The sequence below is a fragment of the Aphelocoma coerulescens genome, chromosome 9, assembly GCF_041296385.1.
Source record: "Aphelocoma coerulescens isolate FSJ_1873_10779 chromosome 9, UR_Acoe_1.0, whole genome shotgun sequence".
In the NCBI taxonomy this organism is placed as follows: Eukaryota; Metazoa; Chordata; class Aves; order Passeriformes; family Corvidae; genus Aphelocoma; species Aphelocoma coerulescens.
Genome location: NC_091023.1, coordinates 23570806 through 23642076, shown reverse-complemented (window position 1 = coordinate 23642076; position 71271 = coordinate 23570806). Strand labels below are relative to the sequence as shown.

The 71271-nt window shown below is 41.6% G+C and overlaps 2 protein-coding genes across 4 annotated transcripts; one reads left to right on the top strand and one right to left on the bottom strand.

Moving 5' to 3' along the window:
- Positions 1-13640: 13640 nt before the first annotated feature.
- Positions 13641-26243, bottom strand: PDCD10 (programmed cell death 10). Of its 2 annotated transcripts, none has more exons than XM_069024804.1 (8): positions 26183-26243; positions 19438-19652; positions 18784-18837; positions 17343-17460; positions 16572-16698; positions 16118-16196; positions 15720-15802; positions 13641-14125 (listed from the first exon to the last, which is right to left on the bottom strand). In XM_069024804.1, exons 2-8 carry the CDS (start codon positions 19531-19533, stop codon positions 14044-14046), a joined length of 639 nt encoding a protein of 212 aa, XP_068880905.1. In that variant the 5' UTR covers positions 19534-19652; positions 26183-26243; the 3' UTR covers positions 13641-14043. The 2 variants fall into 2 exon arrangements, with proteins under 2 accessions (XP_068880905.1, XP_068880904.1); XM_069024803.1 differs by having other exon boundaries at positions 26048-26221.
- Positions 26244-26331: 88 nt separating this feature from the next.
- Positions 26332-70967, top strand: SERPINI1 (serpin family I member 1). 2 transcript variants are annotated; one of them, XM_069024802.1, is made up of 9 exons: positions 26332-26412; positions 50034-50301; positions 51615-51845; positions 54328-54522; positions 55327-55531; positions 62524-62621; positions 67557-67643; positions 68857-68946; positions 70207-70967. In XM_069024802.1, exons 2-9 carry the CDS (start codon positions 50052-50054, stop codon positions 70281-70283), a joined length of 1233 nt encoding a protein of 410 aa, XP_068880903.1. In that variant the 5' UTR covers positions 26332-26412; positions 50034-50051; the 3' UTR covers positions 70284-70967. The 2 variants fall into 2 exon arrangements, with proteins under 2 accessions (XP_068880903.1, XP_068880902.1); XM_069024801.1 differs by lacking the exon at positions 26332-26412 and adding an exon at positions 43325-43414.
- The last annotated feature ends 304 nt before the right edge of the window (positions 70968-71271 follow it).

Sequence of the window (71271 nt, the reverse complement as noted above, 5' to 3'; positions counted from 1 at the left end):
GGGCATTTATCCTGAATATTAGAAACAGCTCGAACAGCGAGGCTGAATTCATGTTCTGTGTGCCAAGGGAATGGGCTAAATTACATGAGAGAGTTCCTTTTCCTCCTGTAATTTCCATCACCTCATGATTCAGTGATAAATTCCCTTCCTACCTCTGCATTTCATTCAGGTCATGCACAGATACAGCACCAGCACAAACCTCCAGTGCCACTGAAGCCTCTGATGCTGTGAGCAACAAAATACAAAGTCTTCCCAAACAGTTAATAATCTCTCACTTTGCTCAAACTCCAACTGGATATTTTCTAGCTGTTTGATAATTTCTATTTCCTTCTTACAGTTCCCACTGGATAGCTGTACCACTGACAAGCTGCTCTAATAAGAATTGTATACCTGAATTATTCAGGGCCAATTCATATTTGTATATAAAACTGTATCAGTCCTGGACTTTTACCTAACTACATTTTCCCCACACCCTTTATTACCTGAAAATATAAATGAATGTCATCATAACCTCCCTCAGCCTAGGAAAGACTTACCAAAAACCCTCTATGTTTACAAGTAATACAAGAAAAAAAGGGCAAGAAAATAACTGCAGTTTGTCTTCTGCTGCTCACAAAGCTGAAATTGCATTTACCAAGGAGCCAAACCAGCTTCCTTGGGAGTTGCACCCATGCCATCAGTTCTTAAAGACCCCAAAATTATCTAGATTGCTATCATATTTAAAATAACCCAACTATTGGTTTTAATTATCAGCCCAAAATAAACCAAAATGAAATAATAATTATTGTCAGATTTTAAACAGAGAGAGAGCGAGCTCTGTGAGTGAACACAAAGGTGTTCAGACACACAAGACCAGTCCTGATCTCACTGCAAGCACCATGTGCCCACATTTAATAACGGTGCAATAAGATCAGTATTGGAAAAAAAATTAGGAGGCACATAAATATTTGGAATTTTAGACAGAACTGGAAGTTCTGGAGCTTTTCCTGACTTGCAGGGACGAGTTTATTCCAGTGCAAGGGATGAAGCAGATATGCCAGTGCTCCCTGTAATCTGCAGCTGTAGGACAAGAGGGAATTTCATACGTTCTATTTAGCTCAAAAAAGGGGAATCCCAACACTTTTCAGTTCCCTGGGGAATACACCTGGGGGACAACCTTCCTCTGGGGGACAACCACTCCAAAAGGTGGGAATTCATTCCAGTTCTAACAAAAGGGGTTGGTGTTTGTTTTGAGCTTTGGACACAAATTTATTTCAGCCAATCCACTGTGGTTGGAACGAGTTTTCAGTCCTTGGTCCATCCTGATCTGGTGAAACTGGCTGGGAACTTCTGTGGCTTATTAGGAATGTCCTAAGGGTTATCCTTCTGCACACATTTGACCTCAGTGTCTGCAGTTATTCTTTACCAGCAATTTTTGTGTGTACTTACTTTGGGCAGGGAACAAGGGGGGCAGTGGGGAATGAAATCAGGAGCACAATCCCAGCTCTTCAGGACAAATTCCTGGCTACCCTTATAAATGCTGACTCATTTTTCTGCTAAATAACAATGTGGAATAAAGTGAAATTCAGCTCCATAATACTTCTGTAAAAAAAGTCACAGCTAATTCTTGTATCAGTTCCATGAATATTTTCTTATTGCTGTTTCTGCCAGTCTGTATTTTACCTTATCATGTTAGTTTAGCCTGCAAATGATATATTTAAGGAATAACTTTTTTCACTCATAAGAGTGACAATCTCTGCTTTATGAAATGTTAAATACACCCTGGTTTTTTAAGGTGCTGAGCAATCCCTGCTAAATGCTTTGCTCTCAGTAAGAGCAGAGAGAGCAGCTCAAAGTCAGGAGGAAACAGACCAAAATCACTTTTCTCATCACAATGTATAAAAAAATCTTCAAGCTGAATCAGGAGTTTTCTTCTGCTAGAGATGTTTTAATTCAGATTTAAAGAAATAAAAATCAATGTCTAAAATTTAATCTTTTTTTTAAAAAAGGGTAAAACTTTCTTTTGCAAATGTTGAGCTGAGTAATTTTAATTTTTTGTAATATTCCCCCCATATACACACTTCTATTTTTCTAGTTAAGTACAAGCTTTGATCCATTTTTACAGCTAGATTCAACCAGTCCACAGTGGCATTTTTTATTCCAAAAGCATTCTGTGCTGAAGCCTCTCACTTAGCTCTGCCCCAGAGTGGAGCTTCAATTGATCCCTCCATGATATCAGCCCTCCCCCAGGTCACAGCCCCCTTCCAAGCAATTTACAATTTATAGGACCTCTGCAGAGGGATAAAGGGAATTGCTGCTGTCTTACAGCACTGTGTACACACACAAAATGAGTTTATTTTACCCAGGTGTTTAAGCATTTGCTCCACTTGGCCCCCACTTGCTCCAGCAGCCAAATCTGTCACTCAGAAAGAGAGAAAAGCCCAAACATCCCCCCTGCCACACACACCCCTAAAATAAATAAAAAATAAATTACAGCAGTCAAGGAAGGGAAGCATCAGATTCCTGGCCCCAAGCAGTGGCCAGCCAAGGCATGTGATGGGCACAGTGAAAACATTTGCAGTGGCTCAGCAGCCTTTAAACCTCTTCCCTTAGGTACAGATAAGCCCCAGGTATTTATAGACTTGATCTCATTTCCTGTCCCGACTTAGTTACACAATGTTTTCCAGGGACTCACATTCCACCTCAAGGCCATTTGGGTTCTTTTTCCCTGCCAGGTGTCCAGCAGAAGACAGAATTCTCCCTGGAAAAGGAGGATCTCCCTGTTTCAGGAGCTAACACAGATGTGGGCATCACCCAGCCACTGCAGCTCGATCCAACAATCCCATCAGCTCCTGGCCTGAGCAATTCCCTTCTTATCTATCCCAAATATTGAAGGAGAGATTCATAATCTCTCTTCTGACCTTGAATAGATTTTGAACAAGCCAAAGACTTAATCTCTCATCACAAAAAGATTAATCAATGCCCTTGATCTCCTTAGCAGCTCTTTTCTGGTTCTGATTCCAGTCATGACAATCCTGTTGAGCAGAGGGAGCCTGAACCACACATCCACTTTTCCAACTCATCCTGCCTCTGTCCCTTAGAGCCATAAAATACTTCCCTAACTCTGCTGAGGATGCTCCATCTGCTCTGTTTCAGAAGAATAATCATGGGATGCTTTCTCACAGCTCTCCCACCAGTGACCACAATCGTTCTTCTATCAATACATCCCTGAGATGCTCTGTGTGTACCCAACCAGGTATGGAAAAAAATCAGCCACTTTTCCAGCATGGGACTCTCAAAGCCTCATCTTGAGGTGCACTGTGGTCATGCTGCTTAGAAGTGTTACTGAAGGGTGCCTGGAGTAAAGAGATAGTAATTGTTAATTATTACATACTAGGGCAATGATTTGCCAGGGTAGGAGCACAGTTTCAGCTCTTCTGTTCCATAAACACAGCGAAAGGCAAACCCAAACCTGGCACACTGCAAGCACATACTGCAACGGGCTGCCCAGAGAGGCTGGGGATTCCCATCCCTGGCAGTGTCCAGGACCAGGCTGGATGGGGCTTGGAGCAGCCTGGGACAGTGGAAGGTGTCCCTGCCCATGGCAGGGGTGGCACTGGATGAGATTTAAGATCTCTCCCAGCCCAACCCATTCTGGGATTCTCTGATTCTCTATTTAACCCCAAACACAGGGCAGGCCCAAACTTCTCAAGTCTAAACTTCAGCAGTGCTTAATGTAACAATATTGTCTTTTATCCCCTCTGTCACCACCCTCTTCCTCTCACTCTCCTCTTTGACCATTCCATGCTTCTTTGGTCAACCCGTCTCAATTAAAAACATAATTTTCAAATTAATTTGTCCAGCAGAATTGCTGCCACCTCCTGCAAACAGCCTGGGAAGCAAAAGCTGGATTGTTCTAACAGAGCCAATCTGTGCTGCTCTCAGGAGGGATTAGGAAGTGCTGGAATATTTGGCCAGACCATAGCTGGTCAGATGTCAGCGTGTTCCTCCTCACCACCCCACATCAAGGGATTCTTTTCTAAATTATTATTTTTATTAAGTGTGATACTACAATTTCTATTACTTTTGCATGATTTTCCTGCCACATTCTGTCCTAACAGTCACTGAAATCAAACAGGAGGACTTTTTCCCCTTACAGAGGTATCTTGGTCTATAAAAAAGTGACAGAATTCAATAGTTTGGACAAATAAAACCTGGTTTCTACTTACATTATGCCAGTGATTTTTGGCAAAACTCTTTCTGCTTGGAACTCCAAGCTCTTTCACCCCTAATCTGTCTCATATCTCTGCACAAAATAAAGCATGACATGACCCCCTTCTGAAATGAAAACTTGCAGCATTACAGTACAATAAATAATCCTGTGTTTCTGGAATAAATTTGAAAATATTCCTTCTAGGAATAATTTTTCATAAAGATTACAGCTTCCAATGTAGCCTTAAAATAAAAAAAAGATGCTAAAGAATGTTGTTCAGGCACCTGATCTTCAGAAAAGAATTTCTGAGCTTCGTGGGTTTATCTATGAGGTAAATAAAACTTATTTAACCATGTTTGGGTTTCCATTTCTCTCTGGCAAAAGGAAGATAAAAAATCACAGAACAGCTGGAACAAAGCAGCATCTGAGCCAGCATTGCCTGGGAGGAGGATTTGTACCCAGGTACTGATGCTGCTGCTCTGGTCCAGGAGGGGAAGGAGCAGTTTAAGGTACCTGAGCATTTTCCTGCTCCAGGAAGAAAACATTCAGCAGACACATGAGTGAAACAGTTAATATTTTCACCTTCCACACAACCATTTTCCACAAACTATCATTATTTTCCTCCAGTATTTGCTTCTTTGATTTTCTCCTGGCAATATAACCCATGCAGAAAATTATCCGAGCTCTTTAGCTAAAAAGATACTGACTTATTTATTGTCTCTCAATTCTGAAATATTTAGAGGATACCATCTAATTCTGGAGTGTTCCCACACTGTAAGTGATTTGCTTTTGCTCACATTAAATGTTTCTCATTCCAAAGACTGCAGCACTCTAAAATGTGACATTCCCTGCCTGCAAAGCTTTCCTTTGTGCTTGGGAAATGTTATTATTATTATTATTATTATTATTATTATTATTATTATTATTATTATTATTATTGCAGAAGCAATATTATTGCAGTGTAGCTGAAATCAGGGCCCTGTTGAGTGCAGCCCTTAAATAAGGAACAGGGAGGTTGAGGCACAGAAAATCCAGCAGGTTGTTTTGATGCACAACAGCATCCAGCTGATAGAGGTCAGGTGGAGTTTGGGATGGCTGGAACCACTGTTCCTGTCTGGGACAAGGCCCCCCTTGTCCTCTGCCAGAGGGGGTTAACAGATACTAAAGGGGCTGGGTATTTATTGCTAAAGTGCCACACTGATGAGCACTGCAGCACAGAGGGCAGATTTTTCACAATAAGGTGATCCATGAAAAAAGGAAACTGAATCCTCTCCAAAACTGCAAATTACAATATTTGATTTTTTTTTTCGATGTAGAGTTGCCTGTGGAGGGATGTTCTACACATTGGGAAGGGGTGGATACACTTTTTGCAGTGCTGGAAAAACAAAGATACAGCTTAAGGCACTACAGGCATAGCAATGCTCAGCTGAACTCCTTCCTAGGAAGGAATTGTTGTGGACAAGGGAGAGCAGCAGTTCCAGTCCCACCAAAGGCAGTGCAGAGTTCCCTACACACCCACACTCTCCTCCAGGAGCAGCCTCTAACCCTGCCACATCTGGAAATCTTTAGATACCAACTGCAGCAGCTCTCAGGAATGATGTTCCAGTGCCACTCTTGGTTTAAGGAAAATTTCAAACCTTATTTTAGTACTTGATTGCATAACTTCAAACACTGCCCTTTTAGTTTTCATGCTCCATTCCCCATAGTGTGAGTTAGTTTGTCCAGTTTGAAGTTATTTCACTGAGATAAATCAGCAGAAAAGCAGCTTTTTACCATGGAGACTGAAAGATGGAGACTTGTAGGTGTATTATGTGTGAGAGATGTAGATTGAGTGTTGGCTGTTCCAGCTCTAATAGCTCAGGGATAAAATTCATACAAAATTATCTCTTTGCTTTCTGCTGCTAATTCAAGCTACAATTCAAGCTCAGAATCTGAGAGATGCAACAGCTTTTACAACTCCTTTGCTCCACAAGAAGGGGAGATTTCAGCAAAGCAGTGACAGTCTTGCAGTGAGAAGGGCAGCAATATAATCCCAACAATAACAAACAGATATAATATATTATATATTATATACAAATAAAACCAAAATTCTTACCCACCTTCCACTGTGGTGAGTGACCCCACATTTATGAATTCAGATGGGAACATCTTTAGACATTACAAACTAGTTTGTAATCATTTTCCCCTGGCCCCCCACCAAAAAAAACCCAAAACCACAAGACTAACACTGACCACTTGGGATAGTTTTCAGAGCTCAAGAAAATAAATGTTAAGTCCATGTTTTTCATTAATTTCTACCACATAACTCTCCTCCAAATAGATTTTGGAAAGAGAGAAGTAACAAGTCTTGCCTGCAAGGCACACAAGCAGCAGAAGGTACAGGTTTTGAATCGGCTTTTAAGAAGTCAGAAAAGCCACAAAGCTGCCAGCTGGTAAAATTTAGTTCCAGGTCCTCAGTTCAGAGAGACAGACAGTCTAGAGATGAACAGAAGCAACAGCAGTTTGCAGCTGAACCGTTCCTAGCAAAATCCATTTACTTTGGGCATTTTTGATGATGAACTTTTCCACTTGTTCCTGCAGTTGGGCTCGAAGGACAGTGACTGATGGCTCGGAGAGGAGCTGAAATCGGAGCTCGCAGGCTGAGCCCAGAACACAGCCCAGTGGCTGCTGCCGTGGAAATAAATGTGTGTGGAGATGTTCCTGTGCAGCCCAGCCCCATCCATCCTCAGCAGCCTCAAAGGCTACAGCAGAAGGGTTTGGAAACAAATACAAAGTCTGGGCTGGAAGTTCTTCCCTGAGCTGAGGCTGAGGGCAGAGCAGGGCACAGGGCACTCTCCAGCCTACCTGTGCCCAACCCTGTGCCCAGCAACCCCAGAGCTTTACTGAGGGACAAATCTGCAGCCTGTCGAAAGAAAGGATGATTTTGTACCAAATTCATTAAATAAACTGTCAGGAGGGTTTTCTGCACCTGATCCTTCTCTACCACTTAGACTTGCAGCCCACATAATGTGGAGGAGGATGTGGATGCTGCTTGTTTTGGTCCAAGAACAGGGTGAACAAAGTAACACCAGCTCACACTGGGGGCTTTTGCTTTCCTCCCTCACTAGAGACAGCACAAGGACACCAGGAGTGTCCCCCTGGGCTCCACATCCTTGCAGAGCAAGCCCTGGGACAAGGTTACACATCACACCTGTCACCTCAGGAAATGAGAATTGGCCGAGGGGTAGCTTTGATCCTTAATTATTGCAGCGTGTAAGCCTCGATGTTTAATTCCTGCCTAACAGACACGAGTACAACAGGTGCTTTCACACCTCAGCTCTATTCTCCTCATGCATTACTCTGCTAATGCAAGTCACTTCCTTCTATTGGCAGGGAATTACAGAACCATTATTGCACGTTCATGAGGAAAAGCTCCCGATAGCAGGAGGTCAAGAGGTTGAACTTCACTTATTTTGGCACTGTCAGCAGTTGGTATTGCTCGTATTTCTTGATAAAAAAGTCTCTCCTTATGCTGAAAGGAAAAAAAAAAACCAAACCCATTCTTAGCTTTTACATCTTGGCAATGCAGGCATTTGGTTTTTAAAAGAACAGCCCAATTCTCATTCAGATAAAAATACTGACTTGCACAAGGGCTTACTGTTAAATGTTTGCTTTGTGTTTTATATTTAAAGTCATGTAAAAAATGCAAGGAAAATTTAGCTTCAATTACATGCTCTTTGCCCCTTACACTTTGTAATTCTTACTGAAATAGGTGGGATTTCTTCTCAGGTAATCTGCAGCACCCATGGCTCTTGGTGGGGGTCCCGAGTACATCAAACTTGAGCCTGACAAGACTCTACCCAGGCCCCCTAAATGCTGGGGCTGGGCTAAAGGATCACAGGGGAATTTTACTTTGATATGGCTGTTGCAGAGATTGTCTGGATCCAGAGGATTGAGGGAGTCCCCATCCCTGGAGGTGTCCAAGGAATGCCTGGATGTGGCACTCAGTGCTGGGTGATGAGGTGGGGATCGGGCCCAGCTTGGACTCAGTCTTGGGAGTTCTTTTCCAACCTAATCACCTCTGTGATTCTGTGAGGCTTTCTTCTTAACCTTCAGGGGCAATATTTATTATCCTTACTGCATTACAACCTTGAAAGGAATTTCTGCTCTCCCATTCCAAACCACTTAAGAAAATTCTGTTTGTCACTCATTAAGCAGCTGTAGAGAACCACACAAAATTATTAATACCACACGGCTGTGCAAACAGCAGGGAAAAAATGGTTACCACATTTTCCTCAACAGGCAAGGCAAAATCCTTCCAATTAACATTTTAATTAGGAAATCCACTCACCATGAAAGCGTCTGCATTTTCTTAAAGGTTGTAGCTCAGTCTCCTTTTAATTTTTTTCACAGCATTTTTCACTGTGGCTCTATTGGAGATTAGATACCCAGCAGCAAGGAGGGAGACTAAGTGAATTATACTTTTAGCTCATACTTTATTCTCTTTACTTTAAAACTTCAGGAACTCAGGCATCTATTTCACCCATCATTTATCCTTGGAGAGTAAGGCAGCTTCAGGGAAAAAAGCAATTACCTACTATGGAAAGTCTAGTAGTTACAATTATGAAATAATAAAATGTCAAAGACACGTCTAATTTAGATATAGGGTTTTATACTTTTTAGCTTAGTGAAACAGTACAAAATGCTCTCTGAAATTATTCTATCCATCAGGTGGAATCACTCCTTTGACTGTGATACCAAATGCGAATTCACAAGTGTTTATACAGCAGATCTGAGCGTGCATTAGAAATCAGCAATTGAAAATCTATTTTGCTTACCTTGTCACCAATAATGGAATTACAGCACTAGAAAACACTTTTACTTCTTGCATACACTAAGCAGAACACATCTGTCTCTAGAGTGAGAAGAATTCTACTTCCCTTCCTCTTGGTTCTTGAAAGAATTTAACATCTCTTCCTCTCAGTGCTTCAAGTGTCACTGGCAGTCCCCACAAAAACAACTCAACTTCCCCCATGGCCCCCTCTGGTTAGTGCTCAACAAAGGAATCCTCATGATTTATAAATCTTTAACAGCAGAAATAAATTCCAAAGAAAGAGCAATAGCAAAGTGTAACCAAACTTTTCACTGAGGTTGTCTGAGCAAAATGATCTTTACCCAACACCACAGCGTTCTCTGGGATGGTCAACTCCTGCACTGCAAATTCTGGCTGTGTGTGCTGCCAGGTGAAGCCTTTCTGATCTTCACATGGTGATAACAGCACTGCAAGGTGGCAGAGAGAGGGAAGAGATAAAACCCTTTATCACAGAATCACAGACTCTGACAGTGCCCGGGTGTCGCACTGCAGCCAAGCTCTCTCTGCCGAGTGCAAGGAGGCACAGCCTCCCCTCCTGACCCTTACAGGAACATTAAAGCCATGGACTTGCCCAAATCTGGCAAAAATAGCTGTGAGGATGCCATGCAACAATGCTAAACCAGGGAACAGACCCCAGGTGATCACCAAGGAGTCACTGCTGGTGTTGTCCCTGCACTGCAGGAGTCCTTGATGTGACATGTGCTGCCTCAGCCCCTTCAGCTTCCTGAGCCATTACAGCAGCCAGGCCTGGATGGGGGAAGGGGGACAAGGTGCAAAATAAGAAAGAAAATGGAGAAAATGCTCAGGCAATCCAGCAAGCAAAGCTAGGGAGAAGCATCCTGCATTGTCTCAGACATCAAGGGCTACATCCCAGCCAGGCTGTGGGGCAGGAGAGGGACAGAGAAGCCAAGGGACATCCCCTCCATGGGTGAGCCAAACCCTTTTCCTCCACCTTGGAGACACAGCACTGATAAGTTTCTGGCAAAATTAAAGCTTGTGGTACAGCATGAGGACAAATTGTTTTGTCTCAGCCTCAAAGGAACAAATTTAGCATTGCCCAACCCCTTGTTCTGTTTAGAGGTCCAAACCCTTGGGATTGTGCATCTTTAAGAAGTGAAGCCCACGGTGGTACAAAATTCATCCCAGGACTAAGTGAAGAAGAGGGGAAAATAACACTTAGTTGTGGCCAAGGTTAGTGAATTCTTCACCATAAATTAAAGTTATGCAGCATATTAAAGGGTTTTTTTATTCTTTCAGACTGTTCTAAAATGACATCTAAAAAGAGGAATGAGGACAAAGAAGCTGGCTTTAAAATAGAACTGGACAGATTTAGGACCAACATTCTACAGTAGTTTTTAACTTCTGTAAGAGAAGCCAAATGACCCAGGAGCATCTTTTCAGTTCTGTTTTTTAAGGCTGCTGCTAGGCAGTGGCTCTGTTCCTGAGCCACATTCCCTACTATTCTCTTTCAAAAGCAACATCTGCCCAGATGTGTATGAGAACCAAAAGAGCAGAGTGGAAAATGACAAAGTGCAGCAATGCCCGGGATCATTATGCAAAGCTAAGGGAGTTCCCACACCTCCCAGCACCTGCAACAGCTTCCCCAGAAGGCGAGTCCTGGGGGAAGATGAGCCAGGCTGAGCAGGGCAAAGCAAGATTCTCAGGCAGAACTGCCAGGGCCTCCTCCGAAGGCAAGGGATAATCACTGCAGTGCCCAATCCAGTTATTACTATTGCACACATTATTCCTGTCTGAAGGGGAAATCCAATAAATGGAGCAATCTAAAGCTTAGATTTGTGGCAAGTTTGTCTTGACAACCTTCTTTTGCTTCCCCACCCAACTCAGAGAGAGCCTCTGTAAAATGAGGAGATACAAACAAGGCTTCCCTGGCCACACAGTGCAAGATCTGAAAAGCACATTAAGAAGGAGCACTGAGCACTTCGGTGGTAATCTAGATAAGATCATATGAAAAGATAATGTTTAATCAAGACTAACACTATCTGCTCCTGCTGGCTGGATACATGGAAGTTCTGACACCAGGACACTGGGAGATTTCATACTCACCACTCATGTCAGCTCAAGATAAACCTTGCTCTGAGCTGGGCACCTGGCACATCTCACAGACTTGTACACAAATCTGTGGATCACTATTAAAGCTTCCAGCCAGAAACAAGTCAGTCTAAGCTTTTCTTCAGTTCTTTATAGGCTGAGGAAAATCAAAACAAGTGATTAAGACAGTTCTTTGCTTCATTAACAAATATACAAAGTTTTATTTTGTTTATTAGATTGGTTTTCTGTATGTTAACATTATCATAGCAGTTATAACCCACATTCACAGCAGAAATTTTCTAAGAGCATTTCGCAACACTAACTGCTGTATCAGAAATCCTTAAGAGAAACTTATCTTCAGCTACTCAGGTAACTTGAATAATAAAGTGCAAAACCACAATAAAATTTGACAGACATATGTCCCAGCTCATATTCAGTGGAAAAGAAAGGTTTGTAAGACCACTAGATATGGATTCACTGCACACAACAGAAGAGTGTGACCTGAAGACACCAGTTTTCAAGTTTTCCCATTACCAGACATTGATTACAATGAATAATTTTCCATTACTTTTAAGGGTAACATATAGAAATCACAATGAGGTTATAAATAAAACACATTGGCCAGACAACCTGAAGCTTAGCCCTGTATTTGGTACCTTTTACCCAATAAAGGTTTTGGAAAGAACTGATGAACAGGAAGAGTTCATTTCTTGATGAAATAACCTCTGATTTGACAAGGAATCAACTGGCAGGACGTAACACAGCAGCTTGTTTGGAACACAAGTCATAAATGGTTTTTCAATATTTATTTTTTACCACCCCTAGACATAAACATGGTTCCAATTCAACTAATGATTGCCAGCACTAATTACTGTCCTGCTAAATCCAAGAAAACAGAAATCTCAGAATATTATGGGAATTAGGTCTAATTCATAAAATATGACCCCATCTTTTGTGTCTCTCCCTCCCTACAGCCACTGCTGCAGCCTCCCCAGTACCAAACACTCTTTTCAAGACAGATGAAGTATCACAAACTCCAGGTGCCTTTCCCTTCCTTCTCCCTGACTAACTGATCTTCATGAAGCCCTTTGGGGCTATGACTTAAGTGAGCATCATCCACAAGGAACACTACTCAACCCTTCTACTTACAGAATGCAAAGATGCAAATTAAATATTACTCTAATTTAGTCAGCTCTAACATTGCTGCTCTTCTCCCACTTGCCAAGAAACAACAATTCAGCAGGCCGAGCTCGAAGAAATACCAGAAAGTTTAAACTCTAAGTTGGTTCTGCATCCCTTTGCCATGTTACTAAGCTCAGTTTGCTAAGGACACAAGACACCACTGTCAGAACAGAGAACAGGCTGAACAGCAAGCTTCAAGGACCAGGTCCTGCTTATAGCTCTACGTGTAACCAAAAATTGCACAACATACATTCCCAATGAACTCGTTTTTACACAATACTCTCCTTCACATTGTTCTATTTCACTACAGTCAGTGCTCTCATCGAGGAAACAATTCCATGCACAGAGAGACAGCAGAACATCCAGTGCTATTTGGGAGGCTGCAGTTTGCATTTCCCCCCGTTTTGATCCTTTCAGCAATCACCAAATGCAAGGACCCAGCTGTTGTACCTGGGATAAGGCACTTGCCCCAAATGAGCAGTACAGCACCAGGCAGTGTGCCAGACAGTCTGGAGGTACCTTTTCTTCACCTTTAGAGCCAAACAAGGAATAGTTCTGTAGCAATTGTGCTCTTTCAGCCTGGAGTGCTCCCCCTGCAACAGCTTGTGGAGCTTTAGAAGCTGCTTCACATTCTTCCCTAAACTTCCTAGTTAGATTTTGCAAACTTCCAGAGTTTTATTCTATTTCCAAATCAGCTTGAGGTGCACTTCCAAGGGGCATGCGAGAGATTCGTCAGAGCTTGTGAAGCATCACCAGGAAATCACAAAGAGAAAATTTCCACCTGTCCAGCAGCAGCTCTTAACCACCTACACAGCCAAGGTTTGTCAGTCGAGGTCTCACATGATTTCAATTCCCTGAAAAAACAAAGTTGCCTTATGGCATGCATAGTATAGATATCACTAGTGCTACCTGGAAGAGTTCTAGCTCCAATCCTCCTCCCTCCCAAAGGGGACAAATTCAAACCCACTTATCTGAAGAGTTTCAATGCAACCTTTGCTATATATTTCAAATAATCCTGTGCTCCAAACCTTCGAATAGCCTAGGAGTAAAAAAACCTGTTAACTCACCACCAACAGAATACTAAGAAAGAAGTGAGATCTAATTTCTATCAAAAACAAAAGCACATCTCACTTCTGGGTTAATTTATTACTTTCTCAAAGACATTTTAATATAATTATTCTGATATTCTGGTCTAGATAACAACCAAAATCTCAGTTTTAAGGAAAACCCCTCATTTTACACTATTTTGAACTCCCGGTAGCTTTAAGCACCCAAATAATTTTATTTTTTTTTTCTATTGAATGAATGTTCTGCAGTTCCAGAAAGATGAGTTATGCACTTTTGTTCACATACAAAAAGACAGTCTAACAGATGTAAACTATTTATTGAATATTTGCCACCAATATTGTTAAATACATAATCTTGCAGTTTTCCGCTTTCAAGTTAAAATGTCAGAAACAGAACACCAAATATTTACAATTCTTATAAGGAATGTTACATAATGACACATTAAGGCGTAAATTCTTTTGGCTTATAATTCTGAAAAGAATGATAATAGCAAAAAGTGATGCAAAATCTTTCTTGTGAGATTATGATTAAGCTACAATGTTTTACAAAAATATGGTGTAAGATGGCAATAATCCCATTCAAAATCCTGCATTAGGCCCCTCGAGAGGGGCTGATAATTTATACAGTCAAAACTTTAAAATTTACATATAAAGGTACCCTATCCACCATTGAAAAGTACAACTCTCAACATATACAGTTTTCAGGCCACAGTTTTGAAGGTCTGGAGTATCAAGTTGGTTTGATGAATTAGTCGGTTGGCACTTATGAACACATTTATTGCCCTGTGGAAAGAGAAGAATATTGCTTCAGACACTTCGAGAGACATGGCATTGGAGAAACCCAGCATTATTGGCACCTAGGCTTTGAAAACTGGAAGCACAGGGATGTTCCACCCTGTGCTGACCTACCTGAAGCTCCCTGCTGGCAGCCAGCCAGCCTCATTTGCATAGCTAATCCCAGAAAGGCTGGGTTGATTTGGCAGGAACTTAAAGAATTTGGCTCTCAATCGTCACTGGCATCTCAAATCCTTTCGTTCTGGGATTCAGATAACGAAGGGAAAAACGTGGAGCAGATGATTGGGGCTTGGAACCAGATGATCTTTAAGGTCACAGCCATTTTCTGACTCTGTGATTGTTAAACACCTTTCCAAAGCTGAGCTCTTCATCCCTGGGAATTTCAGAATTGGCAACTCCTTCCTCAAGGAATACTAAACGTGCACATGTGACAGCAACACACTATTTTAGTCACCTTTTTGCAAAGAAAGGTGTGGGGTCACAGAATTTTTCAGCTCAGTAACAACGTCTGAGCATGACTTGTGTTTAGTGCTGTTACTTTCTGGGGGGGAGCAGGGATCTCACTCAATGTGTAGCTCAGACAGATTGAAATTCCTCCTGATTTCCCAAGGATGGGAAATACAGGCCTTGTGGAATTTCTTACACTGCTGCAAATAATTAACACACTTGAAGCTTAAGCCCACAACACACAGTACTTCTGTCCAGGAATCAAAGCTACCAAGGCCTAAACTTCTCATCTTGGTATCATCACCAAACTTAGCCCCAATTTCAGTAAGAGGAGAGAAGAACAAGAATGCTTTGATGGGAGCAGGATCACACTCCCAGCTGGTCTCAAGACTTCTCTCTCCTTTAGTAATGCACCATCTCCTGGGTGCTCTCAGTCTTTGCCATGCTCAGCAAGAGCTGATGTGGAAGTTGGTTCTCATCTTTCAAACAGAACACTTTGGCACTGTCAGAATCTGAGGGGGGATACATCTGCCTTCCAAAAGAATCACTACAGTGAATTATACAGGAATAGTGACTTCAAAACCCAAGGAGAAGACCTGGAAAAACCCTCAGTTTGAAGGCTAAAATGTTCAACTAGAAAAAGATTCAGCTGAATCATTGCAGATACTGCAGAGCACTGTGAGGGTCTATAAAGAATGGCCAATAAAAATGTAAATCAAAGAGAACACTGCACAGATGTTTCGTGCTTGCAAATGATATTTCAAATAGGCAAATTACTTTTCTCAATAAAAGAAAATCCATAATTTCCTTGTCCTTGTATATACACGGAGAAAAACCCCACAGGGCCAGGAAATTTAACTTCTCATATTCAAATTCAAAACTAACACCACACATGGGCGTTATATGGTGGTGTATTTCATAAATTTCCCTTTATTCAAAGGCATTACAGAAGAAATAGCATTTTAAAGCAGCCATGGTAATGAGAGGACATAGGTAAAGAAATAATTAGGCAAGTCCTGAAAAAGGCAGCTTATACCCCAAAGCTCGCCCTATTTTTCTGTTAGTCAACAAAGCCTTTCATTATGTAAATTGTCAGAACAACTGGACAAAACCAACAGGACAAAAGCATACTTACTTTCCATCTTTAAAATAGGTTTTCAGAGTATCACTGAAACTTTTGGAGTATTTTACAAACTCTTTCTTTTGGTGTTCAAGTGCCTAAGAAAACAGAAACACCAGGAGCAGAGTCTTAGTTCACATACTGTTGGGTATAGTGACAAACTTGAGGTTAAACTGATCAGAGAATTAATTATTGTTACATCGGGAATAAAAATTCTGTTGGGTTTTTTTTTCTTTAGAAGAAACAAAGAGCAATCCTTTTCTTTCTATAAACTCCTGACACCTATCATACAACAAATTTGTTGTTAAAGCATGGTGTCATTGGCCAGCTAAGCTTTCCTATTCATCCTTTGATCCAAAGGATGCCTCCTCTTTTGCTACTAGAAATACTGGATGAAGAGCTGGTGCACGTACCCGTCGGTTCTGATACTGGTATTTCTTGAAGACATTATTTACTGTGTCAAGAAGCTCCTTTATTGCACTTGCAATGTCTCTGTTGGGCAAGAAAAAGATAATTTTAATATCCTTAGGAGATCCCACGAAATGCTGGAATTTAATCCCTTTCTAGCAGTCAAGCACTTCTTCAAACGGTCTCTACAAAGTGTCAGACATGGTGCACAAAAACAAATGCAGAGAGCCAGAGCAGTGTTCTGGGAATTCAGCCTAGGAATCAGCAAGTTTGGTCAAGTAATTCAAGTAATTTCTAGTAAATTCAAGTAAAATTCTCAAGTAATTTCTAAGTGGGATCAGGCTCTCTTCCAATGAGAACAATGCTGCTACATCTCCTGCAGCATTTCAACATTCAGGCCTAAACACAAAACAAGTTTGACCTCTCCATCTGCAGAAGAATCCATCATATTGTACTTACTTGATTGTCTGAAGAAACCTCACTCTGTCATTGATCTCATCAGGAATCTTACTAAGAATCTGTTTAAGTGCTCGTGCCTTTTCATTAAGATCTTGGAATTCAGGTTCAGGTCTTTCAATCATATACTCTGGCAGAAAGAACATATTCAAAACCATTAGTTTGTCCTCAAGTCTGTAGTGACAGTTAAAAACAAGACACAAGATGCACCAGGATTGCTGTATTTGAACAGCACAGAAACAGCCATGACCAGAGACCTGCAGTGAATGAACCCTGTGTGAATCAGGACAGTGCAACAATCACCTTTATCACTGCATGGTGGAAAAAGAGCCCATCTTCCTTTATTTGAGACATTAAAGTCATCAAATTCAGTATTAAAATAACTTAAAGCCTACAGTATATTCTCCTTCTCTGACAGTGTAACTACTGCTTTTAATTTGAAGCAGGGAAAAAAAAGAGGATGTTATACTCCATATTTGCCTCTTCCTGGTTGTTAGCATTGAAAAAGGTGAACTATGCACCCATAAAAACATAGTTCTGAACATTCATTTTCCTTCTTTCTTTCTTTCTCTTATTAGGCAAGTATGGTTTTCAAGGAGATTTAATTTCCCCAATACTGGTATTCCAAAAAATACAAATATTCTTCTACCACGCTGAAAAAATTCTACTAAGAAACAAATAATCTCTTCTAAAAAAAAAAAAAAGAAGGAGAGAATTTCATGTTCCTAGTTAACAGTAATTAAAAATACAGTTGTTCAGGATAAGATTTATTACCTTCTACATCATCAGCTGCCATACGCAGAAGAGACTCAGTGAAATTCACATCCACACTTTTTTTCTCCAGGATTTTCATGATGATGTCTTGTGTAAGACCTGGATTTTCTTTTTCAGCCTGTATAGCAGAGAGAATTTATATTCTTAAATATGCAAGGCCCGGACACTGCAAGCATAAAGGCAGATTTTCAAGTAAGTTGCTTCAGATACTGCAGGAGTTTGCTAGAAACTTTGAAAGTCTAATGGCTTTAGACCAGGAAATTACATTAAAAACCATTTTTCCACTACAAAATTCATTTTTCTTGGACTACATCACTGATTTTGTATAACTTTTCCAATAAGCCCTTGCACTCATTTTAATTTGAGTAAGAAAGGTTTTAATAAATATCTCTATCCTGTTGTATTTTCATAAACACTGAGCTTTGAGCCAAAGATATTGTATCCCCTGGAATTTAATTCACTCCAACACAGGTGCTACTCCCCCACCTCCCCATGACATTTTATAAATGTGCCTCTCATGAATCACATCATATGCTCAGACATCAGCTGGGAATTGCTCTTTCAGAAAAAACTCAGCTTTTGATTGATGACAAATCTAAGTAAAGAGCTGGACTAACACTGGAGCTGTTCACACTACCTGTGCTGCTACCAAAAAACTGCTCTGTGTGGAATAAAAATGAGCCTGGGTGGGTTTTTTAGCTGGCACTGCCATTTTTACCAACATCTCACTTTAACATTATTAGCATCTAGCTTAGCTCCTTACCATCAATTGTGAAAACACACAAAACCAAGCCACACTTGTAGGAGCTCTACTTGAGGCTTTAGACCATCAAGGTACCCTTACATTTAAGTGCAAGACCAGGGAAGTATCACAGAATTACACAGATGTTAAGGTAAGTCAGGCCTGCAATTATTTTGTTTCAATATTTTAGAAGATCACCACTTCAATAAAGCAGCATAAAGCATTTTCACTCTAGGAATACAGTGGAAAAGTTAGAAGAATCTTTTTTTCCATTTACTGCTGGATTTCTACACAAACACTGAACTTCATCCACAAAAAATCCCATTACCACTCACTTTGTAAACAATTTGCAAAGTCTGCTATGTGCCTATTGCTCATGAGCACCTATTCTACAAATCTTGTGGGTTTTAGCCTAAGTTTATTATTTATTCACTGACTTCTCCCTCATTTAAGCTTTTTTTCTATATGGACAAAAGAAGAGTCTGTTTGTTTAAAATTGCTCATGGAGATTTCTACTCATGACATCTGCAGACATCTCAAACTTCCAGTTCATGCATTTGTCCACTTTATTTTTAGACTACTGGATCAAGGATGAAGTCTTAGATAAAAAGACAAGGAAACAACAGAGCTGACCTTTTAGCTTCATCATACACAGCTTACTTTTGAAACAACCATTTCTCAGTGCAAGTTACTTCTCACCTTAATAAAAGCTGCTCTCAGTGTCTGAGCTGCAGACAGATTTACTCTTTCTAGCTGCAATAAAAGTTTAGAATTAATTATTAGCAATTCTGTTGTTACCAGAACAAAACAAGTCAAGTAATCACACCTTGCCCGATAAAGCAGAATGGAAAGGGGAATTGACAGAAGCTTTCCAGTTGCTGGTCTCACTTCAGAGACACTATGAAGTTAATCCCAAAGGGAAGAGTTCCCACCCAAATGAAAACAAAAATCACTGGATGTATTTTGCAGCAAAAGTCTGACAGAAGATTTTGAGAACACCTTGACAATCTCTGATACTCACAGAAAAACAAATATCCTATTAAATTATAACCATTAGCAGTAAAATTACAATGCATCAAGCTGTTCACAGGCTCGACAGCGTGTTATTTCCTGCCATAGAATACCAGACCTGGCATTTTTGTGAAAATCCTCTGTTAAGAAAAAAAGCTCAGGACCAAGACAACCAGCAACCTTTGATGAGCATGAAACAGTATTCATGGCAAGAAGGGTGAAACAATGCAGAGAAAGGTGTGTTAGAGAAAGCTTTCATTCACAAGATGAACAACCTGTTACTGGGGCCACATTCCCCAAAATAAAGGGGATTATTGCATTCCAAGGTAAACTGGAGCTCACCTCGTTAAAGACAGGGTACATAACAGCATAGAGAGGCATGGAAACCATAGAAGTGGTCTCTGCTTCATTCTTCATCTCTTCCATTGTCATCCTCATTCAAAGAGCCACTTCTCAAGGAAAACACTATAGAAGCAAAAAACTCCTCATTCACTGAAATGTTTCTTCTTTTTCCTCGTTGTGCAAGAATACTTGAAGAACTTGGAAAATATATTGTCCTTAGGGAGTGTGAGAAAAGAGAGAACAAACACACAATTACAAAAGCTTGTGAGTGACAGGTTCTAAAATGACAAGGCACACATCAACATGAGTTTTACTGCCTAAAAACCAGGGATTTCTTAGGACATGAGTCAAGTAAACATGGAATGACCACCTGGTGTAACTTCAAAACCCTAACTGAAATCTATTGAGTGAGTATTTTAAAGAAGAGGTGCTGCCAAAAGTGTTTTTTCCGTCAAGTTCTTATGGAATCAATGTTCCTGAAAGCTGGGATTTTATGTGATATTTACAAAAATCTTGCTACCACTCACAGGCAACAGCATAAGGTTCCTGACAACTCCCATCCAGAAAAAGCTTGGAAAGCACTACATGCTGCAACCCCAAACCTCATACAGATGCATTGGGACTATTAAAACTACCTATAAATACTCCCTATTTTTGCACATGCATCAAGCTGTGATTCTGCTGGAGATCAGTGCCTACTTTCCACCCATCTGAATTTGAACACTATGTCTTTGCTTTTATATAAGCTGAAGTCATGTTTCCACTCAGGGTGTGTCACCAGCTACGTTAACCCAATGGAAAATTATTGTTCCAGTAACTGAACCTCTGTTTTGGAAGTTATCCACCCAGTCCAGCTCATCAGACCCAACATGGAAGGATCACTGCTTGGACCCAGAAATTATGTGGAAAAGAAAGAAGGTCACCTTACAGCTGATAAAAATCCCTTGCTCCAGCCTGCTGTATTTTCTGTTAATCAGATTCTTTTAAAATATTTTATATGACATAATTGAGTTTAAAGACCTGAAGTCTGAGTTAGGAATAAAGATAAAAAGAAATATATTAACAGTTTTAATTTTTAGATTTGCTTGGAGTATTTAATGCACTAGAGGAGAGTTTTTTCCCTCCTAGCAAGCTCCAGACACCAGGCATTTGCATGTCTGTGTAATTTATTGACATTTTAGTAAGAAGTGAAGAGAGTGAAATGGTAAGAAACAGCAGAAACTGCTACAGCAATCAATACCACTTCCTGAGAGTACAAACAGGTTAAAAACATGACAAGATATTTCTTCAAGCCATATTCCTCATTATGCTCTGCACTGGCTAAAGATCTTCAGGCTGTTTAAACAGAAGAACAGATATTTTTTTGTCCAGGGCAAATATGTAATTGTTTAGCCATAATTACGCAAGGGAAATTTGTTATTGATTACAGTCAGCACAGAGAAGAAGTTGAATGACTACAAATACTGTGCACATCTCATCAGAGCTTGTGAACAGTAAAATTTGAATAAAAATTAAACAGGACTACAGTAAGAACTTTATACAAGTCTTGTGACATGGACTGCTTATTGCAAAACCTCACTTTGTTTCTCTTGCTGTTCCAACCCCAACATGCCACAGATGAGCTGATTCCTTCAGCCCCAGAACAGCACTCCTGAGAATTTAGAAAGGGGTCTGGATGGATGAAATCCATCCACACAGATGGAACTGCAAATACCAGGGGTCTCACAACTTTATCACCTACCCCTGGTACTTTACAGCTGTCAAGAACATGGAAGAATACAAGTGAGTATTCATCATTCCACAAAAAGTTGAGTGTTCTTCCAAGAACTTGTTTCAGTTACATAAATTCATGCAAGGTCTGCTCTCATGGGGGGAGGGAACTTGTCTGAACAAGTTTTCACTCCCTACTGCAGGTACAAGCTGTCCCATTTATTATCCATGTGTATTCCCTGCTGGATGGAGATCTGTTTGTTTTGCTGCTTAATTCCATGTTTCTGGAAGTTCAGTAAATATCCACTCACACATCTGACAAGCACCACCTGCATTCACGGATTAATTTACTGCAGCTTTTTATCTGTGTTCTCAGGGTAAGATTTTAAAATAGTTAAATCAGGTCACTGAACATTGTTCTACTCTACCCAAAAGATTTTTATCACAGCAAGAAGGGCAAAAAAGGACAAAATTGCCATTAGATATAATTACTTTGTTTTTATGGGTTAGCAGTATCCACACACACACACAAAGGGAAATACTAAGTGAAATGATGGATTTTTATGATGATGAAAACCTATTACACTGTGGGCTACCATGAAGAACTCATTTTCTCCTGAAGAGCCATAAGCTATTGTTACTAATCCATGGTACAGTTAAAACCCTCATATAAAAACAATTATACATTATCTATTACCTTTCCAGACACTGACACTCTTCAAAAAAAAATACAATACTTGGGTTTATATTAACACAAAGGATGCTGATTTTGCAACTGAAGAGGTGGATTTATATATACATGCACACAAGAAATAAGTTAAGAACAGCAAATGCTTTTGTTGCCAAGGTATGAAAAGGAATATATTCCATATTCCACACTGCTTGTTCATTATTTCAGAAATCCTCCTATTTTCCAGAAGATACACTAGGAAGTATCACAGTGTCATGCAAGTACCTGACTGCTAAAATTCTCCAACTATTTATCTTTACAGTTAGGAATCAACTTCACATCTTTTGGATGTAACTTATTCACTTCAGTCCTTGCTAGTGGTAAACAGAATAATTATCTTCATAAAAACTCCATGTTCATCGTGTTATTGAAAGTCAGTTTGTCATAGCTGCACTAAAGCACATCCAAATATCCTTGAAGGAGGTCTCAATCCTGATTAGGGATCAAATCCTCATGAAAACTGAAGTTTCTGTTCTATTTAGATCCGTGATCAGCAAGTCCACTAACCTTCAAAATGGCCAGACTGAAGCCAAAGTTTAATGCACATTATCATGCAGCAAGGAGGAGCTTTCAGCATTTCTTTTAGGAAGTGATCAAAAGCAGCTCTGCACAGCTGCCAGACTTCATGACAGTGTCTTATAACAGCTTAACTTCAGTTCCTCCAATCTCAAAAGAGTCTTTTCTTTGAGATGAATTTACCCTACTTTCATCTGTCATCTGGGTTTTTTACATTCTCAAAAAAGGTGGAATAAGATTCCATGAGAAGGTGATTTATTAGGACACAGTGGAGTGGTTCAGTTGAGAAAATCCTGGAAAACTGCTGTAAGATGTATAAAAGGTGTTACTCTGCTGGCAAACTTGTTAATTGGTCTGAGGGGGCAGATGAGGAGAAGCCAGCAGGGCACTGCCAAATATTACAGTGAGTGTCAGCCTGATCTTCCTTTTTGCTACAGTGACCCCCCCACAGATCCAAATCTATGAGCAACGAGAATCCTGGGAAGAAATGTACAGAATGACACAGGGAATTTAAAGAGAATCTAGATTTCTCAACTGTGCTAAAATACCAGTTAATAACACCACAAGTTAATACAACCCTGACTACTCAGTCTTGACCCATCAAACACATCAGGCTGTATTCCAAGAGATGCACTAACATGGAATATGTGCTTTCACTGTCAGGATAAATCTTACCTTCTAACCTTTAAGTCTCAGCACTAAAATATGATCCCAGCCATTCAGCAAACAGGGAGAGAACTGGTGTATTTTAGATGAGGAATAGATTTGGAAAGGTTCTTTGACAGACCTATTCCCCCATAGCCACCCCATGACATTTTAAATCATTCAACTGAACTTCAGCAGAAAAAAAAACCAAAAACCCAACCCCTACAATAAGATAAACTTCCTGTAAGCCAAAAAGGGTGAAGAGCACAAACCACTCCACTTCTCCAATGTACAACCACCGTTATCAGTGTCGAAGGTGACACTCAGCTTTCTCTGATGTGTGTCATTTACTGACAGACAGACTTTTGGTCATGCACTTAAATCAAGTAGGAGAACTGCAGAGCTGCTTAATAGGAACACAACCATCACCACGTAACTGCAGCAGGCAAAATCTTCCTCCAATCCACACCTGCTCCTAGGGCAGGCTGAAAATGAGCAAGGTTTCCATCAAAGAAAGGTGTTTGTGTAACACAATCTTCTGAAGCAGTGCTTAAAGCAAAGAGTGCAGACTCTCATGATTTCAACTTTTCAAGTTCTAAACCAACAGAAACATTTGGGATCAATTGGCAGGGTTTCAGTTCTGTCATCAGCAGATCTACCTCTGCACTGATGTTGTCTCTATTCCCTTCTCCAGGCTCCATCTACCTTAGATCTGGTAAGTGCTTAGACATTAATATTCTTTTTTAGAAAAGTACTACAGAGGATCAAGGCCCAAGGCAATGATTACAAATATTATTATTTCAATGGTTGGCTTCTAGCAAAAATCAGAGCTCCATTCCTGCTAGAGAAGACTACCTTACTGCCAAGAGGTTCTGCTCCACTTTTTGCAGTGAGGATTCAGGAAGAGGTTTCACTTTTAACCTGATCTGAGATCCCTGAGTTACCAGAAAACCTCATTCAAGTCCAGGAAGAAAGAGTGGGGGAATAGGAAATAACAGCATAAATTCCATCTGAATTCAGAGGCAGAGCTTGAATTAAAATCTACGACCAATGTGCATGGGAGGAAGGAGTTTAGGTAATTTACTAACTGCTGTTGCAAAGTTTATGGAAGTAAAAAAAATTGCAGAATATACTCTTTTAACTATATACACACCCCACACATGTCTTGGTAACTCTGTTTCACTCATTAATATTCACTAGAATTAAAAAAAAAACCCAAACTCACACATCTTTTTTTTTTTTTTGGTCAGATGTTACTTTACCTGCCACTGTATTTCAATTATCAATTGCAATTATTTCCCATTGTATAACTTAGATTATATGACACAAAGCTTTGAAGCTTTGTGCTTCAGATCCAGAATTACTTTCCTTCTTTTCAAAACTGAGAACACAGTATGGGTGGATTCACCGGGATTAGCATAAAGATCAAATGTTAAGATAACAATCTGTATTTTAAAATCAGTGATGATAACAAGAAACTTAAAGGACAGCCTACTGATTCCATATCCTATTGATTCTTACACCAAATAGTTTCACTGAAGAGTTAATAAAAGGAATGTCACCAGCAAACAGCATTGAAGTTTTCACAGTGTCTTCAAATGCTTCTCAGTAGGACAGAAATACAGTTTTCAAACATCTCCACACACGTGTAACAGTCATCTGCAGTGAAATTCACTCTGACAAAGCAGAACTGCTTATGCATTTGATTACTGTAAGAGCAGTTCTATGACTAATTCAGAAATGACACAGACCTGTGATAAATCCAAGATGTCTATTTTTAGAACCGTATCAACTTAAAAAACAAAAACCAAGCCTAGCCTGAAGTCAGGCTTATAATTAGTCTGTGTTCTTTTGCTGGACTTCAAAATGGAAGTGATTTAATCTGTCCTAATACACCCAGTTTGTGTCTCACATGAGACCCTACAGCCTGTGCTCCAGTTCCACCAGTCAGCAATGCTAAAACTGTTATACAGCATAACTGAAACAGGCTGTGAATGGTGGAATATATAACCACAACAACATGTCCCCGTTTCTTTTTCGCCTCTTTGGGAATTGAAAGTGAAGCCATTACTTTATCAAGCACTAACAGGTATGACACAGCTCCAAACGTACAAAAATACGTTCCAACGTGTAAACAAATACCAGAGAATTAGTTCCTCTGGTAACAGGAACAGCACAAGGTTTCAGCCACCCAGTATGTGCGAGCTACAGGAAAGGAACCAACCCAGCTCACCAGTTCAGTGAACAACTTAATGGGATACCCCAGCCCTGAACACGTCCCCTGACTGCTCAGTCCCTAAGGGGGGCACAGCCCGGGGGACCCTGCGGAGAAGGAATCAATTAGGTTGGAAAAGACTTCCAAGATCATCGAATCCAACCTTTGAACAAACACAACCATGTCAACCAGACCATGGCACCGAATGCCACGTCCAGCCTTTCCTTAAACACCTCCAGGAACGGTGACTCCACCACCTCCCAGGGCAGCCCATTCCGATGTCTAATCATCCCTTCTGTGAATAATTTCTCCCTAATGTCCACCCTACACCTCCCCTGGCGCAGCAAGGGGGAAGGAGCCGAGGTGCCCTTTCTCCCTGCCCGCCGCAGCCACCTGACAGCGCTCCGCTCCAAGAGGACGAGCTAAAAATAATACACACAAAAATAAAACACATCCGGGCCTGCGCCTGCCGGGCCCGGGCCGAGGGAACCAGCACCAGGCCGGGAACCCCGGAGCGGGGCCAGGCCCCAACCCCCGCGGCCGCGGGAAGGGCGGGGAGAAGGACAAGCCCTCGGCGGCGCCTCGGGGCCGGAGGAAAGAGGTCACCGCCCGGCCGGGAGCGGAAGGGACACCCCGCGCACCTTCCCCGCACGGCGAGGCCGCCCCCAGCCGCTTCCTCAGCCCGGCCGCGGTGCCGGGGGCGGCTCGTCCGCCCCTCTCGCAGCCCCGGAGGGCGCGGCGGGCCCCGCGTCCAGCCCGCGGAGAGCCGGGCAGGGCAGGGCTCGGCACCTCACCTGCCCCGGCCCGCCGAGCCCCCGCTGCTCCCGAGGGGCTTCACCGCCGCCGCCGCGCCGGAAGCGCCCGCGAGGAGGAGGAGGAGGAGGAGGAGGAGAAGGAGGAGGAAGAAGATCCGCGGTGTTACCACACACCAGGCGTTGTCCGGAACCGCGCGCGGGGCCCTGGGGCTCGTAGTCCACCCTCCGCGACCACAAGCCCCACAATGCCGAGCGGGGCGGGGGCGGGAGCGCTCGGCGGGGCGGGGACAGCGCTCGGGCGGAGCGGGGCTCACAAGAGCCGGGCACAGCCCAGCACGGCACAGCCGCGGCGGATCGCGGAGCGCTGGTAGCACCGCCGGGCAGCGGGCGGGGCGGTGGTGCTGGTGAGTGCGCCCGTCTCTTCGCGGGGCTGTGTGGCCAAGTAAACCGGGGGGCGCCGGCTTATTTCTTACACCGAGCGGAGCTCCCCGCGGCTCCGTGCCGGAGTGGTGGCGGTGCGGAGGAGCCGCTGCCCGTGCGGGGGTCGCCGGCGTTCACTCAGCGCCTGAGTGAGAGGGAGGGGGGGACGGGCTGTGCCCGCTGCGGCGGGAGAGGAGGCGTTCGGTATCAGAGCCGCTTCTTCGGCGTGCGATCACCGGCGGGGAGCGGCAGGCAAGCCCAGAACCCTGTCAGGTGCTGTCTCGGCTCCTGCGGGTGGCCAGGGGAGGGACGCGCTCTCTCCGGCCCCGCGGAGCTGAGGCGCCCGCGCCCCGGCGGGAGCGCTTCAGCCGGAGTTGCGCTCGGGTGAAAGTGTCGCGGTGCCGTGCCCCAGAACCTGCCCGCGGTGTCCTGCGGGTCCCCGTAGCTGTTCTGGCCGCTCCCAGCCCGCCGCTGGGATTCCGGAGCCCGCCTGGGAGGCTCCCGCCTGTGGCAGACCCGTCCTGGCGGCTCGCTCCGCGCGCTGCAGACCGACTGTGCGCCCCGAGTGCTGGCCATCAGAGGAACCAAACTTGTGCATTATTTGTCGAGGGAATTCTGCTCCTAGCAAGCTTTAAGGTTTGAAGTTTTAAATTACACTGCAGAAGGAGCTCGGTGGTTAAAATTTCATATTAATATTAAAGCATCAACTCAGTTTTAGATTCGGATTTGCATTTCTGATGTATCGCTGTTAACGCTCGCTTTTTTAAACGCTGGTCGCTATTAGCTAATGTTAAGGCGCACGCATTCCCCAGTGTCAGCGTGGCAATGAACAGCTAAGGCATTAAACTTGTCAGGCATTAAACTTGTCAGGCATTGGCTGTAACTTCTTGCAGCAAGGTGGGAAGAGTTTGATGCCTGTGGGAGCAGACGGACGATGTGCAGGTATCCGTGTGTCTTACCCAGCTCCGTCTCCTCCTTAGAGGTGAGCAGGGGCACGGGCTGGGGAAAAATAGGGAAAAAGGCACCTGGATTGTTACACATTTTTACACGTGAATTTTCTCCTTCCCACACCACCCTGTTTTGTTTTAATCAGCTCCATGGATGATCTCCTATATATCAATACTCCACGTACCCTGCTGTTAAAGGGCTACTTAAAACCTGCATAATGTGTATGAGTTTTGTGCTGTTAATCATTTTCAAGCTCAGATTCTTCAATTCTCCTCTCGTTTTTGGTGTGATCTAGTGATTTTGTCTAATGGAAAATGATGCCATTCTGTGTAGGTGAGAGGTGTTTACCAAAATGTTGTAGCATAGATTGAGCCAAATGTCTCTTTAATGGTATTTTGTCCTTTCAATGTAATTAGTATGTTTTAAATAAAGCTACGAAGCTGCAGTCATAGAGCTGCTAAAACTTTAGATTGTTATCCTGTTCCATCAGTTTTGTGATACTTTTCCAGATTCTGTCAGGTCTTGGTTGGATTTTTTTGTTTGTTTTTTGGGTTTTTTTTTTCTCTTAAGCCATGAATCTTGGACCAGATTCATGCTTTGTTATTTTACATCCATTGTATTTTTTTAGAATTACTCTGGTTTGGTTGAATGTGAGGAGGAATAATTGTTGAGGGAAGGGAGGGGGCAGGAATGGTTGATGGCTTTTGTTTTAAGGTGTGGGTTGTCTACAGAATTACACAGGGCAGCCTAAGATGTAATACAATGTGAAGGCTTGTGGCAACGTGAAGTTTCCTGATAAATGCAGTCATGAGTTCCAAAATTTGACCTCATGAGACTGTCTATCCTGTATTTTCACATCCTCTAGTCTAGTTTGAGTTGGGATTTTAAAATTTGCTTTGAGTTTGTCTCCTCATCTACTGTTGTCAGCAATTTGCTCACATGAAATGTAGATGAAAGTTATTCATGAACGTGTCAGTTGTCTACTTTCATATTCAGGGGTGAATAGTTCTAGGAACACTATTGTTGTAATAACTCTCTTGAAATTTATTCTGTTGATGTAAATGTTGTATTTATGTGTAACTTAGTTCAATTTATGATCTTGCATATCATAAAATGTAGCAGTGAAAATGGGTTAGTGCTGGTAGAATTCTTCACGGCAGGGTCTGGCTACTCCCCAGTCTTTAAAGGCTCTTTCAACTAGTGTTTTACTTCTCAAAATTTCAAATTTGTTTTTTGGGTTGCTCATCATCAGGGAAGACACATTTTTGGCATGCCTGAATACCTTTTAGAATAATGTCAAGCAATTTGTGTTCTGTGTGGGCAATACATTATTCTGTCTGTGTAAAGCACAGGCTGAATTAATATAGGGTACATCTGTCCTATACTCAGTCTTCAGGCTGTCCTTATCTGAATTAAGCTGTGTGTTCAAAATAACATTAAAAATTGGTATGTAAGCATGTTTTTTAAAGTTAATGTTTGGTTTCCTCTATTTTATATACACTTGCATATCTCTGATACAGTATAATGGGCAGATGGTAGGGAAAGATGTCTGTATAGTCGCTGTAATTAGTGATAAATGTGTCTTTAGGAATATATACATACTTTGTGTGGATGAAAAAACAGAGTAGCTAAATTTGGAAGTCTCTTAAAAAAATTTTGGGTTTAATTCGTGTCTCTCCAGCACGGTCTTGTGAACTGGATGACTAACATTAGCAGAACTTAGAGGTGGGGGAAATAACATACCATGTATTCCTGCAGGAGGAAAGGAAATACTTTCTGAATCTTGAATTATTGAATTGACAGAAGGACACATTTCCTGCAAACCTCTTTGTTAAATAGTCTTGGACATAAAGCTGTAGCCACTTCAAGAGAGAAAAATTAATCCTATAGTTCAGTAATAACGGTGAAGTTTTTGGTACTTATTTTCCCTCTGTACTTGGCATTTAAAGCAGTACAAAATGACAGGGATGTAAGGGTGCATTGATCCCATTAAGAATGTATTTTTTTATGGTGTAAATACCTTAATGCAGTCACTAGAAGAGTTGTTTTGGAGAAGGTCTGTAGCAATGAAGCAATATGGGAATAGTTCTTTGCCTGTTGTGGCTTGGGCAGTTCTCAACAGCATCTCTTTTGGTGTCCTTAATGAAGTATCTGTGATAAAGAATAGTTCTTATGTGGTGTGATTAAAATATCAGCTCTAAGGTCGTGTTCTGGTTTGTTTAATACACTTCAAAGCTAATGATTATGAGAACTGCAGACCGTGGCTAATGTGATAAAAGCTGCGTGAGTTATCCATGTCCTTTTTGGGCTTTTGGAGTCATTGCAGAGCAGCTGTAGCTGTGAGATGGGAAAAGAGGAAATTTCTTATTCATACAAGCTAATGAGTTAAATGTGTGTATGGCTTTTGGGTTAATGAGATTTGACCTCGTGTGTTGTAAAGGATTTTTGCTTTAGTTCAGTGTTTAAATATTATGATAATTCTTGAGAAGTATTTTTGCAGACCTTGAAACTCTTCTTTCAGGAAGAATCAATAATGACAAGTAATTTACTGTCTAGAAGAAGACAGTTAAAACAATGTGGTTGTATTTAGTTTTAACCAACTAGCTTCCAATTTATAGGCTGGCTATCTTTGCACTAATTTATGTACTTTAATGTACTTCATCAGCCCCGAAGTCTTTCATCATTATATCTAAAGAAATAATTGCTTAATAATGCTCTCTGTTTCTAGTCTGCTGTGTGTGTCCGACAGTTCTAACCCTGTGATGGCTCGATGGGCCTAATGGACAATCTGCTGCTTCTAGAAAGATCTATTCTGTCAGAATTAAAACTGAAGCTGAGCCATATGTGCAGGGAGATGTCTCAGATGTACAAACAAGCACTCGTTAGCCAGCAGTGATCTCCCCAGACCACGGAAGAGCTGCAGTTCCCGTGCTTTTCTGTTTTCCTCTGTTTTTGTCGGGCATGTTTCTGTGTGCGCAGTAGGTTTGGGGGGATTTCCTCATCTCAGAAAAGAGAACTGTCATTTCCTTTTTAACCTTTCTGCACAACACACTAAAGGCTTTTGCTTTTGCAGTTCTGAGAATTTTGCTCAGCACAGAAAGCAAGTGCTTTAACTACCTTTGCAATAAGACAAAATGCCCAAACACTGCTTGCCAGTTGCATTTTGCAGCTGGTGCTGTCTGAGCAGCAGTGCCATTCCAGCCTTGATTCTCCTGTGGAAGTTTGGAGTGAGCTGGAGGACTTGGACATCTACTTTCCACTGTGATTTTTGTAACTGCCCTTGGCATGTCAAGGTAGTGCTAAGAGCGTGGGTGCTTTGCCAAAGACAGCCTGTCGGAACTCCTCAGCATCACTCAGCCACTGGAGATTGCCTCCTTCCCTGGCAGAGCAGCAAAGTGCCAGGGTGTGGGGACTGCCTCCATGTCTGAGGTGATGTTTGCTGCCCTAGTTTTCCCCATACATTTCAGTTATGTAAGTTGGAGTTGGAAAGGTCTAAAGACTTAAGACATCATTTTTTAATTGGTGCTCCAAAACTGCCCTTTTCCGATGCTTTTCTTTCCACGTTTAAATTAAAGCAGCTCCTGGAGCAATTAATGACTGTGTACTTCACACAGCAGTTGGAGTTCACTGAAGCAACTCATGTTTTCTCTCCCAGATATCTTTTTCTCAAAAGAAGCACTTGCTCCAGTTTCTAAACTATTTAAAGCAATTAATCAAAACCTAAGACGACAAGAACAGCTTACTGTAATATCAGGTCTTCAACTTGAGATGAGGTTGATGCAAAGGGAAGGTGCCCAAGTCCCCACGAGTGTGTGTAAAGCCTGTAGGTGAATGATGACCTTTTCATCTGCTAAGAGATATGAGAAGTGGGAGGAAGAAGACAGGGGAGCCGAGTTATTTTTACTGTAAATATGTCAGTTTATTGACTTGTTAATTTCAGATTTATTCAAAAAAGCAGGAGGAGGAAACAGTAATGTCTGCCAAAAACAAAGTAATTAGTGGGAGTTGAAAGATGTCTAATGACTCTTACAAGTACTAAAGAGGAATAAACTAGTCTCTTATTAAACTGGATATGGACTTTTAAAACACTGTAGTAATTCTATTTTATCTTTAAAAGCATGTGCAATTGCATATGGTGCATAAAAACCTCTTTATTAAAGTAACATTGTTTATTCACAGTAGCATTACAGGCAGAAGGTGGGGTTTTGATGAAAAAAAATTGCTAGACCAAAACTGACTCCACACTTCTAAATTAAGGGTTCAGATATCACTTGACAAAGCTGATGTTTGAGTTGAAGATGACAGAAGAGTTTTAGATTAATGCTTAATATGCCTGCTACACCTCCTTGGTCTAGTGTGACAAACCAGATCTTGTTTCATGACTGCATGTGCTATGGAGCAGCTTCTTTTTTCTGTGCCGAGGGACTCTGGTTGTGGTTAGTCCAGTCACGGGATTCATCAACACATCTGCTCTCCTGGTTCTCTCTATCCAAGGGAGCTGTTGGTGGAGATCTGCAGTCTGAGGAGCTGGGAAGAAGAGGACAGCAGTGTCTGGGAATCTGAGGAGAAGTGAGCCAAGTGTTAGGAAGAGCAGCCATCCTGCAGCTGGAATGTGAACCTGGGAGATGCCGAGCTGAGCCCTTTAGCTCGGCACTGCTCTGGTCTGTGGTCGCTGTGATCTCATTTCCATCCTGCAGTAATGTTGACTTAAGTGTGACAGATAGGGATTATGTGTTGTCCCCAGCTGGTAATAGTGAAAGTCTGGGAGGGCTGTTTTGCCTTTGCCTCGGGTCATTCCTCTGCATCTGAATTGGCCTTCCCTCTTGATCCGCTGGCCTGGTTTATCCGCCTCCCTTTAAGGGTCTCCTTTTCCATGCTGTACTTTCCTCTGCTGTGCCCACAGTGCTCTGTGCTCCTGCAGTGTGTGTTCACAAATCTCTGCTTCTTTTTAACCTCCAAGGCTCCTGACTTCTGCCACCTGAAAATGCGGCTGCAAGGATGCAGAACTGTGTTTGTGGTGCTTTGTAGCTGCAATTATTCACGTTCTTCCTGGTGCCCTGTGCTGTGCTTGCCTGGCTGCAGCTCCCCAGGTCCCTGTCACCTGTGTGGTCACTGCAGGCACCAGCTCTGCTTGCTCTAAGGTGGCTGCAGGACAGTGCCTTAGATTAGTCTCCCCCAGGTCTCTGAGGCACAGGGAATGTCCAGGTGTCCCCAAACCCCACGGGGATTTTAGAGCTTTTGGAGTCTCCACTTGCTCAGAAGCTACTTGGCATCCTCTGTAGCTGACAGCTTCCATCTGCTCTTCCTACCATGCCTCTGTTAAAATACTAAAGAAAGCAGCATATTAGATGTATGGGAAGATACCAAGGAAAACAAATATCAGAAAAAAAGCAAGCAGGAATATTTAATTACAGGGGATATGGAGCAGCAGGGCATGTAAAATACCCATGACAGTGAGTAAGAATCAAATTGACTGTAAGTAGATCTATTTTGAAGGGATGATATGCATGAAGCAAAAAATGCCATTAGTAGTTTATCATATAAAAATGTGAGGGAGGAAAATGTGCATACGATATTAAAACACTGTGCACTTGTGGATTTGACATAACAGATAGCAAGTCCCCATATATGAAGTGACAGGAAAATACCCTGTAGCTGCAAGGGGACAGCTCAGTCACAATGAAAAAAAGTTCTTGAAGTGATGGAGGTATATTTCCCAAGAAGAACACGAGGACATCTTATATTTGGAATGGGAGAACAGCAGCATGAATTCAAATCTGCATCTAAGAATTGTTACAAGGAGCTGGGTCTCATAAGGATCTTCGTTACCTGTAATGAAAGCCCTGTGGAGATAAAGGTATGATAATGTGTTCCCACTATTTGTCATTTCAGGATTGGTAGAGACTAATTAAATTGATTCTCACCATCATTTCCTAATCCTTATCTATGTAACTATCCTATCTTGGAGTTATTACTTAATTCCTTAGGAAGTGTAGGGCTTTGGAAGAATGCCTGGAAATATTGCTGAAGCACTGAGAGAGCAAGGACCAAAATTAAATTTTTGCTTTCAAAGGCTCTAGGATTATCCCAGGAGCTCAGAGAAGGTAACACCAATGGATTGGTTAGTTTTAAGGGAAGAAGGTAAAAAACTTCATTGTTTTTAGATCTTTTGGTAGTGGACAAGTCACTTAATCTTTACTTAACCTACGTTTCTCCAGTATAAAATGAAAACAGACTCTTCCTACTCCTAAAATCTATGAGTGGCTGTGAAGCATTTGGGGTTAGTTTGTTGAAGGTAAAGGTCTATTTGACTGTGATTAATGCTTTTAACAACCTCAGTGTATATAAGCCATGTAAGCAACTAGCTGGGCATGTAATTCATCAGGCATGGTGATCCTTGCTGTCTCAGAGCAGCTTGGTATAGATTTCTAGAGACACTAGATCGTTCCTATTACCTACTTGAAGGATAAATTGCAACATTTATCATGGCCTTCCCATTTTTATTTTGTAAATCTTCAATGCAATGATTGAGAAACACTTTGAAAGCTAATAAGTGCAAATCCCAGATATTGTTGGAATTGTATTTTGCACCATCCTGATCAAAGTAACAAATAGCATCAATAGACTTGCACAACACATAAATATTATGTATTTTCAAGGAGGCCATTAGAGCACAGCATTCATTTGGAAAATATTTGGAATAATAACCTATAATTCACTCAGAAAATTTCAGTGTTGAGTTTCAGTCAAGAAAATACTCGATAGCCTTTTGAAACAAGAAACTGTGCCATCACTGAAGCCTTGCAAGGTTGTGCAGAGGCAGGAAGCAGCATATTAATGTGAAATTTCCATCTTTTTCACGCTTAAATGGAGCGGATCTGAAGTCAGTTCATTCAACAAAATGGCAATTTGGATCTATTTTACAGAGCTCACTTGAGGCAATGTGCTCTTGCTAGTTCACTTTAAATATGGATTCAGAGACTACGGAAGTTTTTGCATATTTCAATTACCATTAGTTCTGTTTGCTCAAATTTTACCTGGTTGACTAGAGAAATAAAGTTTTCCTGGGTATCTTTTGGCATATATAAAATCTAGTTAATTAAGACATGCTATACTTTCTCCCCAGAGTCAAAGTATAATGTTCAGCTGGCCGACTTGCATGAATAATCCATCACTGTGAATCATTAATTTAGAAGACAAGCTATGGTAATTGCTGTCTTTATGCAAGCTATGGAAATGCTTAGGGAAATCACTTATTTTTTTTTCTTGTTAGTTCCTTTTCTTTTATTTGCTTTGGAATATTTCTAGGCCTGAGTAGTGTGGATTCTGGAATGGATTCACCTGAGTTTAACAGTTTCTGTGGAAATGGGATTCTTTCTTGGGTTTGAGTAAAAATCTGAATATTTTTCATCTGAAAAACTGTTAAAATCATAAGACTTAACCTTGAGCTAATCTTGTGTGGATACACTGGATGAGCCACTTTAAGTTTTGGAAGTTTTAGGAAAAGGACCTGAGAGAGCCTTTTATATTGTTGGAATATATATATATATATATATAAATGGAAGATGTATATTTTGTTGGAATATGTAGATTTGAAGATAATTTATTACCTAATTCATAAAGCTCGTCTATATGTTACATTATATTGTAACTATCATGTCTGTGTGGCATGAAAAGTTACTGACTTTGTTTCCTTTCTGGGAATCTCTTCACTTTCAATCATAATTAAAATCAGAGGGTTTGCTATCAATTTACAATTATTTTGTCTGCCTCCAGAACAAGGGAGAGGGGGTTGGTTGGTATTGAATGAGAGCCAACAGCTTGGTGGCATTTCAGAAGTGGGATATCAATAATCCATATATGACTTAAAGCATATATATATATTATATAATAATGTCATATATGCCAAATATTATAAGGTCTTTTGATTGATGTTAATGGGATTTGCACTATAAGTACATAGTACTATGATGGCTTTTATTCCATAGAGGAAACTTCCTTAATATTTCTTGTGTGTTCTGTAGCTGAAATGCAAGGTGGATCATTTCTACAGATAGCTATAAGATGTAACAATTCTGAAAATGAGCAGGCAGGCTTATTTTGTGTTCTTTTTTTTTTTTTACCCTCAAATATTTATTTCCCATTTAGGCATCAAACTAGAAGCTTATTTGATCTCATGTGCTCAGATGCTCCTGTTTGTTCCCAGCTGAGCCCTGATGTGCTGCACTTTGAGCAATCCAGCCCTGAATTTTGACATTGTACACAGGAGCAAAAAGAGAACATGTTCCCAGTAAATTCACATTTGAGCTGAATTCAAATAGGCTTTGCTGTTTGGGTTCAGTTTCATAAGGTAGGAGAGGTGAAATGCTGCTGATAGCTGCAGTTATTGAAAAACAGTAATCACAACTTTCATAAAGTGAGATAAGCCATGTTTATTAATGTTTTCTGTGGACATAGAGTGACTTGGCCCTGGGACATTAAATGCCTAAATGGGTTGTGTAATTAGCTTTTTTCCACTTACAGATCAAGCAGTTAAACACACAACATTTTCTGAGTAGCTCGAATTATTTTTGTCATGTTAGCTTAAGCCAAGGGAAAACAATTCTGATTTTTCAGGTTTTTAAATAAAATCAGAGCTGCACAGTGAACAGAACTGGGGTCCTGAGGAGGTTTCTATGCCAGCCATAAAACAGGGATGACTTCTATGTTCCCATGCCTGACACAGAACAGAGATTTGAACCTTACTGGTTTGGCAAAGAATTCAAAATCATTGCACCAAAACCATGGGATGTAGTGGATATGGGTGCAGATCTCCCCAAGCAACCTTTTCCAGAGCTTTCTTGTGTTTGCCAGCAAAATTCTATTGTTTAAGTCTAGCCTGATGTTTTCTTACTACAGTTTGAAACTCAGCTTGTCCCATCCACTGTGTGTACACAATCAGTATTGTAATGCCTTTTTTCTTCTCTCTCCATGATTGTTATCAAAGAGAGGGACTGAAATAAAACATCTCCAAACTGGCTAAGTTTGAGCTTTTAAATCCATATTAATTTCATACTTGGCTACCTCAACTGGCATCATTGTTAGTCCAATTAAAAAATAAACACCCGCCCTAAAGTATTCACAGCCAGGCTGTGTCACACTCGGTCCTAGGGGAAAATTACTTAGGCATAGGGAATACTCTTGGTTTTTGAAAGACACTGCTTGAGTGCCTGCCAAATCTAAGCTTTTTTTTCCCCACAGTAACCACCTTGACCTCTTTGACAGTATCATAAACCAAATAAATACACAGCAATATCCACAGTTGGGTCAGGACAATACAGGGGAAAATTTCTAGTCTGGATTCCTGGATAAAGTAATCTCAGCAGTTCCCAGAGGGAGTGAGTGGGGAGTTGCCAATGTCAAATAGGAGGTAAATATGGTCGCAGTTCCCTCCCTGAAACAATTCAGCAAAAAGACCTCTGGAAATCTGAACAACCTGGAGACTTTGAGGTAGTTAAGCTCTAATTTTGTAATGTCATGGTTTGAGTCTCTATATGAGACAGGTTAAGCGAGTAGGACCTTTAAAATGAGAACAAGGAAATGTTTGTTTAATAAGGCCCCAGTAAAGATTTTTTCCTTAATGCAGACTTGCTGAATGGGAGTGTAAAAGCGTTTGAGGTTAGGGATCAGCTGTGTCCGTTCAGGCTTGTAATTACAGCTGTGATAAGTGTGTTTTCAAGTCTTGCTGTACTAAGAGTTTTCTTAATCCATTATTTTACTAGGCCTTTCATTGCCCCTCCTAGTACATCATAACAATTCCTGAAAACTTGTGAATCATGGAAAAATAAGTGCTATTAATTTCTGGCTATATAGAGACATGGGCTAGAGTCTTGCCTGGGCAAGTGCATGGCCATGTCTGACATCACTAATATTGTATTTAGGAGCCACAGTAAGCACACAAATATTACAACTCTGTGTGGTGAAGACTGGTGTGTTTAAAGTCAAGGTTTTTAATGTAGCTTTGGGGCAAAAAGTGTAGTGAACTTTTAGTCCATTATTAGTAGCCATGGTTACTGTGGGCTTTGGGAGTTGGAAAAGAGATGTCTTCTGGTGAAGGCTGGATGTTTTCTGCTATTGGCTTCCCTATATTTTTATGGAAACAAGCACTGATGTCTCAGCTGGTTGCTGTTTGCTCTTTAAGTGCAGAAATTCACACCACTGAATGTCCCATGGGACTGGACACGATGCAGTGGAGCTGCTGTCACCTCTACACAGGCACTTAACTGCTTCAAACAACAAATCTCATTGTTGTTCTTCACTTCAAGGTAGTATAATTCTGTATATTCTGCTATGGATGAGTTGAACAAAGAAGTAAATGTAAAAATAACTTTAGGTGGGTGATTTCATTCTCTGAAGAAGGCCAGCCATAATTTTAGTGTTCCGTGAGCCCCAGTGATAAAGTCTGTGATCACGAGACAGAGGTGGCCATGCTGCAGAGTCCAGAAGGTGCACAGCTGATCTCTGTGTGCTGCCTCAAGGATTAGCAGAGTCTTGATGCAGTGAGAGACGAGCTGTTGCCCATTTACACCTGGGGGTGTATTTGGATCCAGTGGCATAACTGTCCTGTGGTGACTAACTAAAAAAAAATGTGTGTGATTTGGGCACTGTTTCTCATCCAGCTGCACCAGCTCCAGGAGGTCTGTGTGAGGCAAGGCGTTCTGCCTGCTTGTTGCCTAATGAGTTTGCTGCTGAGACAGATTGACTGAAAATTAAAATATTTTTTTTCTTCTGTGACTATATTGATGGAACTGCTTGGCACAAACTGGGCCTGAATTCATTGCTTTGAGGTGCAGCTGTCCACCTTGCCTTTTTGACAACTTAATTTAGACGTAACAATCAGATAACCTGTGGAAAGCTCGAAAAGTGGGATCTTAAATACAGGCACAAGAATTCAGGTTGGCCTACTTAGTTTTGAAAGCCACGCTAATTAAAAAGATTAACCTAATTTTAAATAAGTGTGTATGTTACCCACCAATGTAAAATATTGGACACACATGAATCATAGCTTGTCATACAAAAACTGGGAGCACTGTCACAGTCTCTCTAAAAAAAGGCAGAATTAATATTAACTTGCCATAAGACATCCTTATCAAAACACCTTGCTGGAAAACAGGCAGTTTGGTTTGGGGAAGGGAGACAGGGAGGTTTCAACCTTCAATTTTCATTCTGGGTGTTGGAAATTATTTGATTCCTTTCTTTAAGTTATTGGAGTTTTCAAATGATAAAAATCTTACAAGAAAGCAAAAACCAAAACCAAACCACCCAACCAAAAAGAAACCCCAAACATCCTCTGTACAACACAGCATGAGTGTATTCCTGGAGCCTCAGGGAGGTTGTGTAGATGTGAGCCAGCAGAGCCCAGCACAAGTGGTCTGTTCCTCCAGTGCTTTGCGATTGCTCTTGTTCATGGGAATTGTTGCAGCATTTACAATCAAGTCTAACGTGATGCAAACTCCTCTGTGTGGGAGAATAAGCAAGATTAAGACAAATTCAGCTCCCTCCATGTGGTGTTTAAATGGCTCATCCTGGAGTGGGTACTTGGAACAGCGTCAGTTCCCATAAACACAAACCAATGAGGCTTGAACAGTGAGCACAGAAGTGAGCTCCAAAGCCAGATTCCACCTTCCAGGCACAGCTTGAATGCTGGACTCTGAATGGAGCTGTTTTGTCCGTGGTGAGCCAAGAGTGATGTTTCAATAGCCACAAGCCTCCGAGGCCAGGATAAACAAAACTATGGGAACAAAAATGCAAATATTCCCCCCACCCCCCCTCCCCGTGGTAAATAAGGCTTGTTTTTTGCCTCTGACTGAAAAAACTGTATTTCTTTGGTCATTGTGTATCTTCTGTTGTGGATAAGATGCCTGCACAGCAGGGAGTAGTTTTTCCTCCCTGTCTTTCTGTTTCTAACTTTCCCGTTTATCCCTTAAAGCTGCTGTTGTTCCAGATATTCTCTCTGAACAATTCAGAAACACATGCAGGGCACCAAGCTTACTTCTTGTTTTCATGCCCTGCCAGCTCTCCCAGTGTGAACAGCATGAGGCTGCTACTGTCCCATTTGTTGGCTTTTTGTGTTTTTTCCTTAAGTTGGTAAGTTCATGGATGCTTGTGAAGAAACAAGAGGGAGGAAGGACAGGAATGATGATGCGGAGATAAAAGCATGAGGATTTTAGTGGCAATTCTGTTCATTGTGCCATACTAGGTGGTTTATTCTTCCTGTCTGGATCTGACTTGTCTGTATGGGTGTCTGGAGTCTTCTCTGTGATGAGGCAGATGTCCTGGTTGCTTGCTTTTTTTAGGTGTTTGCAGGGCTGCTCTCAAGTGGAAGCAACGTAAAACCAGAGTTGTGGAGTTGTAGAAGTCATGGGGATAAGAGAGACAAACGAAAATATTTGAGAATATATGAAAAATACCAGCAAAGCAAATAGCAGGGATGCTGAGGGCTGAGAGGCAAGAATTGGAATTGGCCTTAGGGTAGGAGGAAGGAGAGTTTAATTTTCTTCTCCGCATGGAATTCCCATGCTTCTCACTCCTTTGGGAAGGTCGGTGATCAGCATCCTTCAGATCAAAAAGAAATTCTTATGGAATGCCTTGTTGGGAGTTTTCCACTGTGTAAAATACAGAGTGAAAAAATCCTGCTAGTGGCTGAATTTGGCATTGAGATTATTCTGTAGTTTTTAGAAAAAAAGTCTGTACTTTGTAACAGATGTTATTCTGCTATGTTAGAGAAATATTTGAAGTGGAGAGGCTTAATGCTAAATTTTTCTCTCAGTTACTGATTTTGCTGAAATGTTCTTGCTCAGTGGCTCCATTTTGCTGGTTCAGAACTGAAACCCTCTGAGTGACTCTTCCTTCTCACCCTTTTGTCTCTGCAGACTTCGTGCTAGACCAGCTTTAGAGCCTTTTCTCATTGTCATTTTGTGCCTCAGCCGTGGCTCTGCTGGTTGGGCTGGGTGCACTTGCCAAAACAGCTCTTTCAGCTGGTTTTTAAACCTGGGCTTTCCTAGGCCCTGCCTGGCTCCTGGCTGTGCCAGGACAGCTCTATCAGCTGGTGGCCGTGTCCTTGGTGTGGGTGCCAGGGCTGCCAGGAGGGCTCAGCACAGAGCTGTTGCTGCTGTCAGAACAGGCTCTCTGAGATGTGCAGCTGCTCCCAGGAGTGATTGTGGCTGGCTGGAAGCTCAGCAGTGGCTGCTGCAGTCCTGAGTCTTCCATGGAGAAAGGGACCATGGAGCAGAGAAGCGTTGGAGGAACGGTGTCGGTGCGTTATAAACAGCTGTCCTGGTAATGACGGATTGCTGCTGGTAATTAATCAGGGTATAACATCTACTTGGAATGCTGGGGTTAATTGGTTTGGGGTTGGTTTTTTTTTTTCTAAAGCAATCTCTGTCTTATTACTGTACTGTAAGAAAGTAATTCTGATCTCAGAAGTGTTAACAGAAGTGAATAATAACTCTCCTGGCAAGAGGGACGTCACCTAAATGTAAATGGAGCCCAGTGTTGATTGCAAGGCTGAAGCCAATATTATTTTGTAGGAAAACAAGCTGGTTTGTATGTCACGCTTGCTTTCAGTTCATGCAGTGACAGACTCCTCTTCTGAAATCCTGATACATTTTAATTAACTTTCTTCATCATCTTGACACAGCTATACCATAGCGTGATCTCTTTTCTTCTGAAGTCCTTGTGAAGGGAGCTGAACAAGGTATGGAAGAATTAACTTCTACTTTGATCTTTTGAAATGGTGTTTCACACCATATACTTTTTCTCTTTAGTTATTCTGGGATGATTTAAAGATTATCATTCTTCACTGTGTTTCTTAAAGGACATTTGAAAACTTTCCTGAGTTGGTTGATGGGCTTTTAAAAGGCATTCAGCAAAGCATCCTCCAGAGATGCACAATTTCTAGATGCTTCTCATGGAGCACTCCCTATTCCTACGACCCCAAGTAGTGAAGGGTTCCTATTCTGTTTTTGTTTCACCCTAATTAGTTATGTCTTTCAGTCCTCCTACTTTGGAAGGTTTAAAATTGGCTGTGAGAGCTTGTATAATGCCAGGCAAAGTACATAGCCTAATGTAATATATCTGAAGTGACTTTATGTATAAATAGGGAGTTGCAAGAAAAATGCTTGAAACACTGTATTCCAAACTCACTTGCTGTAAATGCTTCCACAGAATGTATTATTAATATATTTTGGTTCTGCTGAAACTGTAATATCATCATGCATTACAGCAATATCTGTGACATAAGTGACAGCTTTCATCACTTATAAAACTATGCTCCAGTACATGCAGGAGTCTCGCCTTTAGACTCCAACTGCAGTGATTGCATCTGGCAGTTGCATATGGTGAAACGTAGATATTGCCCTTTTAATTAAATTATAGTGGGAGCTTGCTACTGGGAGCTTGATGATCAGCTGAATTTCACAGGAAAATAACAGAAATGGGACTTGCTGTAAGTAAGGAAATTTGTGGTACGTGCAAGAGCAGGCAAGAAGTTGTTCTTGTGTCTAAAATAACTGATTGCAGTGTTCTATCTCTGCTGCTTCTGATAGAAAGAGACTACTACAGAATTAGCTCTCACCCTTCCTTTCCCAGATAGCCCTAAGGAAGTCTGAGGGAGGAAAAGGAATGCTGCTGTCTCATTTGGGGCATCTTCCCTCGATGGTTGCACCCTGTGGAGTACTGCACCGGCCTTTTCACTCAAAAGAAAAATCATTGCAGAGGTAGAACGTGTCAGAATTGGTTCTTGAGAGCCTCTCTGACCCAACTTCCCTTCCTGTGTGTGGGCATTGTTGCTCCTTCCACAGCAGATCAGGTCACCATCTTCACCACCAGACTGATGTATGTGAGAGAGGCCTCGTTCAGGGAGCTCTGCAGGGCTGACAGCCTTCACTGCAACAGAAATGGGTGCTAAAAAACCACCAAACCCAGTCTGTGCCTAGTTAAGATGCTTCTATGGAACTTGACAGGTAGACCCCCTGCTTTTGGTGTGCTGACAGCAGATCCTATATAGTATTTCAATCTCAAGCCTTGAAGCTCTCCCCAGTCAGGCTTTGTTGACTTTTTCAGATGAGCCACAGGCACACCCCCAGTTCTGAACCTTTAGAATCCCCAAGTTCCATAATGCTTCAAATTTTCTCCTTCACAGAGCTTGTAGGTTTTGTGTTTTCTTATTTATAGCTCTTACTTTGTGGGGCACACTGGAGCTGTCAAAAATAAGGCATTCTGCCAAACTATTTCTAAAAATTTGTTTCTCCTAGACAGAAGAAACAGAGAATTGCATATGAGTCCTCCCGATTGCAGGCCTTATAGCAGTAGATTTGGAAACAAGACCACCTTTTTAAATTGTCTAGACATGTATTTAGATGTTCACTTTAGGCTATTCAAATTTAAGTATTTTGGACATGGCTTCTCAGCATCTCTTTTTATTTTTTAATTGGAGCTGAGGGAATATGCTTGAGGAAGCGCAATTAAGACAACTTTGGCTTGCATAATTGCCTCAGCAGGTTAGTGACTCAGTGCCAAGCTCCATGAAAGTTTAAAAACATTTGGGATTCAGTGGAAAAAAATTGTCAATATGAAATTTTTCAGTTTACCATTTACTTTTCAGGTTTTCTCAAAGCTCGTGGTGCCATGGAGTAATTTAAAAACAGAAATAAAGAATCCTGAAGGGCATGACTTGGCTGTGTGTTGGAGAGCAAGGTTTTAGTGTGGTCCAAACACTTCCTGTAGAATGACTCTTCTTTGTCTTAGTCACTCTGTACTGGAGGTTTAAATGCCCCACTCTTTCCTATATCCTTATTGAGCTGCTCTCTAATGAAATTAACCTCAAGGTTTCCTGCTCCAGAAGGCAATGACACCATAATTGACAGATGGTGATAAAATCCTTTAACTTATTAATAAATGTTTGTGCAGATCGAGATGTAGATGTCATCGCACCGAGACAAACAGATTCCAGCAAGCTCAGTGGTTCCACATGTGTCAGTAGAATCTCTGCTTGACAAGGTAAGGGTAAACATTTTTTAGGGATCAACATTTTTTGCAGCACAGAAAATGTAAGTACATCCCCTAATACGAAGGAGCTGCCTTGGTGGCTAAATGTAACATGTCTTAGCCATCAGTGATGTGCCTGCCTGCCATCAAGAGGAATGTGGAATTTCCCAGGACTGTCACCACTTCAGGGACTGCACTCCTTATACCCAGAGTGCTTTGTAGATCCTTCATGTGCTGCGTGCCCTGTCCTCGACGGCTGTAGCTTAAAGCATGTTATGGACATTTAGTTATTCTGGCATTTCCTTGACTATGTTCTGCTGGTTATGAGCAATAACACCTCCTGAATTGTGTATCTGTTGCTGTGAGAATTGGTATTTGATTTGCCTGCTCTCACCTCCAGGCAGGCTCCGTGTGGCAGCCCCACGTGAGCGTGTCCCAGTGCATTGGGTGAGCACTGCTGGCTGTGGGTTCCCAGCAGGATGTTTGATGTGCTGCTGTCCCCTGGACACCTGCCTGTCTCCCTGGCTGTGGAAAAGCAGTTATTTCTCAGGTGAAGCCAGCTCAGGTTTGAGCTTTGTTTTGCAGTCCTTGTGCTGGAGGAAGAGAGGGGCTGAGTGCCAGGGAGGAAAAGGGAGATGAACACAGTGAGCAGCTGATGGGAGGAAGTGTCATGTTACTTCTGAGGTTTTCCTGAGGTAAAACCGCAACGTTCTGGAGGTGAGAATGCTTCTGCTCCAGTAGTGCCTGCTGGAGGTGCAATTTTTGCCCAATCTTCAAGCAAAAATCTATCCAGGTTGGATTCCTGGACAAAGCAGAAGGGACTGAAAAGGTAGAGAGAGTGGGTTTGTAAGAAGCTTGAGGTTTGTGGTAGCAGCCACATTCCCCTGTTGCTGTAGGGCCTGAGGCAAGCCTGAGCTAGCCAGAAGCAAATCCTGGACATCACTGGGAGCCTCCTCTGCACATCCTTCAGGGTAGCCATGACAACCATTCCTGGTCCTGGGGAACAGCTGAGGATCTCACTGACTGCTCCTGCATCCCTTGTGCTCAGCTGGGGCTCAGGGGGTTCTTTGTGGAGGGGAAGTTGGGATCATTTTCTAAGCTGTGTTCATTTCTAAACTGTTATTACCAGTTAGGTGGTGCCTCTCACTCTGATATTTATTGGTTGATGTGATTGCCAACAAGAAATCATTCAGAGAGTAAAAGTGCCTGCAGCAATTGTCATGTTTACCAACTGACAAAGCAGTAGTGGCTGAATTTCACCAAATTTACATCCTTCCATGATTCATCCACCACAGGCGTGACACAGCTCTGGTTGAGTTTGGGGGGAGAGAGAATCCCACAGTTCCTACCTGGATCCACAGTGGATTTTTCCTCTGACCAGCAGGTCTTGTTCCCTGAGCAAATTTGTCTGTTGCTTTATCAAATTGTTCTGCCAGACTTCTGTCTGTTCCTGCAGCTGTTCTTTACAGGAGACAATGTAATCAGTCCTGTTACCACACTTGCTTTCCTCCCAGGGCTTTTTTTTTTTTTAACACACTGCTCAGGAATCAGCAGTTTTTCTCATTTGTGCTTCCCACACCTTTGGTGTTTAGCTTGCAGGTAGCCAAGAGTAATCTTGAAGGTAACTAATCTTAGTTTAGTCTCTGTGTGCTGAGGACCTAAGGCAATGTATCACAGCTTTATTTTGTAGGTTTTTAAAGCCATAAATTAGTTTCTTTATAAAACCCTCTGTAAAGGTGTAAAAGAAAAGGAAATTATAACCCATTTTTTCAACCTGTCTGACAAGTACAAGGTACTAGAATTCAACCCTTAATTGAATTTTTGGCACCTTCCTACGCTGAGTCCAGGTCTCGCTGTTTCAAAATTCATGGTAACTCATGTCTGTGAACTCAGTTGGAGTTTGTTGATAGGCTATCTCAAAATATCTTGGCTTACAGAGAGCGCCTGCCCCTTTTGCATTTTACTGGAACCGAATAGTTCAGAGTTTGTGGGTGTGAGGGGGCGAATTTGTTCTGCTTCCTCTTAGTCATCTCAGCCTTCTGCTGGGGAAAGGCAAGAGCTGGATAAGCAGTCCTGTATTTATCAGATGAATGTTTTTCTTCAGACATCACAAGAATGGGTGTTCCTGTGCCCATGCACAGGAGCACATCTGGGCTGGCCCCACAGCAGGCAAGCAGGAGCACTGAGCTGGTTGTGGCCACTTGGGGAAATGTGCTGGGCTGAATTCTGGGACTGATTATATCTTTCCAGACGTTTTCTGAAATGCTGAATAAAAAAGTTTCCTGGGAATTGAACCAGGTATGCTGCCCTCAGTGCCAGTACCCCCTGAAGGACATATATCTGGAATCTTGTTGGGTTTAGTGTTCTATGGCTGCTTTTTTCCCCCTGAGAACAGTTGCAAGCCAGAGCAAAACTGATACACTCTGACAGACCTCCGTAGCAAGTGAGGATTTGTGATACACAACTGTTTTTCAAGAAGAGGCTGTGGCAAGGAGAGTTTTATGTTTGCACTGATTCCTTGATTGCCTGGTAGGAGAGAGGTCTTCATGCATCAATTGATGAAATCAAACAAAGCTCAGACTCTATCTGACATACCCTCAAATGACAAATTCATACCTTTAGCCTTAAGAACTGTATGGCTGAGGAGTGAAAGTATTTTTGATAGCTTTTTTTATTCTTACATTTAGCCAACAAAAGCAAAAGGCACACAGTAACATTTGTAACTGATGATTCTTGATTTTTAAACATTGTTCAGTGGGGACGTTGACTCCTTTTCCACTTCTGCAGTATTATTTAACCAGATTGCATTGATGCAAAGCAGCAGTGACAGACTGTACTGGGAATGGCTGAGGAAGACAGAAAAGACTGAATAAAAAGTTTGATGATACTCCCAGGGACTGTTTTAAGTTCTGAATGTGCATTACATAATGTTCAGCTTCATTTCCTGCCCTTAAAGTGTGTTTGTGAGTAGGGTCCAGGCAATTAAAGATGCTCTCAGTGCTGCTGCAGTGACAAACCAGGGTGCCCTGGGCTCTGAGTGGAGAGAGATGCTGAGAACATGCTGCACCAGAATCAGTCACAGCTCTTGGTTGGATCCAGCCCTGCTGCGTGAGGAAGCACAAACCCAAAGTAATCCAGCCTGAAGTGAGGCAGGATCAGAGAAACAGGAACTGCTCTGGCTGGAATGATAATTAAGAGCTGGATTCCCAGTTGTCAGCAGAGCAGTGTGTGCATGAACCAGAAGTGTGAGAGGAATTGAACTGAGGAATTTACCATGGGCATTTCCCATTAGATGGATGAGATTGAGACCATTTTCACACTGGCTGGCAAGGATTGATCAGGTGTCTGTGGTGTTTTACAGCCCCTCCCCACTGACCAGCACCCACAGATCTTCAGTTTGCTTTGAAGCATTTTCCCTTGCATTGGACTCAGTCATTTATTTTTGTATTTTCACAAATACCTTTAGAGAGCACTGCCAGCAAATGAGCTGGTAAATCCTCTGCCTGTATCCCTGTGTTCATTCCTACCTCCCTGTCTGTTTTCCTTTTCCCTTGACATGTGATGGGGAACTTCACAGTGAACTTTATTAGAAAACCTCTCTAGACTAAAATAATGTGGAAGGGCAGGGGAGGAAACCTAAGTTGTTTGGTTTTAATTCATATCTACTGGGGACTTCTATTCTATACAGTTCAGCCTCTTGTGTTGCCATCAGTGGGATTTGGCACGTATTTAAAAGCATCAGTTTGGTAATTTGTCTTGTTAAGAGCATTTCAGTATAAATTTTATTTGTCTCTATCTATGTGCTTACTCTGTTTTCTGTCCAACTAAATAACGAAAAATAATACAACTTAATTATTTCATATGAGGAGTTTTTGGTGAGTGGTCACAAAGAAATATGATTTTGATTTGTATATAATGTTGGGGTTCCAGAATTGTCTAATAACAAATATTTTATTAGCATTCAGACAGTCTGACCTGCATGTTAAGCACTTAATTAAGATGTATAAATTTCCCCCTCCTTCCCCTCTGCAGTTATTTAAGCCTGTCTGGCAGTAGTACACAGGACAGAGATCAGTGATGGAGTGCTGAACAGCTGCCTCTGCAACTGCAAGGCTGGGGAAGTTCCCATTTTTAAAATTGAAAATTATTTTACATCTGTTTTAACCACATCGGGTCTCAAAGTGAGCTCAAGCTGTTCCTGATCCAGGAGTGGAAAGCTTTAGCTCTCTGTATAATTGCATCCACTGCACAACTTGTTTGTATAGATTAGGGTGGGAGAGCTCCCAAATTTGGGCTCATCCTCAACAAAAGAAGAATGAGCTCCTGATTATCTATTTTCTGAGTACTGTTTTTGGTGCCACTATAGACCTGTGTGATGGAGGTTTATTAAGCTTTTCTTGCCTTGGTGCAGCTTTTAGGATAAGAGAATAATACCTGGGCTCAGTCTATCATGGTGATGTGCTGACTGAAGTCTTATGTAACATTGGCAGAGGCATGCTCCAGGGCTTTTAAATAAAGAAGTCTACAATGCCCATGATCACAGAGAAATCCAGTTATTTTCTGTAACAGAAACCTTAATATCCTCAAGTCAATAATTGATAAATGGACAGATTAAAAAAATGAACCACTATTAAGAAAAGCAGTTGTTAGGGAAGTTTGTGGTGTGTGGATAATGTTTGGGGTTATAAAAAACATCTCAGTGTTTCGGAAATAAATAGTGGTGGTCAGACTGGTGTTTTGCACTGGGCAGCAGTGAAGTGCTGGGTGGTTCTGTCAGTGACTGGAACATGCAGGCAGAAGGATTAAAGCTGCTGTTTTAGGCTTGTATGGCTTATCTGTGCTGTTCCTAAATAGAATAAGAGCCTTCAGTGGACATTTTTGCTCTCCTACTAAGAATCAGAGGAAGATTGATCAGGTAGACCAGAGAAGTGAAGTGATGCCACCATAGATGAGAGTTTATTGGGAATTTAGAAAAGGGGAATATTTCTTTCATGTGTGGAAAGAATCACGGGAAAGGAGATGATGGGCAGGGGAGAAGCAAGGCTCTCCTTTTCCCCTGAACCATCTGGGATTGCTGCACTTGCTCATCTCTTTAATTTTCTCAGTTGAGGACTAAACAAAAGGCTGATGGAGGCTGAGGGACAGGAGGAATCTTAACTAGTGCTGGCACCAGTGGCTGCCAAGGCACGTGTGTGTACCCTGTTGTTCTTTGTATTTTCTGAGCTATAAAATGCGAGTAATAACACTTAAATTATGGATCATTCAGTGCTGTGCGAGTGAATTAGATAATGCTACATAGGCCATTGAAGATGAAATGCAGAATATAAATGCTGTATAAAGCTTACTTTGTGTCATGTCTATAAAACCTCTGGTAATGCAGCCCCAGGATTGCTGGGAAGCATAAGGAGAGGCACTTGGGCTGGCTGCATGCAAATTGATTCAGTGGAGCAGCAGCATTCACACAAATCTGTGCTGTGCTGACGAGCCCTGCAGCCTGGCACAAGTTGTAAACACTTGTGGATAAAGCTCTGAGCCTTGTCCTGTCCAACCCCCTGCTTCAGGAGGATTTGCTCTGTTGTGTGGCAGAGGGAAGGAATTGAAATGGGAGCTCTGGTGGTTGCTATTTCTCACCCAAGACATGCAGCAGTAGTGGGTCGCATGCCAAGGTAGCACGGAGTTTAAAGGAGACTAAAAATGGAAGGATGAAGTTACACATTTACTGCTCCAGGAGCTGGAATTCTACTATCAGTAGTTGTGTGATGAGCTAAAGTGGGGTAGAGTGAGAACTGTTGCTTACCCCAGAGCATTTTAGCAAAGCTTGGAGGATGGATTAGTCAGAAGCATCAGTGCTAGCCCTTTTTTTAAATTTAGTTTCCTTTCTTGTTGCCGCTGTTGGATCTTTCTCACTGTACAGTACCCTTGTCCTCTGAGGCTCTCTGAGCGGGGGTTGACTCCCAGCTAGCACAGCTACCCAAGTTTTCACTGTTATTTACTAACAAAAAGGGGTTTACTTGGTAACTAAGGCATGATTGATTTTTTTTTTTTTTTTTTTTTCTCCTTTCAAAGACTTTTTGGCTGCTTGCCATGTGTTTTGCAACTGAGCAACATCACGGAACAGTAACTCTGTCATGGGTGTCCTCGAGCTCTCACACAGTGCTTGAAAGAGTTTTACCTGTTGGGGGCTTACAGTGACTTAGATAAAGAAGTTGCATCTTACTAGAAGGTCACATGAATGAAAAATGCAGATTTATGGGTTTTCTTGGTGGGAAAGTGCAGAAACACAAATCAATTCCAGGTCAGCATTGCTAAACAGCCTCAATTCCAAAGGGAAGTAGGAAAGGGGTTGCTGTCTTTGGGGTCTTTTTCTGTAGAAGCCATGAGTGTTTTGATGGTCTGGGGCTGGAAGATTTCCCAAACACATAGTTACATAATGGAGGAGGTTATTTTTGTGTGAAAATAGATCATTACTTCTGTTTTAATTGTCTCCTCCACATAACTGCATTGTGCATTAAACTCTAGGGATTTTCTTCCCCCACAGATTTAAGATTAAAAAGTTGACTATTCTTCTTTCTCTCAAGTTGAATTTTATATTATTCAAACAATCTTATTTTGTCTAAAATTTATCATGCAGATCTTAAAATCTCAAGACATGTATTTCCTTGGACTGCTGTCTTTCCTCGCTTTGCAAAGCGAAGCCTTCAAGACCAATTTTCCTGATGAAACCATTGCTGAGCTCTCTGTGAACATTTACAACCAGCTGCGAGCCACGAGGGAGGATGAGAACATCCTGTTCTCTCCTCTGAGCATTGCCATAGCCATGGGAATGGTGGAGCTGGGAGCCCATGGAACCACCTTGAAAGAAATCCGACATTCCTTGGGGTTTGACAGCTTAAAAAATGGTGAGGCCTTTTCATCTTGTCTTATTGTGGGGCTTTTTGTCTTAGAGAAACAGGAGCAAGAGTGGGAGTGGCCTGCTCATGTCCATGGGTTGTTAATCACTGGATTTCTTGGTATCCTTGATGGCCTGGGCAGGCTCAAACATGTGGGTTCTGCATGAGCTGAGAGATGCTGACATAAAACCCTGCCTGGGGTACCTGAATCTTCAACAATTGCAGCTCACGCTGCTCATCCTGGTTTCTGCTGCAAAATAAAGTTGCCTTGGCCTCTAGAAATAGAAGGTTTTTTTAGGAACATGCTTTTTAGTGATTATAGTGAAACCTGGAAAGGAAAGCAGTAGTTTCAGCAAAATTGCTTCTGTTGATATCCAAGTAACTGGTTTGAAACCTGAATGACATTTCTTACTCATGCAGTGTGCTGGACTTAGGAGTCTTCAGTGAAAGGATGCTGGAGAGGAATTTCTGAACACAGACATCAAACTGTGTTTATCAGAACCACTGCAGAGATGATGCCTCTCTGTGGAGGCTGCAGCACCAATTGAGTTCTACATATTGTCTCTAAAACATTAATCAATTATCCCTTAGCTGAAATTGAGGGAGTTGTGCAGTTGATTTGTTCTCGGCTGTTCGCTATTCTTGCATGAGAGTGGCATTCAGTGAAAGTATTCCCATGATTTCTGCTTGGAATATATCATTGTAATCAGTTTTTAAAGGTTTATTTTGTTGGTTTTTAAATTAAAATTTTCAGCTTCAGGCAAGTGATGCAGCAGTACAAGGCACCTATCTTAAAGCAGACTGCTTTAATCCTATTCAGGATTTCTCATTACCCACCAAGGATTCTGTACTGCCCCATGAAGGATCCTGGGAAATTCTAGACCTGCTTTTGGCATAGAAAAGGCTGCAGGAAGTCCTTAGTTTCAAAATTTGAAGTTCATTTTTCCTTAACTGACATTTAGGATGGAGCAAAAGTTCTGTTCAGAATTTGTGGTTGCAAGACTTAGAAATGGGACCTGTAAGAATAATTTTTTTTAATTGCTCTTTCACTGTAGAAAGGATTTCCATTGATAGCTTTGCCTCTGGTGGGACTCAGATGTCTCATTAATTAGACTAATTATAGCTAGTAGAAAAAACAGGCTCAAAGTAATATGTTCTTGGAGATTATTCCTTCAGATCTGAAGGTGTGTGTAGGTTTAGAAACAAGTTTATTTTAATAAGATGACTTTCCTTCGCATAAAACATCTTTGTGAATTTTCAGCAGAAAAACCGTGGAATAACTTCCCTTTCTGAACTGCTGAAGCTGGTTTTTCTTCCCTCAGGTGAAGAGTTTGCCTTCCTGAAGGACCTTTCTGACATGGCAACTGTTGAAGAAAGTCACTACGTGCTGGACATTGCCAACTCCCTCTATGTGCAGAATGGGTTTCATGTCAGTGACAAATTCCTGCAGCTGGTGAAAAAATACTTTAAAGCTGAAGTAGAGAATGTAGATTTCAGCCAAAGTGCAGCTGTTGCTACTCAGATCAATAAATGGGTGGAGAATCACACAAATAGTAAGTCCATGTGATCCTTTTGTACACTTCCTGCAGGAAGTGTTTCTGTTTCCAAACTTGTGCACTGCAGTTGGGTTGGTGCTTTGGCTTTTATCTGTTCAGTCTGAGACTGAAGTTTCTCCTCCCAGGAAAAGAATTCTAGTATTTCTATTTTTTCCTGTGTAGGACTCATCTGTCATAAGTAATATTAGTCATTGTTAATCATGTGGCATCTATTTGAATATTTTTTCCTCTGGTCTTACCATCTGTAGCATTTATTGATTGAGACAGTTTTAATGGTATTTTAAATTATTTTAAAAATTGGTAAGTATTATTGGTAATGGCAGAAAAGTGGTCTGCAGAGGGGTTGTTGGCTCATGCTTTGGATGTGTGGAGTATCACTTCTCCTCTGAGGAACTCTTACTCACAAGGTACTGCAAAATAGAATAGTAGGGAATAAAAAGATAATTTTGAACCACAGAATCAGCCTTTGTAATGTAATATTTTGCAATGTGAGGAAATGAGATAGCATGTGGAGAGGGTAGTTGATTTTAGAAACGCTGTCAACAGTTTCACAACACAAATTTGCAGCAGGGGAGTTAAGCACAAAATTACTGCTGTAAATATGTACATTGAGAGCTGCAGGATGCTGGCTTGGCTTGGCAGCTCCCAGAGAGGTGGCATTTCCTGGATACATGCAGAGTCCCAGTGTCTGGGAGTCTCCTGTTGTAGGGATCAAAGCATGATCTCATTCCTGTTCATCTGGCCCACTCTGAAGGTTGATATTTTGAGAGTAATTCAGTGGGGTCTAGCTCTGGCACAGTTGTACCTTTGGGAATTTGAAGGGATTGGGATCACCTGCAGGGAATTAACACATCCCCATGTAGTCTGAGCACTTAAGAATCCATAGTGCTTTATGGAAACGTATGGCTCCAGAGTGGAAAAGCACCTCCTGTCGTGCTTTTATTCCATTTGGAAAATGGTCTGGTTTTTTTCCCAGGGAACACAGCAGCCATTATGTTCCTAACAAACTGCCCTTTCTCTCAGGCTGCAGAAATAACTGGATGTAAGTGATGCAGCAGATTGCAGAGTGTTTCCATGGATGTGGTGTCTCTCTGGGGGAAGAGCAGGGCCCACCAGGGCAGCTGGGCAGCTCTCGGGATAGTTCCAGTCCCTCAGCTGGTCCCTGCCCACTCCATCTCCTCCTCTCTGCCTGCCAGCTCTGATGGAGGAGAAAGCTGATTTCCCCCTTAGGAAAGGGGCCACAGGACAGGCAGGTTTCCAGTTCCAGCAAGTTTAGCATGATGGGAGGCTCAGAGCAGAAAACAGAACCATCAAAGGTTTCTCTGGGCAGGAAAATTCTTAACATTTCATTAGTGTGTTAACAAGATGTGGCTGAAAAAACATAAAGAAACATGAGTACCAAATAGAAATCTGGAAATGTTCTCCTTCTTAATGTTTCCCTTTTGTTTTTTTCCAACTCCAAGTGAGTATTGGTCACACATCCCTCCTTAGTACATTCAAGATAAAATGAAGTACAAACAGCAACCCGGAAGAAATCCAGCCCTCTGATACACAAATTTAACACCAGTTAGTCAGGATCACATGCTCCAGAAAGCAGAATTAATTTGTTTTTTAAGCCATGGATTAAGGAGTAATAATCAGACCAAGGAATGTGTTTATTTTAACACTTTGCATTGCAATGTCAGCTAAAAGTAGAAGTGAGCTAGAAAGCTGTCTGAAGGAGGCTGTTCTTGAAGAGCAATGACAGATCTGGTCAGTACACCCAGTTTACCAAACTGGAAATTATTTTGGTGAAATGCAAGGCATTTGAGATGAGCTACAGCAGGTACCAGACTGCATTCTGATGTAAATGACTTCTTTAGGAGCAGGAGCAAAGCAGCTGCCATGCTCAGCTGCCCTACCTCCCATGAATAGAGCAGATGCTAGATGGTTTTCCTCTTTTGCTTTTCAAGAGCTAATGTCACTGCAACAAATGCTGGGAATTTATGTGGATTTTTGATGCTTAGTCCTGGCTTTGAATTCAACAGAACATCACTGAAGCTCCTCCAGAACTGTCCCAGGTGAAGCTGCAATGGGTGCACTTAGACCCTTTAAATCAAGCACCCGTTAAAGCATTTCTTTGGATTGGAGCCAAAGTTTATACAAACTCTAACCTTAAGATGAAAGTGCTGAACTGTTTCATAGCAGCAGGGTAAACATTCCATTTGTGACCCTTTTTCCACATGGCTTCCTTGTGGGGTATATTTAGCAGTGATCAAGAAGCAGTTGCCTAACATGTACTTGATGGAAGGGTTTACACACCTACACTGTGATTTAGGTTTACAAAACACTGGTACTTTAATTGGAGATTTAATGAAACATCTGAGTTGGAAATTACATGTTAACACTGCTTTTTATTTTCTTGCATTTTTCTAGCTGCCTTAAGTTTGGATTTAGTGCTCACATTGACATGCAGACTGACAGCTGGGTTTCTTTTTAGGTATGATCAAAGATTTTGTGTCTTCAAGAGACTTTGGTGCTCTAACTCATTTGGCTCTCATCAATGCAATCTACTTTAAAGGCAACTGGAAGTCACAGTTCAGACCTGAAAATACCAGAACTTTTTCTTTCACTAAAGATGATGAAAGTGAAGTGCAGATTCCAATGATGTACCAGCAGGGAGAGTTCTACTATGGTGAGTTAGACCTGTAGCAATTTAAAGCTACTAAATCTTCACTTAATGGGTTTGTTGCAGTAATATCCATTTGTACTGTTGTGTCTTCTTCCACCTTTATTTTTAATTGTGAATTTTTAATGTGCTGTTTGCCCAAAGAAGGGACTCGGAGCTTCATGTTTTTTCCTAATGTGTGTATTCTGACTGGTAGCAGCATTTATAATGACCTGCTTGGTGCCACAGGATGGCTTTCAGAATGTTTATCCATTTGAGCTCTTCACAATTCTTGAGCTAGTTGTGCTTATCACAAAAATAATTTTCTTGTGCTGTGCTAAACATTCAAATGAATAATGTTTGCTCATTACTGTTGGACTGGTAAAATAGAGGTTCTTTGAACAGCAGAACTAATGATGATTTTTAGTTGGAGGTTGAGCTCCAAGTAGGTTCTAAAGGGTCTGGCACTGGCAGCATTTTGCTCAGTCTGATCACTGAAAAATTCTCTCTCCTGAATAAAAAACTTCTCCCCATTTCCCTGAAAGTCTCAGCAGCCTTAAATTTTATGTTGTTCTCTGTCCTACCAGTGAAAGTTATGTCACAGAACTGTGATTATCTACAAACTGTGTGATAGCTTGAGCTTGTATTCTTTAAGAAACCAAATGTAAGCCTCAAATTCTGTGATGAAGAAACCAATATAAATTTTATATAGAATAAAGAGGGTCGTTTTTAGCTCCAGTATCTAGTAAATACTGCCTAGGATTAGGTCTATTTACCCTAGAGAGAAAAGAAAACACTTCCAGCGGGGTTTTTGTTGTTTTCCTCCTCTAGGAGAGTTCAGTGATGGCTCCAACGAAGCAGGAGGGATCTACCAGGTCCTGGAAATACCCTATGAGGGGGATGAGATCAGCATGATGATCGTCCTGTCCAGGCAGGAAGTTCCACTGGCCACACTGGAACCACTGGTCAAGGCCTCCTTGATTAATGAATGGGCTAATTCAGTGAAGAAGCAAAAAGTGGAAGTGTATTTGCCAAGGTGAGAGCGTGTTCCCGTGTCTCTGGAAGGGCGAATTGCATCCGAATTGATGGAGGAGCAGAGTGGGGAAAGCTTGAACAACCTGCTCAAGCCTGGAGTGATGCAGCTCTCACAGGAGGGTGGCTTTGTCAGCAAGGCCTGGGGGGATGCAGTGCAGAGTGATGGTTATTTCAGCATCCCATCAGCACTGCATTTGCATCCCTTTCAGAGGAGAGCGCTCCAAAAGGAAAGTTTCCTCGTCAGGAGTACACATCCACTCGGAATGATGCTCAGGGTATTGCAGAGCTCATTATGGATAAGTTCTGTTCACACAGGAGCCACAGAAATATTGGAAGTCTGAACTACCAAATGTTTCATTTAGGTGCTAATTAGGTTTCTATGTGCCGCTATTTTAAGAAGTTCTAGTGGTGTATGTCTGTGTAGATACAAATGGTTCAGTGGTGAGGGGTAATTCCAGTCAATTTTGGGTTGGTTTTTTTCCCAGCTGTAGTAAGTGCTGCCTTTTCTCCTGAGAGCAGCAATAGAATAACAAGACATCACTGCCAGAAGGGCTGCAACTGCTGTCAGTCCATTGGCAGACACAGGTTGTGCACTCAGTGCAGATTTGCCCACATACAGCACTTAGGATCTTTCCTGGAATCCTACTTCATCCACGCTCAGATGTTTCTCATGCCTGTGCTTGGTAGCAGAGTTGTTTTCTACTAAATGTCACTAATAATGTACAGCTGGGTCACACTGTCCTTCAAGTGATTCATCATGATTTCATGGAAGCGTTTATGTAACAATAGGGCCCATCTTTGAAAGGGATCACTTCTACTTGTTCTGTTTTTGTAGCACTGTGCAGTGGATACATGGCTGCAGAAAAAATAAATTCAAATGAATCCTTTAATCATCAAAACAGTTCTTTGTTTTCAGGTGACTTGGAGATCTGAGCTTGTTCCATTTCACAGGTTAAGACTCCCTCCAGTCCATCAGCTCCCGTTCCAAAGCAAAGACCAGCAGCTGACTGCAGCTGAGCAAACAAGGCTAGCCAGGATAAATTAGGCTGAGATGGACTGGTGCTGTCAGTGTGCCCTGATCCCAAATTGAAATGGAATCCACTTCTCTGTAGAGCTTAAAGGCAGAGTGGTGAAGGACCAGCAGCATTTTGGCTCAGTTTTTCACCCCCCATAGTAAGAGTTTCTCTCTTACTTTAAGTCCCAGTTCCTGAAGGAGCAGGAAGAGCAGCAAAGAGCTGCATTGCAGGTTTCATACAAACTGAACCTACTGTACACTGTTCCTGGGATTTGTTTCTTGTTTTTCTCCTGGAGCTTCAGGTCCCAGGGGCCTCAGTGAGTCCACTAAGACACATGGGAGGGGAGTTTTCTCTGAGGCTGCTTTTTCTGCAGGCTTGGGAAAACCTTACCTAGATGTTAATGAGAAGTGAAAGATGGGCATTCTTCCATCCTTAAGCTTTCCTTTTATACCTGCAGCAGCAGCCTGAGCTCCAGGTGCTGAAGCTGGGCATCTTCTCTCCAAGAATTTCTAGAGTGGGAGATCCACAACAGAAGTCTCTCTCCATTGATTATGGAGAGAATCTGTGAAAATCAGCTTCCATATTTAAGTGTCTTGGGTATCTGAACACATGAATGGCATTGAAAACGTATTAATTATGTTTCTGACTTGGATTCAGTTTATGTTGGTGATTTGGGGTTTTGTTTGCAGAGACTCCAGGGTTCTCTGGAGCCGGGTTCTCAGATGGGAATTTGAAGCCTGGGGTTTGTGTGATCATAAAATGTCCTTATTTATTCTGCCCTCAGGCTGCTTGGTTCTTATCTGAGAACTTCAAAGAACGTGATAAACACCTGCAAATTAAGGCAATACTGAGGCAAACCAGGTAGAAACAGGTGCCAATCACCTTCAGTATTTTCAGATTATAAAAGAAAACTATCCTGAGCTTGGAATTTTGTATAGGAATACTGCAGCCTCCTGGCAAAAAAATCCAGAGATTAATTGCATGCTCCCAAGGTGTTGGATGTCCATTAGGGATTCAGAGGTGATCTACAGGATTTTGTCAATGCTCTAAATAAACACTTTATAAATATTTGATGCTGTGACTCAGAAGAGCATGTTATGAAATGTGGCCTCCAGGCTCTGTCCACTGAGAAATTGAAAGCAGCAGTGGAATAAAATTAAATTTTTATATCTTGAAAGATGCTATCCAATTATAAAGTGAACATTTTTTAAACTTACACATTTGTAATGGGACTGAATGACTTGCCGAAGCAGAGTTAATCACAACTTTGCAATTTCTGTCTGCATTATCTGTGTGCAAATGAAATTGTGTATTATTCCTCTTAATAGCAAAGGAGAGATTTGTACAGAATTGTTAAATTATACTTCCTCGTTTTCATTTCCAAATCATTGTTTTCAGCTTAACCCAGACGAAAAAGATCAACATTTTAATCCACTTTTTGCATAGGAGTGAAACAGACCATGAATCTAATTTACAAAGCTGTCTCTCCAACATAAATTACTTGAAGAGCATGGGAGGAACTGGTACCTAACAGTGGTGCTACAGTTTGCAGATCTCCTCTTAAGGATTGTTCCAGTGTGCCCAGATCTCTATAACAACCTTCTTGCTTTTTTGTGCACTTAAAATATCTTAAAAATCTTTAGATGATGTTGAAATGGTAAGTGGTGTTAGCTGAAGGTTGTTTTCTTTGAAAGAAAAAACAACAAATACCAAAAACACTCAAAAACACCCCATAAAACCCAACAAAAATCCAAACCCAAATGAAAGAAAACCCTTGAGCATTCTGGTTTTACTTTTTAACCTGCTGTCTTAACTCTCTTTTTGATGAGGAATGGGCCAGTGCTGATTGTCCTTGAGATACAACCACAAAAGAGGCACAGAACTGTCCCACTGGAATCCATTCCCACCCAACTCCTGCAGTTTTAGCTCTGGAAAGAAGGATCTTGCCAGAGAAAGACCCACAACGTGCTTTACTTCCCCTGCCCACAGCAGCTGACTGGGGGTTTTGGTTAGTTTTGCTGTTAGTGGGGGTTTTTTTGCTCTCTTGCTTGTTTGTTTTGAGTATGAAATCCTGTGGGCTGGTTCTAGCACCTCGGGACAACCTGGCTGAAATTCCAACCAGAATGCTGGAATTGATAGCAGCTGGCAGCTTGGCACTGGAGGCTGGGTACAAACAGTGCTTCAGTCCCCAGGGCCTGCTGGCCAAGCAGGAATATTGATGCCAAGCAATGCAGCCATTCCTCTCTTTGCCTTTCTTTCTGTGGGATTTCATCTGTTAGAACCACTCTGAAAACCTGGAATTTTCTTGCTTTGGTTCACTCAGAACCCTGAGGAATTTTTGAAATGATGTTGTGTGGGATGAATCACTCCAGGCTCTAGTTCCCTTCTCCTGGATGAGTAGACCCTGTACCCTCATCCTCCTTGGCTCTGCAGATCCTGAGCATCGAAAAATCACAGAAAATTCAGTGTTTTAAGAGTTTCATGACACTATACAAGATGAACACATCTTTTTTTTTCTATCTTAGAAGGCTCTAAAATAGAAGAAGGATGGCCTGATGTGGAATGTTAATGCTTAACTACAGAATGTCAGTGACATAAATGCATCACTTTATTCTAATGCTTGTGCAAGTTTTAAATTTCATTAAAATGTCCTGGTTCTCTACTAAAATCCCCAGAGAACTGCTGGTTTCTCAATCTAATCTTCTCTTCAGTGTCTGTTTCTCAGACTTCCCTTTGTGGCTTTTAAAGTTCTCAGTTGAGAGCTTTACTATTCCATGATTTTTGATACTGAAGTATTTAAATCAGTTTTTCAGAGTATTTTTAGCATCAGGAGCACCTAAAAGATTGTGGGGGAAATCAAATATGACCATCTGGTTCATTATATGCAACAAGCAGTGCAAATAACCAAGTGTCAGGGGTAGTGTGGTGTAGCTCAACATTCCCAAAGTCTGGAGGTGCAGCAGATGTCTGGGAAATGAGATGGAATGTCAGCTCTGTGTTCTAGGTTGTCAGCTTTGATTTTGAATACCATCATCACTGTCTGTAAGGAGTGCCCAGAAATCCAAATCTGGCTGAGGGGTAACTCCTGCTGAATGTTTATGTCGAACTGCAGAGCTTGAAATTAAATTTCCAAGTGTGAAGCTGCCCTGTTACTTTTGAGAAAAGGCTGGTTCTGATGTCAGCTAAAATATTGGCAATCTCATTAATAATTGATCTGTAACTCTCACTGCTTTTCTGAGCATGTGAGAAAGGAGGGAGATGCTGTTGGGAGTGGGGTTTTACCACAGGACAGAATTCAAGGAGGAGAGAAGGGGAGTAATGAGTTTTATTTTCATAAAGGGATTGTTTGATATTTATACAGCTGATGGGCTATTTTTGGTCTGTTTTGTTGGTCATAAAAAGCAGATACTGGACAGATTATCTGTAGATACAGCCCTTCACTCATCCACCTGCTCAGGATTTGCCTTTCCAGAGGTTCCAGGGAGGGATGGAGCCTCTATCTCCAGTCCTTCCCACAGGCATTCTTTGGCATTATAACCAAGCAGTTTGCTTTCCCTTTCCTCAAAGCCACATTCAGTGAGGCTTTCCAAGTTTATTTTTTCCCTAAACCTCTCCCAAGCCTCCCCCTTGATCAGTATGCAGGAGCATCCTGTGCCACCGTGGCTTTCTGGGTCACTTTGCATCACTGAGCAGATGTGTGTTTGCTGTCTAATGGTCCTGAAACTTAAACCCACCTGATTTCCATTGGGTCTTATACTCTGCAGTTGGAAAGAGATGCTTTTTTGCAGTTATTTTTCTTATTTTTACCTCAAAGTTAGCTTTCCATGCAGACTTTACTTGCTATTTTCTTATCCTGATATTCCTTACTAATGTGACAGTGCTAGCTTCCACCTAAATTGTGTTGAAAGCTTGATGCATTTAATATTGGGGTGGAATAAAAGCCCAAAAGGGAAGCAGACAGCACTGAAATTTTTATAAAATGCATTTTAACATTCATGTGTCTTCTCCGTAAAGTAGGTACAGTTGGAAGTGGTTTTCAAAACGTTTTCATGTAAATATAATATAGACAGAAATATTTCTGAGTTTATTCTCTCTAAACTCAATGTGCACAGGCAGGACCTCTGTCCTGGACTGTAAGAACTCTAGCATTGGGAATCGAGTCTCAATTCATCCTTTTTAGGGTTTTTACCAAAGTCTCTACAACAGATCTGAACGTATTTTACAAGGGTGTTGTGAGAGTAAAACTGGTTTTAGTTTTGGAGCCTGAAGGTCAGGGAAATTTGATTGAATGAGCAACTTGCAGACTTGTTACCACAGTAACTGATGCAGAATATGCCAAATACCATCAGAAGCTTCCTCTGGTACTTAAATCCTTGTTGGTCTCTTCTGATTCTTTTGAGAACTTCCAAGGCAATAAAATCACAAGAATCAGGTCCCATGTTTTTATTCCATGCATGCCCTGGAATTGTTCTGGACTGGGTGCATGAACACTGCTGCTGCCACCAGTGATTTATCAGTCCTGAGCTATCTCCAGATCCTATTTTCATTCCTAAAATTCTTCTCTGGGTAATGATAATCCTGGATAATACCCATTCCACCACAGATTTTTGACTTTTAGTGGCATTTATAAGTTCATTATGAAAGTAGATTTTGTACTGGATTTTTTTCAGGTCTGTGTAAGTGAGGAAGATCCACTTGACTCTTATCCAGTTCTATTTTGATGTCCAGATGATTCTTTTTCAAGCTGCCAAGGCTGCTGCATGCCAAGGTGTTGGACATCTCAGCTCTTCATCCACCTGTGCCTTGCCCAGAGCTCTGGGCCCAACTTTCACCTGGAAAGAACATGTTGTTCTTCCATGGTGTTGGGGAAGTTTAATCCTAAAAAAGGAGATTGCACAGAAGCACATTTTATTTGGTTCTGGCACTTACTTGCCCCATCACCAAGGACTGAGGTGTGGCTGTGTCTGACTCAATGGCTGGAGAAACCACAACAGCATCCTACAGACCCTGTTTTGTGTTGGGCAGTTACAGCCAGCCCAGTCAGCATATTGTAAATCACTAATAATTCATTTGGTCATTCCCCACAGCACCCATAACTCACCCCAACAAGCATTTATAGTCACTCTCATGTGTTTGTCTGTAGACATCTGGTGTTCTCTGCTTGGGGCTGCCATTACTACTACTTTTCTGCCATATTTCTGTGTTTCTCCAGCTGCCCAGTCTCTTTCTGGCCACACATAAAGGTCTTTTTTTGTTTTACTGACACCAGGCATAGCTTTTACAATGGTTGAAAATCAGTCTGTAAACAGAACAAGCTTTTGCCCAAAATTTTGCCCTCGGGGTAGATCTCAGTTTGTCCTTCCAACACACTAACCCAGCCTAGACCAAGGCTTTTGCCAGGTTATACTTGCTGGTGCATTTACACTAACAACTATTTGTTTTCCCTGCCCTTTACTCACAATCAAAACCCAATTACAATTGTGCCACCACACTAATTAGAAGCTGAATCAGAAATGCTTCATCTTCAGAGCTGCTGGCCTTTGCTTATACCATCAAAGTAAAAATGGAGTATCTTTCTTACTCCTCCTTTGCCAGCAGCTCTCTGGGAAGTTCTGCTGTCGTTTGCCTCATTTGATATTCTGTTCTAGTATCTGTACAATTAAATTCAGGTTTTAGAGAAAACCTCTTGTGTAAAAAGTAAGCATTTCCATTAGCTGCTGCATAATTTTGCACTGCAGTTTTATGGGCAGGGGCTGCACATACCATTAGCATATTTTTGATTGCTTCTGTATTAGAAAAAATCCAGCTGTGAGTAAACTCATTTGTTTATAAGCATTTTTTTGGAAGGTGTCACTAGCACTGGAGCTCCTACTTTGCATTATTTATCTTGGTGTTTTTACCTAGAAAATTTAATCTTCTAATAACAGTAAGTAGTGCCTACATCTGGCTTTCTGTAATTTTCTCTTCCATTCTCCAGGTTCACAGTAGAACAGGAAATTGATCTGAAGGATGTCTGGAGAGGTCTGGGAATTACAGAGCTGTTCAGCAGCAGTGCTGACCTCACTGCCATGTCTGGTAAGAACTTCTTGTCTCTCCAGGTAGATGAGGAAATACATTTTTCACCTGGGAAAGTTCACTCTGAGTGTTTCAGAACTGGCTCTCATTAGGAATGGAGACAAAGTGTGATCCCCTGCAAGAGGCAGGTGCACATTGGAGCAGTGCATGGCTGCAGTGCCTGCCTGGCAGATGGGAGTCACACACAAGGGCTCATCCTGTGTCTCCAGTGCTGCTTGTTCCCAGCACTAGGAGCATTAAGCTGTTCCACAATTAATTCCTCTCCCCAGATCCCTGGAAGCAGCACAGGGAAGAAGAGGTTGGAGATAAAGGCAGTTTAGTCACAAATGCCCCCTGCCTGTTGCAATATGTTGTCAGCACTTGATTTTCAGAAGTTGAAATAGCCAATAACTTTAAAAAATGAGGTGGAAATGAGATGTTTATGCTTTTAATGCCTCCTAAAGCCGTTCACAGAGTCACAGAATAGTTTGGATTAGAAGAGACCTTAAAGACCATCTCCTTCCAACCATGAGCAGGGACACTTCCACTATCCCAGGTTGCTCCAAGCACCATCCAGCCTGGCCTTGGACACTTCCAGGGATGGGGCAGCCACAGCTTCTCTGTGTTGAAGTAGCACACTGCTACCTGTGTGGTTGGGGGGTATTTTAGGTCCATGTGTTACTCCCCAGCCATGCAGGTAGGTCCTTAGCTGGTGGGAAATCCCTGTTCTTCATTGTCTGTCCCCAGGACAAGCACACCTGTGTGCCTTAGTCAGAACACTGGTAATAAAGAAGGTAATCAAACCTTCCTCCCATATTTACAGAGGAATGTTGGTGATGATCCTTTCATTTTTGCTAAGTTTGAAACACTCTTTATAGTGTATCACGTAGCTTATTCCACTGGTTTTCCACTTCCACTTTTCCAGTGAAACTGGGGGAAAGCTAGCTTTAGCTAATGTGAAAAGAGTTGAAATAAATGAAAAACCCTTTTTCAAAGAAATAGCATTTTTCTGAAGAAAAGCACCCTCAATTTCTCTGCCACCTCAAAGAAAAGTCAGCTTCCCACTAAAATCTGGTCTATTTATAGGAGATTATTTACTTGAGAAAAAGCACAGAGGAGAATGGGAAATGCACAGGAAACCACAAAGGCAGCACCTGGCTTTTATTTAGTTGCATGTAAAATTCATTTATGTTTCAGGGACATGTATTTATCAAGAGGCAGAAAGAATCACGTGCTTGTGTCTTAATCCCTGTGACTACTGATTTGTTTAAAGTTTTATATTTCTGACAACTGTACTGTACAAAATCAAAATACCACATTCTGCATGACTGAATTAACTCCTCTGCCATTTAAAGATTTACTTGTTATTTAAGTATAGAGCAGTGTATGGAGAAAATTCATGAGTTTTACTGGAGCCTCTCTGCTTTTTACTGAAAAGAGGCTGTTCCACCTGGGCATGGAAAGGTTATTTGTAAATTAAGAATTAAAAAACGGTTTTGAAGTAAGATCCTTAATGAGAACCCCACTGTTGATGCTGTGGAAATGAAGTTTTAAGTAATTAAAATACAAAATATGTTTCCTGTTTCTAATTTTTCATAATGTAAAATACAGATGGAGGAAGGAAAAATAAGTCATGAAGAGAAATTGTTTAAAGCTGACTTTTACAGACACCTGGATTGGGTATCAGGTGGCAAGGAAGTGAAAGTTGGAAGTCTATGTGCATGTCAGGGTCAGCCCCCTGGAAAATCTGGCATTTCATGAAGCCTTAAATGCAGATATTTCAACAGAATCTTTAACTGGACACTTAATTTAGGTAAATATAAATCAAATCTGAAGAGATTTTTTGAGAAATTTGGTTGCATTTAAAAATCCTCTCCTCCTCCTGTCCTGTTGCTTTGGCATTGCTGTCAGGGAAAGTCGCCTGCAATTTCCAACAGCAGCCCTAATCCTGTAATCAGATCCAGGCAGATTGGTGAGCTCAGCAAAATTCTGTGTGGCTTTAGTGGATGCAAACCAAATTGCAGGATTATTTTTCAATATTCAGAATTTTTTGCTTTTTCCCTTCAATCTGAAAAATGGAACCAGAAGGACCAGCTTTACCTTCTGGAATGTCTGGATTCTGAGCAACCAAAGAGAAAGTGTTAATCCAGGTGCACTTTTCAAATGTTACTCCCTTGCAGAAATTAAGTTTTTTGACAATTACCACAGGTGAGTAGGAGGACATTCCTGTTTGGCTGTCAGCTCTGCTGTATTCTGACTCTCACTTTCAGAAAGGACTTTGACAGTATTTACTTGCATCTGATTCCATCAGGTGTCCAAAATAATCTTGGAACAACTTCTGCTACTTGGGATTTTATCACTTACACAGCACATAAATTTGCTGCTTGAGTGTTTTACCACCACTCAAGACTTAGCACTGAACTAATTTCAATACTAAAAGTCCCCTTTCTCCTTCAGATGATTATAATATTTCTGGCTGGTTTATAGAGTCTTAAAAGCAGCAAGGTGACCTGCTTGACAGTGAGCAATGAAGTGATCTCAGTGACTTACCTTCACAATACAGAGTAGTTAGAAGAGCATCAGTTCAGTAAATAGCTCTTGGAAGTTTTGACTGACATCCATGTAATTTTTCTGGGACAGCCTAAGCAAGAAGAGCCAATAAACCCACATGATTTTTTTTTTTAAAAATGAGGCTTGCAGAGCAGCCAGTTGGCAGCTGAGTGGGAGTTTGCAGACATATGGAGAGTAGTGACAAATGGAGTGTGATGCCAGAGGAGTCGTGTTCATTAGGGGGCAGCTCCAGCTCCCTCCCCCATGGGTCAGCCCTGGGTCCTGCACAAAGCTGGAACTTTGGCACCAAATCCCCAGGGAACTTCCCTGAGATGTTAATCAGGATGGTTCTTATGGAAATCCACATTCAAAGAAGCTCCTGGAGAGAAATAATGTGATGGGAGAAGCTCAGGTGAGCCCCACCTTGTCCCCTGTGAAAGCCATAAGGGAATTGGATTGTCCTGAGGAGATGGGTGTGGTATGGGAACATTGCAGCCACGGATGTGAGAGTCAAACCCTGGATCAAGGAAAAGGCTGCCTGGACTCTCAGGGACAACATTATGCTTTCATTTCAAAATAGATTCATTCACTGCAGGGAGAGATGAATGAGAAGGATGTGATAGTAGCAGTATAAAGAGAAGAATCTAGAGAAGGTAATTTGGGATGTGGAATTGCTCTTTTCATCATCCAAGGACAAAGATATCCAATGAAGTGAAAGGCAACAAATGGAAAACAAATAGAATGTGCTTCTCTCATGAAAAACTTAACCACAGGGATCTTTGCTGGGTGTTCCTTGAGATTGGCAGGGCTGAAAAAAGTGAAATTGCTCCAGAGCAATCAGGACTCTCACACTATGTTGAATAAAGGCACTCTGTGCACAGAGACTTGGGTTAGGGTAAAAGGCATGTGCTGGGTGAGAGGATATTTTTCTCTTGTCTGTTGTGCTGCAGTTCTCATCTGTAGGGCTTTTTGAATCTTCTTCTGAAGCAACAATTCCAAGCTGGTGCGGTGGGCTGGACTGACTGGGTGTACTGGTCTCATCTGCAGTGGCACTTTTTGTGTTCCTGTCAACTTAAAATGTTGGTTTTATTACTCAGATCCTGAAAGCATTCACAAGTAGACAAACTTCTACAGCTGATGCCAAATGTTAGCAGTGTTTGTGCTGTCAGAATTAGGGGCTCTCGGCTCATCAGGTGGAGACCAAACTTCTGAGGTGCTATTTCTTATCAGAAACATACCATGGGGTTCCATAAGCACCACCAAACTAAACTGTACAAATTAAAGCATTGGGAGCAAAATTGTGGAATATTTCTGTGAATGTTACAGGGCACAGGATCAGGTTTCAGTGCTGGAGTAATAAAGAATTTATTGAAATATGTGATTAGGCTAAGTGGGCATTTCCTTGTCATTGAACATAAAAATGTATTTGGCTTTAAGGTTTTTGCTTAAAGACAAGTAGGTGCTGCATGTCCCAAGGTTTAAAGGAACAGGGTGGAAACTTGATGCCAGCTTTACTGAAGGCTGGGGACTGAAGTCTAGAACTGGTACAAGTTTTAGCAGCCTCATCTATGTTTTATTACACACAGCCCCAGAGGGGATGATTTGGGGCTTTTGCTGGTGTGATTGAAGTGCAGCAGCTGAACTGGGAGGTTTAATTCAGTGCTGAGTGTACAGAGCAGCAAATGAGATCTGCTGGGGAAAGACTTTTTCAACTGCTGCTCCTTGTGGCTTTGCTTTCTTTGGCATTACAACTACTGAGTACTCCAGTAGAGCTGATCCTTCAGCATCTGACAAAAAGCAATGAAACATGCACTGACTTCAGCAGGAGCAGGCTTGGACTGAAATTAAAATACTGACAAAGAAGGATGGAAAACAAACAAGATTGAAAAAAAATAACTCTGGTTATTTTTTAAAAAAATAACTCTGGTTATTTTTTAACTCTGGTGGTGGTTTTTGCAATAAATATTTATCTTCAGCTTCTTGTAAATACAACAGAAGAAGAAAGAAAAGACCTCATGTTCCTGGAGGAAGTCTGTGTTGTACCTAGTGCAAAAATGAATTTTTTTTTTATGTATAAGTATTTGCCTATAATGTCATAATCTTTTTTCCCCACTAATTGTATTTAAAAATCTTGTGTCCCTCTCTTTTACTCTCTCTGCTGTACTGGTGCTCTGGGCAGTCCTGAGCTATTTTAATATCCACGGTGCAGGAGAGCACTACAAATTGGAGTGAGGCAAATGGGGCTGTTAAAAGGTATTGGCAGAAGGTGTTTTAATGCAAGAAAGCTCTTCTCCTTCCCTACCTGCTCTATAATAGTGTTGGGTTTGGCAGTGTTTGGGGTGGGTTTTTTAAATGCTTCAATCTTATTGTTGAGCCACTTGAAATATGTTCCCTTTCCCTCTGCAGATAACAAGGAGCTTTACCTTGCAAAGGCATTTCACAAGGCATTTCTAGAAGTTAATGAGGAAGGATCAGAAGCTGCTGCTGCCTCAGGTACCTGACTGAAAAGCAGAATTAAATCAAATGTCTGGTTATTCTGTGCTAATTAATTTTTTACAACTGATTTGCTGTACAGCCAGGAAAGCTAAGTAGCAGGTAGCATGGAGACAGAGCATAGCAAGTGTGCTGCTTGCAGAAGAGAATTCTGAAAATGAGAAGTGTTGGCATTTTTGTAACGTGTTTTACAAAGAATTTTGAGCATCCTCTGAAAAAGCTGTTCTTTATTTTCTTTCTGTCAGGAGAGTACAGACTGCAGTTTATGTTTCCTTTATGGAACTTGAACATTCATCATTTTTCACCTGCTAATTGAGATGGTCAGAGGCATTTGATCCAGGAGAGTTAGAAGGAGATGAGGGTTGTTGCAGCTGCATTTTAATAGGCTCATATTTGGAGACACAAGATGGGAAGTGTTGAATTTACAACCAGAGCTGTCCCCTGTTACTGCTGGGGGCAGGTGCTTGGTTTACATGATTGCCACATGAAAATAAGTTACATTTGTTGCCAATATGTGTCATTAGGTGATTTCCAATTGCCTCTGCCAGTCTTTGAGGAAAGGAGGAATTACTTAGCAGGTCTGGATTGAATTGTTCCATTAACATGGGCAGAGATTACTGGCATGCTCCAGTCTTCATGAACAGTGGAGTGAAAATTTAGAAGTAAATGAAACACTGGGAATTGATAATAATATCTTGGAGAAATCCATGCATCTCCAAATAAAAACAACAAAGGGGCAAATTCTGCCTGACTCACAGTTAATTTTACCTTCAGCCTCTGCATTATTTAAAAACTCCAGCCAAAAGCTGCAGGATCAGCCCAATTAATTTTTGCATATTCCATAGTTATTAAGGGTTCCCTTTCCCTCTCCACTGCAGGCTGGGAGCTGTGTAAAACAGGTCAGCAGTGCTGGTTAATGCAGTGCACCCTCCCTGTGTGAGTGAGCAGGAGTCATAACTCCTCTGAAGGTTCTGGACCTTAAAATTTATATGCTGCTCCCTCAGCCTGGGATATTGCAGCACTCTGCATTGTTAATCATTCTTAAAGCCAGAATAGGCAATTACTCTGCAGGTCTCTTCCCTTTTCAATTAATATTTTCCTGCTATTTTTTGGGGTTGAGTGTGGGACTTCAATGGCCACACAAATGTCTCTGCTGAGAGCAGGAGAATGGGCAGAGCTGTTTAATGAGTTGCCTGTGTCCTCTTCCTTCTAGGAATGATTGCCATCAGCAGAATGGCAGTGCTCTATCCCCAAGTTATAGTGGACCATCCCTTCTTCTTTTTGGTCAGAAACAGAAGAACAGGTGAGAATATTGCAGACTTCTCTGAGTGTTTCACAGCACATCCTCAAGTAGTCAAAGGAAAATTGCAGGTTTTGACCAATGGACTGGGTTTGTATTATGAATTTTCCTTAGTTTGTTTTAAAGTACCCAGTGTTGGAAAGACTCACCTTTTCTATGTCCCTGAATCTTTCTCCAAATAAAACACCAAAATCTGACGTAACCATGAAAAACATTCACAGAAAAGAAAAATTCCCCATTTTTGTTGTGAGAACAGTGTTACTGCCCTGAGCATCCATAATCATTGCATTCCCTGAGAGCTTGGCTGCAGTCAGACCAGTGAAATATGTTCCCAGTTGCAAATGATTTGCATAATGGAGGGCCATTACAGTTGTGAATAACTCTGTTGTGCTCTCCAAGTGCTCAGTGGCAGGTGAGGGATGAGAGCAGCACTCACCAGAAAAAGGGGCAAGGATTAAGTAATTCCTTAGTCTCGTATTTGTAATTTGCTGTAATGATGTGGATGTGACTGGGTGATAAAGCATTGCTGTGCACCCACAGAGCTTTTTATGGGTCTGTGTTTGTGATCCCACCACAGGATCAGTGTTTACTAAAACATTTAGTGGCAGTGATGCTTAATCTGGTTAGGTAGAGTCACTTGTGGGACTTCACTCAAAGCAGAGCACTGAACAAGCTACTGAGAAGAGAGTGAACTTCATCCCAGCTGGAGCTAGGCCAGCAAGGCAGGATACTGAGTCTTAGGGGGTTTTTTAACCATGATAAATTGAGTATTCTTACTGTTGTAAACACACTGGGTAGAAAATATATCTGGAGGAGGGTATGTCTCCTTTATTGCTACTCAATATCCAAAAATCTCCCCAAAAAGAAAGTTCAAATCAGGACAGAGTAGAACTTGGTCACTTTGGGGCACTTCCTATCATTGCATAGGCCTTGTTGCATGTAGAAAGAGGAGTTGCCAACAACTGTAGTTAAAACCTCACAGCTTGTTACTAATCTGGAAATCTGAGGCTGGAAACCTTTTGAAAAACTCTGTTGGTTGTCCTTCTTCTCCAGACAAGGCCAAGGACTCAGGTTTGGTTGCTGTCTTCCAAGAGGGGCTCTTGAGCCATATCCTGGTACCAAGCTCCAGGATGTTTGATCCTATAAAAATCATACAGCACTGCTCTAGAGGTTATTGCTGGTATTCATCACTTTATAACCTCAGCTTCTCCTCCTGGTTCTGACATCTTTCCCTGCCTTCCTCCTTTCCTACTTTCTCCACAGGTACCGTGTTATTCATGGGAAGGGTAATGCACCCTGAGGCAATGAATTCAAGTGGCCATGATTTTGAGAAGCTTTAACTGCCACCAGCTACCAAAAGGAGATAAGCACATAAAGTTTGAAGTTAATATATTTAAGGTTTGCTGTGTTTTCCCCCAAGATACTGTTTCAAAATGCTTTCGGATCTAACTGTGTGCAAGTCAGTTCCCAGAGGAAAGCTTACAGTATTAAAGTAATGGTTCTGTTTCTGTCATTGTGATTGCTGTGTCCTTAAAATAAAGTTGTGTACATGTCAACAACTGTTTCTTGTTCTAGTGAGTTGTAAAGCAGAAAACTGCAAATCCATTATTTGTAATTTTTTTACAGTCCAAAGACTGACTTGATCAATGAGACAGGAGCAGAATGTGTGCAGCTCTGAATAATGCAAATGGCAAAGCTTGGTGGGCATTGCTAGAGCTGAAGAAGCACATGTGGACACTGTGATCTCATCCTGTCCCTGGCAGAGCAGGGCACGGCCTGTGCTGCACTGCTTGGTCAGAGAAAATGGAACAAACCGAGTGGATTTGATCCTCTGAGTGTGGTAGACTTTGTGTGAACTCTCCCACGTGATTCTCAAGTGCTGCTTTTCTGGATGCTCCTGCATGTGACTCTGCCACTGACCTCCCCTAAGTGTTGATGCCAATAAAATCTGATCGCATGAATATTTGAGACCTGTCAGTGTAGAAAGCTCTGTGTGTGACTGAAGTAAAAGAGTTCAGTAGTAATGGCATTTGTGTGGACATATTTTTTCTCCCCCACAGCAATTCTACTCTTCAGTATCTCGTTTCAGGGCTCTAGAATGTTCTTTCTCAAAAAAAAAAAAACCTACCCCAGCTTAATTTTAAGTGTCTAAAATTGTTCTATTCATAAATAAATGTCTAAAGGAACGACATAATCCTTTCCATTTCCTAACTTCTTCTTGAGAATAGACTCACAGAGAGGAGAAATGACATGGAACACAAGTAAATATTAGCAGGGGAATTAGTTGCTGCTTCCAGTTGGAAGAGGAGGAGCAGCACCTGTTGTCAG

Bases quoted from the DNA above. Each gene is read 5' to 3' on its own strand.
- PDCD10 (XM_069024804.1), bottom strand. From the start codon at position 19,533: ATGAGGATGACAATGGAAGAGATGAAGAATGAAGCAGAGACCACTTCT. The intron at 17,461-18,783 runs GTGAGAAGTAAC...TCTGCTATACAG, and splicing joins TGAGAGCAGCTTTTATTAAG to GCTGAAAAAGAAAATCCAGG. The intron at 16,699-17,342 runs GTAATAAATCTT...TCTTTCTGCCAG, and splicing joins GGCAGCTGATGATGTAGAAG to AGTATATGATTGAAAGACCT.
- SERPINI1 (XM_069024801.1), top strand. From the start codon at position 43,337: ATGTCATCGCACCGAGACAAACAGATTCCAGCAAGCTCAGTGGTTCCA. The intron at 51,846-54,327 runs GTAAGTCCATGT...GTTTCTTTTTAG, and splicing joins GGTGGAGAATCACACAAATA to GTATGATCAAAGATTTTGTG. The intron at 54,523-55,326 runs GTGAGTTAGACC...TTCCTCCTCTAG, and splicing joins GCAGGGAGAGTTCTACTATG to GAGAGTTCAGTGATGGCTCC.